This window comes from Hemitrygon akajei, chromosome 1 (genome assembly GCF_048418815.1).
Source record: "Hemitrygon akajei chromosome 1, sHemAka1.3, whole genome shotgun sequence".
Taxonomy (NCBI): Eukaryota; Metazoa; Chordata; class Chondrichthyes; order Myliobatiformes; family Dasyatidae; genus Hemitrygon; species Hemitrygon akajei.
This window is the reverse complement of record NC_133124.1, coordinates 195,989,030-196,061,118: the sequence shown is the minus strand read 5'-3', so window position 1 is coordinate 196,061,118 and position 72,089 is coordinate 195,989,030. Positions and strand designations below refer to the sequence as shown.

General features: G+C 39.9%; 1 protein-coding gene across 1 annotated transcript; it reads left to right on the top strand.

Moving 5' to 3' along the window:
- The first annotated feature begins 18,326 nt into the window (after nucleotides 1-18,326).
- LOC140728813 (scavenger receptor cysteine-rich domain-containing protein DMBT1-like) lies at nucleotides 18,327-48,455 on the top strand. The gene is made up of 12 exons (XM_073047822.1): nucleotides 18,327-18,387; nucleotides 19,301-19,615; nucleotides 24,476-24,787; nucleotides 28,993-29,307; nucleotides 30,954-31,268; nucleotides 35,402-35,692; nucleotides 37,395-37,712; nucleotides 37,800-37,862; nucleotides 37,962-38,273; nucleotides 41,428-41,492; nucleotides 45,777-45,909; nucleotides 48,193-48,455. The coding sequence occupies exons 1-12, from the start codon at nucleotides 18,327-18,329 to the stop codon at nucleotides 48,453-48,455; spliced, it is 2,763 nt and encodes a 920-aa protein (XP_072903923.1).
- Nucleotides 48,456-72,089: the final 23,634 nt, after the last annotated feature.

Genomic DNA, 72,089 nt, shown 5'->3' with positions numbered 1-72,089 from the left:
ACCTGTGTCCGCTGGAAGTCCCGGATCACTGACTTGGCCACGATATCCTTCGCCGGGGTCCAAGTACGTTCTTCTGGACCATACCCTTCCCAGTCCACAAGGTAATGGCGCTTATCACGTACGCGGCGAGATGCCAGGATACAAGGTAGCAGCAAGCCTTCCAAAAGCAGGCAGTGATCCGTGGTCCACGATCAGGCACTATGACTTGAGGAAAGCCAGGAAGCCTGAACACATGTTGACCTTAAGTGTTGAAGTGTCAAGAGCCGATGGGAGCTTCGGAAGGGCGATAAAGTGGGCAGACTTGGATAATTGATCCACAACGACCAAAATAGTGGCGCTTCCATTAGACGGGACAAACCAGTGATGAAATCTACTGAGAGGTGGGACGAGGGTGGTGTGGCACCGGCAGAGTTCATAACATACCCGCAGTGAGCTGGCGTGATGTCTTGTTCCGAGCGTAGTTGGGACAGTTAGATACAAAGTCGTGGACATCCTGGGACATAGATGACCACCAAAACTTGAATTCCCGGATGTCCAGCAAGAGGGGAGGATTGACCCCATTCCAACATCGCACCGCAGCAGGGACAAACAGCCGGTTGAGATGTTCCATGTCCGGGCCGAGATCTGATTGTTCGCCTGCCTTCCCCTCTCCCTCTTTTCCCAAGATTACCTGAGCAGCGATACACGAGCTAACAAGAATGAGTTCTGGATAAGCAATGTCCTCAGATCCGTCCAACTTTCGGGAAAGTGCGTCAGCCTTTGTATTCTTCATGCCTGGACGAAAAGTGAGGAAGATTTTGAACCGTGTCCAGAAGAGTCCACCGGGCTTGACGAGAGTTGAGTTTCTTAGCTTCTGAATATAGGAAACGTTCTTGTGATCTGTCTAGACCAATAATGGATGCTCTAGCCCCTCCAACCAGTACCGCCATTCGTCCAGGGCCTCCTTGACGACCACAAGCTCCTTCTTCCCAACTCCAGAATTCCTCTTGCCAGCGTCAAGCGACGGAAAAGAAAAGCTCAAGGGTGCTGCCGGCTATCCGCAGATGAGCTCTAAAAGAGGACAGTTCCAATGCCTACTTCGGATGAATCTACCTCCACCATGAATGGCTGAGTTGGGTCTGGGTGTTGCAGTAACGGGTCAGTGGTGAAACATCGGTTTAGCTCAGAAAATGCTTGGTCAGCATCGTCCATCCAATGTAATCCTACCACTGTTAACATTAAAGTCTGTGAATTATGGAGCTGTTTCAGTGTCTTTCAGTCCACACGGACCATACCCGAACTCAATGACAATTTGGGCCTAGTTAGCATAGTTATCTAAAGGGAAAATCTTGCTTGACAATTCTACTGGAATTCGTTAAAGAAGTAACAAGCACGGCAGACAAAGGATAATCAGTTGACGTTGTGTACTTAGTTTTTCAGAATATCTTTGACAAGGTGCTACACCTGAGGCTGCTTCACAAACCTCGAGCCTGTGGTATTACAGGAAAGATTCCAGCATGGAGAACACAGTGGCTGATTGAACGTGACAAAGAATTGGAATGAAGGGAGCCTTTGTTTGCGTGACTGCCGGTGATTAGTGATGTTGCACAGAGGTTTGCGTTGGCATCGATATTTTTTACATTATATGTTAATGATTTGGATGAGGGGATTTATGGCTTTGTTGCTAAGTTATCAAACGATATGAAGACTGGTGGAGAAATAGGTAGTTTTGAAGAAGTAGAGAGGATACCGAACGACAGACATTTAGGGGAATGGGCAAAGAAATACAGATAGAATACAATGTCGGACATTGTATGTTCATGCACTTTGGTAAAAGAAATGAAAGGGTTGACATTCTCCTGAATGGAGACAAAATGCCATTAATAAAAAAAAAACTGAGGTGGAAAGGCACTTCGGAGTTTTTGTGCAAGATTCCCAAAAGTTTAATTTGCAGGTGGAGTCTATGGTGAGGAAGGTAAATGCAACAGCAGCCGTCATGTCAAGAATAATGGAATAAAAAAAAACAACGAACTAATGTTGAAATTTAATAAATATTGGTTAGCATCACTTGTGGTATTGAGAGACGTTTTGCGTACCTTAGGATGGATGTGCGGAAGCTGGAGAGGTTTCCACGGAGGTTCACGAAAATGATTCTAGTATTGAGCGTCTAATTATTATGGGCCTATATTCAACGGAGCTCAGAAGAATAAGCTATAGCCTCATTCAAAACTATCGAAAGGTAAAAGGTTTTGATAGAGTGGTTGTGGAGAGTATGTTTCCGAAGGTTGGAGAGTCTAATACCAGAAGACACAATCTCAGAATACAAGATTGTCCTTTTAGAAGGGAGATGAAAAGGAATTTCTACAGCCAGATTGTGGTCCATCTGTGGAATTCTTTACCATAGGCATTTGTGGAGGCCAAATCTTTATGTATATTTAAAGCAGTGTTGATAAATCCTTGATTTGTAGGGCATAAACGGATACGAGGAGAAATCAGGGCTATGGGGCTGAGAGGAACCTGGAATCAGCTATGATGAAATAGCGATGAAGAGCCGACTGACCAAATGGCCAAATTATGCTCCAACATAGTATGTTGGCATGGTCTGATAAACATGAACTTCGGACTGGATAAATGCACTACGTTAATCATAAAGAACGCTGCATTAGTGCTAAGAGAATACAAGACAGAGAATCAAGGCACAATGCAGCTGATGCATGAACATGAAATATATACATATCCGGAGTATCAACGAGGAAAGAAAATAGGTTATAGCGCATTAAAAAAAAAGTTGACAGAATTTACTTCAAGGCTGAAGAAAATCTGCCAATAGGAGTTCGACGGTAAAGACATTAGAAATGCAATAAACAATTTCTCTACAGCTATATTAATATATTCATTTTTGTATATTGCTTCGAAAACTATCTGGAAAATTTACAAAAAGAAAAGAAATGAAATGATGCATTTCAGAAAACATATACATTCGAATGCACTTAGACTAACACTACATAGGACAGAATGGGGAAAATGAATAACAGACATTTAAATTCTAGTTTCCCGTCAGATAAAACTTCTAAGGATATACTTTCATTAACGGAAATAGGAATCAACGCTCCTGAGAAGCATATGCAATTCTGATCAAAAGAATACACTGCTAAACTTTGCTGACAGCACAACCCAGATGTATGAAGACATTATTAATTTTGAAAACATAATTCAGTGGAAGAAAACGACCCTCCATTTAGAATATCCGCACGAATTGAGTAGACAGATGGTGTACTGCCGAATAAGCAGGCAGGCACTAGCAAACCCGAAAAGATAAAACCAACATTGAAAGTAGTCCATCTCCATGACAGGCTATGACTTATAGAGGTGTTTCGCTGGGCAGCGGTCCACTTAAAATTGAGGTCACTCAAGCAATTAAGAGTACAAAGGCATACATACAATTGTCATTATTAATAAACGCATTCATAATGGAGTTATTTTACCGATCAACGGAACTTTAGATGGACATGACAGGATACAAGGAACACTTCATCAACAGGTTCATTGTAACATCTATGTAAATCTTGAGAAAGCCACAATACTAAACACCAGTAGAACACTGCCAAAGTTCCTTGCAATTGACAAACGATTGTATTTGTCTGCGCCCTATTTCAGTACAAGTAATTTAACAGATAGAGCCGTTCCAAACACACATGACATACAGAAATCAATAAGTGAAATAAACCAGAATTACGCAGAATTACAAGAGGAGTTTTAAAGATTATGGAAAATGAACAGTGTATACATTGTCGCAAGAGCAATAACTAGAACTGATGCGATCCCAAAATCATTACACAATGCAATTAATCAATTCAGCCAAAACACAATATATGTATAAATCTCCAGAAAGAGACAATATCAAACAATGCAAAAATAGTCGGATGGTTCATAACATTTGAGAAATGACTGTGCTTGGCTATGCTCGTAACTCAGGTTTTACCAGTGAGAGCTCAGGAAAAAAATCTAAGTACAGCAGCAATAATAATAGAATAATAATAACTTTATTAATATAGCAATCTTGATGCAGTCACATGTAGCCTCGAAGTGCTTTACATACACTGTAAACTAAAAACAGACCGACAGACAGACATACTTTATTGATCCCGAGGAAAATTGTATGACTCTATCTGGATTAAGAGAACATGCGTGTATTCTTAATCAATTTAATTGCTCAACGCTTACTGGTTATTGTTTATTGAAGTTTACCCTTCAGATTTAGGAAAGAATTCTAGGTCAATTTCCGACAAAAAAAAAACCCGAAAAGATGGTGATCTTTGTGCATCGGCGAATTATATTGTTATAGCTAACATTACTGTGGTACAAGATTTTCATCACTGAGACTACCTTTACATAATCATTGTTATAAAAATGGCCCAGCTGAAGGCAGAGAAATATAATTCAATTTTCAGGAACTGTGGACTCAATCCAAGTCATTTAACCACGAACATAATATAGGCGACAATGATGTAATTTCAAAATATAGTAACATTTCATGTTCTAGACTGAATCCATCAGGTAGGAAGTGCCACTTCCAGCTCAGTGATCCTACATAGAAAAGAATAGAGAAGCTCATTACTGTTTTAACATATTGATCAAAAGCCAATGTTAATCATGTAATGCGTATGCTTATTCGCTTGTCCTGTGAAATCATACGAAGGGATTTTATATTAGTGTTCAGGAGCGCAGATTTTGGATGATAAGGATTACTACTCAGCTTTCATTTGCCGCTTGTCAGTATTTACACCCCACTTGCGTTATGTATCTTGACCAGAAATGGAACCATAAACTCTTTGAGACAGAATACAGCATGCTACCGAATATAGATTCGGCGCTTTCAATATTTCAGAGAAGATAAATAGAATTCCCCATAGCAGGTGTTCAATGCTAGCTCAAGAGATAACTAGTTTTGCAGAAACGATGCTCTGCTGCTGTAGAATATTGTAGCAGTTTCCAAATACAAGGAATGAAATGAATGCAAATTTGGCACAATTCTCGATTATTACTGCCTCAAAAATTCCTTGCAAAAAGTGGTAAGAAAAACAATGCACAACTATCGTATGTTGAAAAAAAATAGTATTGTGAAACAAGAGTGTAGATCATTGCATTTCCCAAAAAAAAAATTGGGAAATCACCACGAGTACTCAAAGTCTGTACATTTTGTCTTGCTCTGAATTCGTTTTTGAGAGTCAAATTTCTGGCAAAATCAATTAGAGTGCGGAATTTTAGAATTGCAACAATCTCTGCTAACGGCAGAACAGAGTAAACTCGAGTATAAAATCTGACAAAGTAACAAACAGCTATTCCAAATGGATACATCCTATAAGACAGTCAAAGGAGTTATATTAGATTAACAAAAAACATATCCGATTCGCATTGCTGATGTGATGATTGATAATAAGTAAAAACAAACAATCATAATTTTGTTTTAACTTCTTTTGCTGAAATTTGGCACATGGGGGGATGCAGTCCTAGTTTTTAAAGGGGTGGAAGTATCCTGGGCCATTGCTAAATATTGTGTAGGCATAACACGCAGTTCATTTTAATCATACAGTCCTCTCAGGGGCACCGGAATGTCAGGAAGTTTCATTTTTGAATTATTATTGCTCTGTTGAAGGAAATAGAACAACAGAGTGTAGATCTGACATAACTATTATAAAGGGTTCTATCGCATAGATGGAAGAGCCTGAGACAGTGCACAAGAATGTATATAATGTGGCCTTCTATGCTGACATCAAATATTTCTGTTTTTTTAGATTTACCTGCATTTTATTTTCCAATGGCACGTTACTGCTTTTCGTATGACGTAATTTATATTCTGTTTGTCATAGCTCTTCTGCACCGCCTTTCGTTTTCAATCTGCACTTTAAAAAAAAATTAATTCGACAGTGAGTTCAGTAAGTTTAGGTTGTAAACACAATTCAACTTTTACAAAAGATAAAAGATTATTTTATTAATTATGTAGGTTTGAAATTGTTTTCCACATTCCAGAAAACCTCTTCGCGCTTCTCTTTATATTTCGCTTTTTCTTCTTCTTCTTCTTCTTCTTACTTGGAAACGTTCGGATGAATAACAATTGTGACAGTCGTATTGTCTATGTGTGGCCGGTTAAGTGCTTCTAAAATGTTGTACATGATTTCTTATTTTACCTTGCAGTGTATTTCATTTCAGCTCTATATAAACTCTCCTTTCAGATTGGGTTGAGATTGCTCCTAGAAATGTGACGATGGCTAGGGGAGAGAGGAAAAAAACGCAGAGCGCATGGGTTAAGGGTGAAGGGGATAGGTTTAAAGGGAGCATTGCGGGGGGTGCTTCTTCATACAGAGAGTGGTGGGAGTGAGGAATGAACTGCCAGATGAAGTGGTAAATGCAGGCTCACTTTTAACATTTAAGAAAAACTTGGACAAGTACATGGATGAGAAGTTTCTGAAGGGATAGGATCCAGGTGCAGGTCAGTGGGACAAGGAAACAATGTTTCGGCACAGCCAAGAAGGGCCGTTTCTGTGCTGTAATGTTCTATGTTTCTATTTATTTCCCAATTCTAATTTCCAGAGAAAAGTTGATGGTCAGCAACCTTCCAGAGAAGGAATTCCCATTATCTTCAGGAGAGCCATTTAATGCACGACGAGGTGAAGTCATTTTAACAGGGAAATGAACCAATCTTGGGAGACTTGTCTGTCATCGTGGCCGAAAACAATAACACAATGATGCCGACAAAGAAAATATCGTGCACATACAAAAACGATATAAGTGGGATATGTTAAAGCAATTAGGAGGGAGATTAATAATCTGCCTGAGTGATAACACAATAACAACCTCTTATTCAATGTCATCAGAACCACGGAGGCGTTTATTGATTTCAGGAAGAGGAAGAAGGTGGTCCATGAGCTTTTCCTCTTCTGGGGAGTCTGAGAGGACCAGCAACTTTAAATTCCTTTGTGTCATAATTTCAGCGGATCTGTCCTGGGTCCAGCGAATAAGAACAGTTACGATAAAAGCAAGCACAGCAGCGTTTCTACTTTCGGTAATTCGGCATAAAAATCAAAAACTCTGACATCCACAGATGTTCAGAGAATAGAATATTAATTGTTTGCTTCCCAGCCTTGTATAGAATGATCAATGCTTAGGAACGGAAAATCCTACAAAAAGTTGTTGATAGAGCGCAGTCTGCACTGGTACCGATACTGGTAAAGCTCTCACCATCACTGAATACCTTCTTTCATCATGAAGTACACCCACCGTCCAGGCCATCCTCTCCTTTCGCTGCGGCCATTTGAGGATACGCAGCAGGAACCTCAGCATGCACACCACCAGTTTCAGGAACAGTTTTTTTTCCCCTTAACCATCATGCTCTTGAATCAGTGGGTATAACGTCATGCAACTTCTTTTGCCCCATCGCTGAACTGTTCTCATAGCTCATGAACTCAGTTTAACAATTACTGCTCAAAGGCATTTCATTTCAGGCTAATGGTATCCATTGCTTGTTTATTTGTTGTTGTTGTTGTTGTTATTATTATTATTATTATTATTATTATTATTATTATTATTATTATTATTATTATATATTTTTTATTATTATTTTGCATTTACACAATTGGTTGTCTTTTGCACGCTGTTTTTTTTTCTCTCTCCGTCCTGTTGTTGTGCTCTTTCATAGGTGATATTATGTTTCTTGGATTACTGTGTATGTCCTAGGAAAACGAACTTCAGGGTTTTACATGTTGAAATAGCTGCACTTTGATAATAATTTAACTTTGAACATTGTAGAGCATAGCAGGTGCATTGGCCAGAGAAAATCGAATATAAAACGGTAAAGAAGAGGGACAGCCCCTTCCGCCCATAATGTCTGATCTGAACACCACACAAATGACTACTCATGCCTTCTGCTTACACATTTCCAATTTCTCCAACCTTTGCATGTTCAGGTGCAACTATGAAAGACTTTTAAACGCAACTAATATATTTGCTTCCATTGGCAGACTTGGCAAAGTTTTGTAAGTCCCCATCTTCGTCGTGTAATCAACATTCCCTTAAAATTCCCTTTAAGCATACACTCCCCTCAGTTTAAAGCTAGGCAGCGTAGGATTTGATTTTTTTAACATAGAAATGAGATTCGTGCTGTCGGTTCCACGTATGTCTTTCATAAGTTAGTGTCTCTCCTCGAAATAAACCTAGGTATAAACCTTGTCTATATAAGTTAGATCCTGTAATCTGGGCAGTATCCTGTTAATGCTCCTCTGCACCATGCACAAAACTTCCTTCTGTTTCTAAATCGTTGATGATAATGGAACGGCGTATCCAGGTGCGGCAGAACATATGTTTTATAGAACTACACCATGTAATACTGTAATTCTTATACTCCATGCCCTCAGCATTGGCGTTATGGATGGAATATGTAATACGTTACATCCGTTGAACTTCCATTGTCAGTTTCAGGAAAAGATGGACCTGAACACCAAGATCCCTCTTTAAAATAATGCACCAAACGATCCGAAATGAACTGGATACGTTCCGGCACTCTTGTCTGCTCAAGATTCAACACCCCACACTTGTCCACGTGGAAATAAATTTGCCATTTTCGGCCAGGCAGTGCGAATGATCAATATCCTGTTGCATCAGTGATGATCTTGTTCGCGCTTCACACCTTCACCATTGTTGTGTCATCCTCCAAGTGAACAACAAACCTTCTGTTACATCAGAGCAACAGACACTGTGCAGGCACTGGATAAATATACCAAGACAGAAAATCCATTCTACCACTAAAATTTGCCATGCACGTGCAAGTCCTTTCCCACTCCAAATTGTCAGATAACTGTGCTTTACATGCACCTGAATTTCCTTGAACAAACAAGCACAAATGGATATTTTCAGATACGTTGATCTACACCCTGTGGAGAATATCCCAGTATAATCATCAATCGAGTTTTTACATTCTACAATCCTCTGAGCAGTTTTTAAAAGATGACTTTCCCCACAGAAAGACATGCTACCTGATGCTAATAACCTGTGAAGTTTTTTTTCTCCACACTGCCATAAATCCTAACATTTACAGTCCACTCCAATGGGTTCAAAAGTGTAATGTGAGATTCAACAGCCTATAAATGCCCAGATTTCCCTCTATCCCTTCTTAATCAAGGAACCGACATAGACTACTTTGCATATCGTCTAGCTTCACGCACAAATTATCTTACTTATCCATGAGCAGTCGGGCACTCTCTTTTTGTATTTTATTCTGAATTTATTCTCGTATTTATTCTGATTTTTTTTTCTGAATTTCCCCTCTGGGGAAATGCTCCGAAGCTTTCGGGCTCTTTCGAACAGACTATGTAACTGTTTCTTCCCCCAAGCTATCAGACTCCTCAATACCCGAAGCCTGGACTGACACCTTTCCCTAATGTCCTGTTTATTATTTATTGTAATGCCTGCACTGCTTTGGGGCGCTTTATGCCGTCCTGTGTAGGTCTGTAGTCTAGTGTAGCTTTCAGTGTGTATTTTTTTGTTCGTGGTTCAGTCTAGTTTTTGTACTCAGGGGTGTCAAACTCATTTTAGGTCACCGGCCGGATTGAGCAAAATGCAGCTTCATGCGGGCCGGATCAGTCCGACGCGTGCGAACGCAGCTTTCATGTGTCTCAGTCTCTGCTATAACTACAAAGTGTTTCACTTTACAAATTCCGTTCCTTATGAAGAAGACTGCCGAGCAAGACTGCCGAATAAACACTAAAAACCCTGAAAACCTGGTACAAGAATAAACACAGCATTAGCCATATCATACGCCATAGGCGCTTCGATTACTGGGGCCAACTTTAATAGTAATTAGATATTATCTCGCGGGCCAAAGATAATTCCACCGCGGGCCGGATTTGGCCCGCGGGCCTTGAGTTTGACATATATGTACTGTGTAATGTAATACTCTGGTCTTGAAAGAAGTTGTCTCATTTTTACTATGTACTGTAACAGTACTTAAGGTCAATATGACAATAAAAGTGACTTGACTTGACCATGATAAAACAGATAGTGATCTTTATAATCTAACTTGAAAACTTCTTGCCTTTCTCTTTGTTTAAGTTTTTCCATCTGTTCCTAAAAAGGGTGCGTCCAATTTGATTTCCAGGAGTTAAATCTATGCTTGATTTTCTTATTTTTTCTTTCAAGGTGTTGGGGGCCAATATCATAATCCGTCCAGTGTGATATCATCATTTCAGCTTTACCCCATTTTGCATGTTTGTCTGCTCTGAGTAGATCTGTCGCATTTCTTTGATAAGTCACAGAAGTCACCCATCGTTTTATTTCCAGTTATATCATTTCCCGCGTTTTGAAATCCTTGGCTGCTCAGCAGTCGGTCCTGTCCCAATCGCAACCACTTATTTCCCGTTGAAACACCATCATAGTTTACTGCACTAAGAGAAGCCCGAAGTCTATCTGCCTTTTCTCTAATTTTCACTGAGTCGAAATAAACACCATATTGGTGTTATCATGTTCCATGAACACACTGTCCCTGTCTTCATTTTAGACAGACTTCACAGGATCTCTACACTTCCATCATTCTTTCCATCTGACGTGTAACTTAGCTCCCCATAGTCTGCCAGAAGGCCCGATCCTTCCGCTTACAAATGTTAAACCTACCTTCAAGGGAATTGGCAGCCTTTTTGTATTGTATTATCGCATTCTTTCCACATAGCTTGCAGCTCACCCAGAGTAACGACCATAATCAATATATCTAAAACCTCCAAACTGCGCCAATATCTGTCAATGCAATTAACTGCACTCTCTTTCAATACTTTACCTCAGCAGTGCATGCCACAGGCAGTAATCCTCCAATTGCAAGCCTGGAGTGCCTAATTTTCAACTTCTGTTTGAGTCCTTAAATTCTGTTTGAAGACCTAAAAATTCTGGGTCTTTTTTTTGCCAATTAGTTCTCGACCAAATGCGACACGCTCTCTCCATCAGAATGTCCTGTGCGCTCTCAGAAAGTAGAGCCAGGGAAAGGTGAAGAAACATATCTTTCTGGATACTGTTTGGGGCCACAGAAACAGCTTGCTGTACCTATGCCTTAAGAATTTTCTATCGCCTTAACACCCCACGATTCTACAGTGGCAGTTTGGATTGCGCTTACAGGTTGCTACTACTTTTTTTTCTTTTTTTTCTGATGGGAAACCCTTACTCGACTCCTATTTGGCACTCATCTTTCATATCTGGGAGCCCGAACATATTCGTTCAATAAGAATGGTCTTCCCTTTCAAACTCCCATTTATATGGCTGAATATCAACCTAAAGAAAACAACTCCTCGATGCTGCACAGTGGGTCCAATTTCTAATGCATGCAAACCATTTTTCCTCAGCGGAGCTGCAGCTGGGCACACCGCTTGCAGATATAGTCGTCGGGGACCATTGACTGTTCCCTGATTTTCTATAACTGGCAGAAGATCCGCACTCTATTTAATAGCATTGCAACTCTCACAATAAAAATATAAGTCTGGAAATAAAGAAGAAAACAAACAACTTCCCTGGGGCTTGCATTGTTCTTCTATGTCCTCTTCCAGAAGTCTGATATATTTTGTTATGTGTGCTGAATAAACCAGATGGAAATAGGGTCCAGAGCTGACACCACCACCGCCCCCCCCCCCCCCAACTTCCGGGGAACTCTGCTGCTAATGAGAGAGAGAGATGAAGAACAAAGGTAGAGGCACCTGCTACAGATAAGAGAGAGAGAGTGATGGAAGGTTTATGTATTATGGCTTCTTCACAGGTGGAAAGGTAAACAATCTTTTTGCTGCAAGGACACTTCTTTGCTCGTTAACATTCTTGCTGAGACAGCAGAAAATGGCCTAGTTTGATGGACATGGACATGTTGAGTTGATGGATGGCTGATACCCAGTCAAGGGGAGATAAAAGATGGGTCTGTTGAGACATAGACAGACACACCCGTGGACACCGAAAGAGTCTGGTGCACCCACAGGAAGGTGGGGCCCTGGAGGATCGGTTCCGTAGAATCGGCCCAGACCACAGTGGATGAAGGAAGGACGGTGGGGACTTGAGTGTGTGTCCGCCCTTGCCTGGGTGATGAGTCCGTCACTGAAGAACGGTCTAGCCTGGAACAGAAGGGTCATAATCGGTTACCCCAACGGTACAACGGAATGAGAAGACGACGGAAGATTTGCCTGCTGCAGCTGCTCATCTCTCTCTCTCTCTCTCTCTCCTCTCTCTCTCTCTCTCTCTCTCTCTCTCTCTCTCTCTCTCTCTCTCTCTCTCTCTCTCTCTCTCTCTCTCTCTCTCTCTCTCTCTCTCTCTCTCTCTCCTCTCTCTCTCTCTCTCTCTCTCTCTCTCTCTCTCTCTCTCTCCTCAACCATTGCAATACAACAACTACCTCAGTACGAACTGAACAGAAGTCTATATTCTTCAATTCATTGAATCCTGGACTTTGATAGGGCTTGTTTCTTATTGCTGATTCTTATTCCTACATTTCTGTGTTTATTATTGCTACGCTGTTTTATATGTATATTTGCATTTTTGATACTGCTTTGCTTATTTTACTAATAAACACCTTTAGGTACAGTACCACCAGACTCCAACGTATAATTTCCACCTGTTGGTTTGTTAACCCAGTTACGGGGTACGTAACAACTCATAGCTCGCAGTATAACCCACCAGTCGCATATCCAGCTCCAGGTAGTGTCGTGGTTACTTGAAATGACCTGGAGACACAAACAATTCTTCAAGAAAATTAAACCTTTATTTGCAAACAAATGCTGAGGTCACCGAAAGCCCACCGAGCTCCGCTGTACAGCATTCTTTATACTAATTTCTTATCTCAGTTACATTTCGGTTTCATTGCCACACCCAATCAAGTTTTAATTGCATATCATCTATATATGAATTAATTAATCGCTCTTGCCTAGCTCGCGGTACGTCACCATTATTTTTCACCCGTTCGCATTGGGGCCTTATTCGTGGCCAAGATTATGTTTTCCAGACAACCTCCTGCACATTACATTCCTGCTCACAGCATCCTGTCCACCACCGTTATCTCGTACTAAACAAAGGCTGAGTGTAATACATGGGACACATCGCAGCTAATCGTGCTGCAAAACAAACAGGTGTACTGTAAGTGCCATAATATGCAGCTAAGAGAGTACAAAGTATCTATTGAAAACAACACAAAACAAAATGTGCCTAGTAAAATAATACATATTAATATTCGGTACCTAGAAGTGATTACATAGTATAGTAAATAGCTAATACATATTGATTATATTTCAGGTATATATAATGATTATGTCAGGTATATTTCTCAATAGCAGTCACGGTGAAAATGGCTGACTCGATACTGCGGGCCTTCCATTTTCTCTACCTCAAACAAGTCCTTACTTACGAGCAAACATCCAAGCAGTTCAGAGTCCTCATCTCTTCTGTATTTTATCTCTCAGCCGCCAATCTACATCGCAATCAAAGTTTGTTTACCAAGGAGTGGAATGTTGCTGAAAGCACACGCTAATGGAACTGTCATGCTTTTCATTGTCAACGAAAATGGAAACGAATACTGGAGAAGCATCAGGAGATAAAAAAGAACGGTTTTTACTTCTTTAATTTTTTTTAGATGGAAATAAGATAACAATGTTGGTGCGACAACGAAAGACATTGGTGGGGAAAGTTGACGAAATAATAAAATATTTTTATTCTTTTTGGTGAAAGTCGGAGTCGGATAGGATCGCTGACCAAATTGCCAAATTGCCCGATTGCATAATGTTGGGAAAGAAAGTGGGTGAGAAATGCAGTCTCAGAGAAAGTCCACGGATCAGAAACAGTGTTTGCAAAGATCTGTATAACCAACAGCTAAATGGTAGGATTCTATGACTGACTATTTTCTCTAGCATGTGGACATCCTGTCTTTTCAGATGATTTTAGCTCATTGCTTTCTCAGGAGACAGCCAATGAAAGAAGCCAAACGCATTAATTCCATCAATGGGCAAGTCCATTTCTATTGGTACATTTCAGCGAAATCACGTGTCAATTGAGTGAAAATCTATTGGATGCTGAGGAAATACTCAGAACAATCTTGAAGAATTTGCTTTCAGATCAACTCTTCAGTTACAGCTGTGCTTAATTGTTTTGAAATACTGGACCAATCGCTCTGAATGACGACCGGGAGGATGCTGCGGTCTATCTTGGCACTGATGGTGTTGCGGATCTGGAATTGTGAGTTTATTAAGAATATTGAAAATATTCGATAGTTAATTGATATGCTCATTGTCATCAATTTCCACTCTTGCGTAACTTTACAACATTGTAACTGATGTTGATTGGAACTGAAGGTAAAGCAACAAAAAAAATCGTTCCTCTGTCACTTCTACCTTTCTGATAAATCAGTGTTGATACAGGAAAAGAAAAGAGGAACACTCTTTTCACCCTGCGAATGTCTCATCGAAATCAATGTAGCATGTGCTTCAAAAATCGGAGCATACCGGTTGATCAGGTCGATTAGTTTCAGATAAATAACGACAGAAATGCTCCGTTGAAATTTGGTATTTACTTTGCAGTTTTTGTATCTCTTGTGCAAGCATATTTTCATTCTATCACTTGCACGGTAACTGTTTCAATTAGTTACATGGACATCAATTGAGCTTTTGTCAAAAACTTCACTGTAAAATTACACCGAAAGGTCGATCTATTGTTTCTGCTCGAAATTTCCCGCTTTAGCAAACACGCAGCTGTTGTCTTCTATATTCCAAACAGATTTTTCATTGGTGTTTATTAGAATTGGAACTGTCGGGAAAAAGCGAAACAGATTTCACATTATATAACTCAGTGAATGCGAGTAGCAGCCACAGTTACAGCTGCTGTTCTTGTTTGAACACTCGTACACGTTTCTATCGCTGGTAGTTATCTGTTGCAGCACTTTAAAACATTATGTTGCACAGTCATGTGAACAAGTTTGACTAACGTATTTAGACTCAGGTTTTTGAAGAAATAGCTTCACATTTGACATTGTTGAAATCACTCTGTGATACAATGATTTTGATTTGTTATGATCTTTAATTAACTGATATTTTATATTAAATCGTACTCTAATATTTGCATTTGTATGTGGCCGGAGAAAACAGCAACCATTTTTGTTGCAGTTCGTATTTCCGTGTTCCATTAAAAATTTGAGAGACTTCGCCGTGTTTAACATGTTGACCTCTACATTCCTTTTCCTTGTCCAGTATAAACTTATAGAGCAAATTTTAATGCGAAACTGTTTTCTTTATCTCCTTTTGCGTACTTTAAGTAAAATGTTTAATGCATTAGTACTGTATAATGGAAGAACATCAGGATGCGATGAAAGACAAGTGAAATTAACGTTAAGGCAGAGTACACAGCATTTGTTGAAAGAATAATGAGCTATAACGTCTCTGTTTCTGTTGACGCATATATATCCTAATCTACCGCGTTTCTATGTATTTGCTTGATAGATTTCTTACAGTTTGCAGATGATATGAAGATAGGTGGTGGGGCAGACAGTTGGGAGAAAGTAAGGAAGCTACAGAAGTTCATTGACGCATGAGGAGAATGGGCAAAGATCTGGCAAATGGAATTCTGTATCGGGAAATCTATGGTAGTACACTTTGTTAGAATGAATGATAAGGATGACTATTTTCAAAATGCAGGAAAATACGGGGAATAAAAAAAAGGCTAAAATTGACAGCTGGCAGCTTGCAGGATTCGGTAAAGGTTAATGTGCAGGTTCAGTGTGTGCTGAGGAATGCAACAACGAAATTAGCCTTCATTTAAAGAGCAGTAGAATATAAAACTACGGATGCAATGGTGATATTTATAAAGCAAAACGGAGATCTTAATTGGAGTATGGTGAGCATTTTTGGGCCCATTATCAGAAAAACGATGTGCCGAAGCTGGATGGGTCCAAAGAAGTTTCAAAAAATAATTCCGGGATTGAACGGTTTGGCACTTAAAGAAAATTAAATGACAACAGGTGTGTATTCACTGGAATGCAGAAAAATGAACTGTGACCTAATTGAAAACTATAGAAGGGTGTAAGGCCGCGATATTCAGAGTATATTTCCAATGGTGAGGGAATCTAAGACCAGAGGAGACATCCTCAGAATGGAAGTGCGTCCTTTTAAAACAGATATGAAGAGGAATTTCTTTTGCCAGAGAACGGAGAATCCGTGCAATTCTTTGCCACAGGCAGCTGTGGAGAAAAAAAAATCTTTATGTATATTTAAGGCAGAGCTTGATATATTCTTGATTGGTCAGGGCATGAAGGATTACGAATGATTGTAGGCGATTTTGGCTAAGGAGAAATTGGATCGGTCATGGAAATGGCGGAAAAGACTCGATTGGCCAAATCTCCCAATTTTTTTCCTATATCTTATGGGTTTGTGGATATACACCAGGGTTTTTTTTTATAGCTCCCGATTATATTATGATGAAGCTTCTATCTTGGAAGTGGGCAATGCCCGAGTTTCATATGGAGAACTTGCTAATCCACAGAAGGAATACGTGAGTTTAGAAGTGAACCTTGAGGATCATACACAGGACAATTAATGGGATTTCCTGAGATGTAACAAGTGCAGGACGAAGGAAAATAATGAAAAGTGGAATTAAACTGATTTGTCTTCAGAAATGTACGTCTATTAGAGAGTTCGATTGGTTTCTTTCTTATCGTCAGCTAAGAAAATAATTAAAAGTTTAGTCTTCTTTAAAGTACAGCGAAGAGTTATAAACGGCAACATAAAGTGGGCTGATAATGTTCAGAAATCGATAAAAATAAAGGCATGATCATATGTATTTATTTGTCACATATAGTTCGAAACATATAGTGTGATATGTTCTTCGTGTCAAATTCAATCAGTAAGCCTTGCGCTGGGTCGGGCAAAAATATCGCTACGCTTATGGCGGCAACATTGAATGCCCAAAGCTCACTAACCGTAACCTGCTGTCTTTGAATGTGGTAGGAAACTGGTGGAAGCTCACACGGTCACTGGGAGAACTTGCAAACTCCGTTGAGTAGCGAAGTGTCGCTGGCTGGCACACTAAATTGATGTGCTACCGGCTAAGCTGCCAATATATATTTTTTTAAATCAACTCATTTATTCCGGATCCTAGACTGTCTTAACATATAAATATTACGACTAATGAGACATGAACCATATATAATGAGCGTCAACATTTCCTTACTGACAATGTAAGTTGAAGAATGTGGTTGAACTGGACCAGATGAAATACCGTGAACCACGTATACAAATTATAACAGTGACCTTGAATTGATGAATATAACCATTCATGTTGCACTATTTAAAGAACGATTACATGAAAATAGCAATGCGGCAGTCAGTTCCTGTCACTTGGGCACAGCTGATCGGAACACTCAAGACTGGGAGCAAATTGTAGTAAGTTTTTGCTGCGTAACCCAGTGTATCAAAGGACGCATTTCTAAACATTAGAGTATCGTTTTATCAACAGCCACAAACAAATATGAAGAGACGAATTAAATGTGTCGTGCGAAATTGTGAAAGTGAAGAATAGGTTTATTTTATCTAATTAATCTGCATTCAAGTTGTCTTGTACGGAGAAGGCAATGTTAAATATTATGCAAGTTTAGTGGAAGGAATTGCTTCCCGTCATTTACAATATACAGAAATGCGTGAGTGGCAGCGAGAAGTGAGATCAGATGGATGAGCCTCTCAAAGGGATAATTTCATCTTGTTTTGCTTTTGAATTTAAATGTATTGTGAGAATCACAGGAATGATGTTAATAATGTTGAAAGAGTGCAGAGAAGGTTTACAAGGATGTTGCCGGGAGTTGAGAAACTGTGTTACAGAGACAAGTTAAATACGTCAGGAGTTTATTCCCTGTAGCGTAGAATGAGGGGAGACTTGATAGAGGTATATAAAATAATGATGGGTATAGATAGAGTGAATGCAAGCAGGCTTTTCCACTGAGGCTCGGGGAGAAGTAAAACAACAGAAGACATGGGTTAAGGGTGAAGGCAGAAACGTTGAAAAGGAACATTGGGGTTGGTCTTCACACAGAGGGTGATGGAAGTGTGGAATGAGCTGACAGATGAAGTGGTAAATGCGGGTTCACTTTTAACATTTAAGAAAAAAAACTTGGACAGGTACATGGGTGAAAGGTTTATGGAGGGATATGGATCAGGTGCAGGCTAGTGGGACGAGGTAGAAAAATGGTTCGGCACAGCCAAGAAGGTCCAATAAGACTGTTTCTGTCCTGTAATGTTCCATGTTTCTGTGGTTCTATGGAATCGTAGTGGTGTCTTCCGAGCCACAAATACATACAATACAGCGGAGCAATGAGGTCTGAGGGCGGAAATGAGCGGGGATGGAGTGGAGGCGCGGAGGTGCGGGATGCGGGTGTGATGTGGATAATGTTTTTTTTTACATGTGATTGCATATTGATTTAATATCCCTTTTGCCAGGACTTCCTATCACACATGTGTACGTCCCGTCCTACTCCACAGACAAATCTAATTTCACGTTTCTCATTTCAGGCCGTCCGGAGGATTCTCCGACCCAACCGTCAGGTATAGCCTCGCTAAATTGTCACTGAGCAAAGGGCTGGGTTGTTGAGACTAATTTTTACCGTGAGTCTGGCTGAGAGGCGTCTGCCCTTATCATGAAACGACAACACTCAGTAAACTTCAGGCAGGGCAGTCAGCAGAGAAACAACTTCCGCTGAGCTTCACTCAATCCTATTAGTGCTGAACTGACGTCAAGTGAAGGCTCAGTTCTACTCCATCGCCGATGATGTCCAGTTCCAGCAATTTTTGCATAGCACTAACAAGGTCTGAGTTCGAGTACCCGATTGATGAGGACTGAGTACAGTGAAGGCACTGATAGAGCAGCCCATTAGCAGCATTCCGAAGAGTGAAAACGAACTAGCACTCAAAGTACCCTATAAGCTGTGAGTGCGCGCGGCCGTGCTGTATCTCCAAAACGCCGGCGTTATTAGCTTTTGTTGCCTCGCAGCTGAATTTCTTTTGCATGTAAATATTTAAAATGCTGCACGGTTTTAAGGGTGTGGAAAACATTTCTTATCAGAGATTTCCTGGGTGACACTCATTTCTTCCCCTGGACTGACCGGTTGATTCTCGGTTCTCCAGATTTTGTTCTCATTGTCTACATTCGTTGCGTCAATATTCTTAATCGGGCTTTGCCAGAGACTGATCTCCCTGTTGATATTCACATCGTTCATGTAGAATTTGAATGTTTCATGGGGATTAAATCATCGCTGACCTATGATATTTTATTTTCTGATATTTTTCAGAAATTCTAAAGTTAAGGTTGGTGAATGGTGGCACTCGATGCGCCGGGAGAGTAGAGCTTGGCTACAAGGGATTCTGGTGGTCTGTGTGGAGTTCTTTTTGGAATCAACGGGCCGCGGCTGTGGCGTGTAGGGAGCTGAACTGCGGCGCCGCGCTGAAAACCCTGGGCGATGCTCACTTTGGGAAAGGATCGGGACCCGTTTTGATGTCGCATGTCAAGTGCGGCGGGAGCGAGTCTACACTGCGGGAGTGTACAATTGATGACTGGTTTAACTATGACTATCCACATAAAAAGGACGTCGGCGTTATTTGCGAAGGTAAATGTTAGGTTTTTGTATCTGCGGTCCCGACATTTCGTTGTTGTTCGGGATGTCTCCGATATCAATGAACCGGGTCGGCCCACTCTCCATGTACGAAGTCGAACAAAATCCAATTTATATCCGGATTTTCCCATTATTTTGGAATTGCATTCCTGTTACTTCTATTGTGATGCTAATGTAATGCCAACAGCATGTCCAGTGTCAGCTCAACTACACGAACAGAGTTGAGTAGCATCTGTGGTGGGAGAGAAAACGAGGTCGTCAGGACTCCTAAGATACGGACAATAAACGTCGAGAATTCTCTTCCACCACAGACGATGATTGTCACGCTCAGTTGCTCCATAGTCTGTTTTTATTTGTTCCAGCATCCAGCATTTGCTACCGTTGGTTAATAACGTTATATGGCATAGACAGAGTCCTGCCATATTTCCCCTCAAACATTTTCGATCCTAGTACGTCGGCAAAATTTCCCTCTCAGTCCTTTCTGAATTATTTCGTCTTTCACGTTAAACTTGTTTTTTTTTTTTCAATTTATGATACCCTTTTACCAAATGTCGAGAGTTTCTCTTCCCTGACAGATGATGATCATGCCACTGAAATCCTTCATAGCTTATTTTCAATTGCTCCAGATTACAACATTTGCAACCGTTGATTAGTAGAGTGATAAGAGTGACACAGCACGGAAGTAGCTCTCCCACCACTCCTCTACACCCCCCCCAAAAAAAGAAGGGAAATAATTGCCAATGACAACCAATTTGACAATCTCCCTTAGTTTGACCACATGAGTACCAATATCCATCAAAACTCCTATTCTTTACCTGTCGAAAAAGCTTTCAAATACTCTCACTTTACCTCCCTCAACCACTTCATCTTGAAGTTCATCCATCTACATAGGTCATTTAGATGAAGATCTCGCCCGTCAAGTTCTTGAAAAACATCTTCCATCTCCGCTAAACATAAGTGTTTTCTTAGAATTTAATAAATTATTTCTTAAAGTAATGAACGCTTATTTATGCCACTCATGCTTTACAGGCGATACACTTCATATGACAACAAGCTAGTTTTGCAGCTCAACAGCTGCCACAGTTCAACTGTATGCTGAGAGCAATAGTGCAGTGCGTATTGCTGGGAATTTTTCGCGTTTGACAGGGTAATGCCTTTTCGTGATTTGCATCCGACAGCTCAAGCATGCGTTAAGATATCTGTGGGTCATCAGAATTGTTAATGATTGTATTTGTTTTCCATAAAATATAATGTATTCATTCATTTCAGCGTTACTTATGAATGAAAATACCTTTTAATTAAATTGTTGAAATTATAGAGATTGCTGGGCAAATTACCTTTGGCCTCATCCTTGCCTTCTCATAAAGAGCACAAAGCGTTTGAACTCAGAACCATGATATCTGTACATATCGGATGAATTAAAAAAAGTAAAAGAGTTGCGAATTACGTTATTTGTCATAGCTTTTTGTAGGGTAAACGTGTCTCACTAAGTCACTTGAGTGGTTGAGGAGTAGCTGAGAATATTAATGAAACACACAGGTAAACTTTAGTAATGCTTTTTCATGTCTTCGCATTGTAATCTCTCGAAGGTTCGTGCGCCTGGTTTCCAAGACGAGCGGGCTAATTAGCTGCATAATATACTTCACGACAGCAGACGGATAGAAGAATGATCTTCTTTTTAGAAAATTTTACCAGCAGTGTATCGCAGACATTGTTGTTCTGAATTTTGTTTTGCGTGACATATACTATAGCACTTGGCTCGGACATATGCGGATGTTCTGATAAGTATATGCCGATGACAGGAAAAATATGGACAGAAAGAAATATTAAATTCGGCTACAGCTGAATAGAAAATTGGTTGGGCATGGATTAGGACAATAGTGCATTGGAAGATGGGGCGTAATGCAGATTATTATGGGAACCATGCACAGGGCATATACAACAGGAAAGAGAGCTAGGTGACATGTTGAGGACACTTGATGGGCAGAAAGCTGTTGCAGTTCGGATGCTATTGATCCCTTTAATTTGCAACAGAGATGGACACTAAGCCGACGATGGCATATGTTTTTTTTTGCCTCTGAGGTGAGATTGGAACGAAAAAGAGTTGAGTCGTCATGACATAACTTCATGAAACGCTCTTTAGGCCACGCATGGAACATTGTCTGCAGTTCTGCTAACTCTTTGGTAAGAAGCATAAGACTTTGCTAGAGGAGAAAAATAAAGGATGACTGCAAATTTTGGCTGAAGCAGTGGATTATAGTTAGGTAGACTGGATACACTCGATGCTTGAGGCCCAAAGAGCAATAACCGGGAACGATGACGATAGATATAGATCAATTATCGAAGAGAAATCTAGTTTTTTTTTTATCTATCAAAAAAAAAAACACAACGACGAATACTTAAATATACTTCAATTAAATGATGACCGTGGGGTTCGGGGGCGGCGTTTTATCCAAGTTTTTCAATCCTACAGCAGAATCATTTTCTCGATTTCAATTATTGTCGAGATGACATGATTCGGAAATACACCATGCATCTAAGTAGTCGGTTGTCAAACAAGTTGTCCTCAGGTAAAAAAAAAAAGATCGTAGAAAATGCGGGAGGTTAAATCCGATCTGGATCAAATAGGGAGGTGTATAAAGGTATGGCAAATAGAATTTGAATCAGTTAGTTGTAAAGTGATATTCTTTGGGGAGTTAAGACCGGCTGAGCATAAATAGTGATGATGCAAATCCTGAAAGGTTTTGATGAACACTTGAGGCAGGGAACGAGGACGGTTTTTCACCGGAGCAGACAACACAAGTAGAGCGGATTGTGACGAAGGCACATGGAATGTTTGACTTCACTGTCCGAGGATTTCAATACCTTTGTGGATCCTCAGCGTGAACATCCACACCATCTTTATACAAATTCACTTTTGGAATCATGCACAGTTCTGATGCCTAAGCATGTGACAGATTTCCATAAGCGGGATAGGGTGCAGCAAAAATTCAGTAATAATCAGCAACCGTTTCTCACCTATACAACCTGGATTAAAATAAACTTAGGACAAGTTGAAACAATATTAATTGAAGATGACTGAGAGGTTACCTTATAGAGGTTTATAAAATCATCAGTGTCTCAGGTAGGACAGTATTTTACAGCTTTTTTTCCCAAGGGTAGATTACTCTACAAATAGATTTCACAGCTCTCAGTCGAAACTGGGACCAGTTAAATAAGAGGCATAAGAGACAATCTTTTCATACAAATATTTTTGGAGATATTGAATTATCTATCGCTGGAAAACCAGAGACAATTGTAATTATTAAATTTGAAAGACACTAGAACAGGACCGTGACTAGGAAATGTTTGGTTTGATATGGAGAAAAACAAAAATCAAATGGTTAGCTCAAGTAGAATTCTTAATGGGGAGGAAGAACGTTCGAGTAGCTTATTTCCTTGATTAGAGACGAGAGGAGGCGAACAGACGCGTTGCTAAAGGAAATTATTGCAGCAGGAGAGGGAGCATTTTGCGATATTTCGACAAAGCGAATGTAACCATGGGGCAGGGTTTCAGGGAAAGTTAATTCGGCCACATGCTTTTCACTGTTCAGCCGACATTCGACATACCAGAGAAACGGCCTGTGGTATGTTGAATGCCGAGTGGACAATGTAGTCTTTAGTGTAGTGCAAGTCTCTGCTTTTGCTGTTGCCGTGCTTACGCTTTAGACCTTGGTTGCGGATGATGATGCTTTTGTTTTTTTGCCCGTAATGGGGAGGGGTTGTTGCTACTTGCTGCCGATTTCGCGCGTGAGTGAGTGGAGCTGGGGGCGACTTTGGATGTCCAATGTCGTCCATTCTTTGGAGGCGCTCGTCTATTTATGTAGATGGTTGCGAAGAAAAACCTTGTCAGGGTATCCATGGTACACATTTCTCTGACATTATATGTAGCTTTGAGACCTTTCACTTCCTGCAGACAATACAAAAGCGGAGAGGCAGTGACGATTGTAGAAGAGAACGATCATTCATTTGCCCTTAATTAATGAGGAAAGAGTGTAAAGGGACTTTCTACGGAGCTCTGATTTCCCTATGTGAAATTGGATAATGTCGACCAAAAGATGAACATAGCGTCTGCCCTGCAATAAAGATATTGCTTTTTACTAATTTTGGAATATTGCTTTTGCATTATTTTGCCTGTTGTTTTGTTCTCATACACAATTAGCTTGCAATATGGCTGTGTAACATGCTCAGTTAAAATTAATTCACCGGGAATATATATGTACGGTTCAATCTGGTGGATGAAACCAGATAATCTTGGAACCCAAATATTTCGGAAAACGATAACTGCTGAACGCAATATGACTTGACTGTACATTGTTCAATTCAAGTGAAGTCAAGTCACTTTTATTGTCATTTGGACCATAACTGCTGGTACAGTACATAGTAAAAATGAGACAACGTTTTCTCAGGTCCATGGTGTTACATGACACAGTACAAAAACTAGACTGAGCTACGTATAAAACAACACGGAAATGAAAACTTGACTACAGACCTACCCAGGACTGCATAAAGTTCACAAAACAGTGCAAGCATTAAAATAAATAATAAACAAGACAATAGGTCAGTAAGGTGTCAGTCCAGGCTTTGGGTATAGAGGAGCCTGATAGCTTGAGGGAAGAAACTGTCACATAGTCTGGTCGTAAGAGCCCGAATGCTTCTGTTCCTTTTTTACAGACAGCAGGAGGGAGAAGAGTTTGTATGAGGGGTGCGTAGGGTCCTTCATAATGCTGTTTGCTTTGCGGATGCAGCGTGTAGTGTAAATGTCCGTAATGTTATAATTTTCATTGCCGTATTTGCTGTTCACATGTTTCTTAGGTCACAGAACTGCAAGATTGGTGTCCGGAAATGACGAATGTTCGGGAAGACTCGAAGTGCAGTTTGGTGACTCCTGGGGAACAGTGTGTGACCTGCACTGGGATATGAATAATGCCAACGTAGTGTGCAATCAACTTCAATGCGGAGTCGTTGTTTCTGTGCTAGGAGGAGCTTATTTTGGAGAGGGAGAAGAGCCTGTATGGGACAAAATACTAGAATGTCAGGGCAATGAGTCGAGCTTATCCGACTGTAAACATTCTTCAAGGCTTCCCCGTTGCAACCACAAGAATGATGTCAGTCTGACCTGTTCTGGTGAGTATCGGGATTCAGAACGAATCAATATGAAGCGTTGATTGCCATTTGAATGCAGAGGTCACTTATTAATAGTTCATCCTAATAAGGATTTATAAGTTGAATAAGTACACTATGATTCGATATTATTTTGATGTGAAATTGACCGAGATTTTAAAGGTGGGGTGGCGGTATTTTAAGAATTTGCCATTAGTCAACATTAGTGATTGAGTTCAATGTAGGGTTCTGAAGTAAATAATTACGAATACCTGTCATTGGAAACTTAGAGGAGATAAAAAAAAAAGAATCTCCTATCAAAACTTGATCAATAGGCTGATAAATTACCGTGGCGAAGAGCAACAACAGTTAGCATATTAACAAAGTACTTCGGCATTATTCATCGATTTCCTTAGTGATTATTGATGTAGCTGCACATGAAAAGGAACACGGAAGGGGGAGACAAATCAAATTGTTCAACGGACAAGATGGTTAAATATGTTAAAGGCAGTCTAATGTATAGAAAGGAATGCAAATAAAATATATGAAAATAAATACTCAGATGTATGTTTTGATATTATAGGTTTGTAGAAAGTATGTTCTTCATGCAGCACTCAGAAATTCAAGGGAAGCACATGGCGATATTTTCCGATATCATCATTCAAGTGAAATCAGAACCCATATCGTATTAGAACACAAACGCAGAAATCTACAGCACTTTGCATGCCCTTCTGCCCGCAATGGAATGCCGACTATGTAGTCGACTCAGGAAACTTGCTCAGTATTTTTCTACCGCATAGCCATCTATTTCCGAAGCTCTATGTACCAATCTGACAACCACTTAAAGGACCCTATTGTATCCGGCTGTCCCACCATCGCTGACAGTGCACTGCTCTCTGTATGAAAATTAAATATCTCTGAGTTCCCTCTGTACCAATTCCAAGCACCTTAAAACTATGACCCTCAGTTTTATCGATTTCCGTCGTGGGAAAAAAAAATAATGCCTAGCTCTGCATACGATCAATGCCTTTCATCATCTATGCACATCTGTAAGGTCACCTCTTATCCTCCGTTGCACTAAGGAGAAACAGGCAGCTTTACTCAACCTATTCTCATAAGGCATGCTCTCCAATCCAGGCAACAACCTTGTAAATCTCCTCCTCGTCCTCTCTATTGTATCCACATTCGTCCTGTAATAATGTGATCTGAACTGAACATAGTACTCTCAGTGAGGTCTAACGAAGGTCTTATATTACTGTAACATCTCCTAACGGCTATTGAACTCAAATTAGAATGAAATAAAATATGATATTTTAAATAAAACTAATTATATTAAATTCTAATAAATCGCTAACAACGGACATGAAACATATTATACGCGAAAGTCCAAACAAGATAACATTTGCAGGTGCTGGAAATCAAACAAATGAGCACAAAATACACGAAGGGTTATAGCCGGAAACGTCCACTGTTTACTCTTTTTCCATAGAAGCTGCCTGGCCTGCAGAGTTCCTCAAGCAATTTGTGTTATAGATATGCAGACGTATTAAGCAAGCATTGTTACTCTTTCGAGGTTAAGCCATCTAACTGATGTCCTTCAACACTACTGCGACAATGGAATAAAAACAATTTATTTCATTTATGAGCTAATTTCCAGATGCTTAGAGAATGTTGAAGAGATTATCTCTTTCTTTGAAAACGAACCGCAGAAGATCATTTATCCAGAAATGTAACGATAAATTCAATACATTGTCCATGTCACATTATTTCCAAGCAGCTATCTACTGCATTATAGAGGAATGTAATTAGGTCGAGACACACTGTGGCATCACCATCGGAGTTCCCATCTGAAGAATCAAGCATAATAAATGTCCGCCCTTACCATGCATATAGGCGAAGAATTAGAAGCCAAGAACATATAGAGTTAACGTGGATATGTTTTTTTTTCATTGAGAGTAGGGGAGATTCAAACACGGGGACATGAGTTGAGTGTGGAGGGGCAAAGTTTTAGGAGTAATACAAGGGTGAACTTCTTTACTCAGCGAGTGGTAGCTGTGTGGGACGAGCTTGCAGAAGAAGTGGTAGAGGCAGGTACGATATTGTCATTTTTAAAAAATGGACAGGTATATGGACAGGAAAGAAATGGAGGGTTATGGTCTGAGTGCAGGTCGGTGGGACTAGGTGGGAATAAGCGTTCGGCACGGACTAGAAGGGCCGAGCTGGCCTGTTTCCGTGCTGTAATTGTTATATGTTTATATGGTTATATGGTTAACATAGTGGTTAATCGCTCGCAAAATAACTTATAAGTTCCCTTGTTCCCTTTTAATTAGAATCAGGTCCAGCCGGAAAATATTCATGCGTCCATGAGAAACCATAAGACGATAAGACCATTAGATATGGGAGCATAATTAGGCCATTCGTTCCATCGAATCTGTTTTACATTTCAAAATGTCCGATCCATTTTCCCTTTTAACCTTAACCCACTGCTTTGTCCCCATATCCCTTCATGCTCTGACTAATCAGTAATTTATCAACGTTTGTCTTAAATATACCCTAAGCCTTGGATTTCACAGCTACCTGAAACAACTAAGTCCACATAATCACCACTCAATAGCAAAAAAAAATATTTATTATCTTCGTTCTAAAATGTCGCCCCTTTATCCTAAGTCATTGTCTTCTATTCTTAGACTAGGCTTAGACTTAGTATGGGGAATATTGTCCCCACATCCACTCTATGGGTGAGCTTTCAATATTCGATCGTTTTCAATTACGTCAAGCCATATTCTTCTGAATTTCAGTGTGCACAGGCCCAGAACCATTACAAAACTCTTCACATAATATTCTCGGAATAATTTTCCTAGGACAGGCCATTTAGACCAACAGCCAGAGGTGGGAAAGTTACTGGAAGATAACCATGATATACAAACTATTTATCAACAGATTCTGATTAGAAGTCCGCATGGTGTTGTGAATGGAAAATTATGATTAACAAAACTTTTTAAAGGTTTCAGAAGATTTACCTGAAAGAGAAAATGAAGATAGGGCAACGGATGTCTTACATTTGACTTCAGCAACGCCTTTGATAAGGTTCCACCTGGTAGCATGCTTTGAAAGATTCCCTTGTCCATTTGTCCCTCCCCAATGATCTCCCTCTTGCAAGCGAAACAAGTGCTGCACCTGCTCGTTCATCTCCGCCCTCATTACCATTCAGGGCCCCAAAAAGTCCGGCTAGGTAAGGCGGCACTACACCTGTGTGTCTGTGGGTGTCATCTACTTTATTTAGTTGTTCTAGTTCGTGGTCCTGTTTATCAGTGAATCCCGACATAGATTGTGAGACCGCTTCGCCGTACATGAACACTCCATTCTCCAGAAAAAAGTGGAGACTCCCAAAGGCCGGTCATTTCAATTCCAATTCCCATTCCCTATCTGAGACAAACCACCTTCTGCTGCCGAAATGAAGCCACACTTAGGTTGTAGCCACAACACCTTATATTCCGTCTGAATAGCACACTCTCCCCCCAACCTGATTGCATGAACATTGATTTTTCTCGACCTTCCGGTAATGACCCCTCCTCTCCTGCACCATTCCCCATTTCCATTAAACTCTCTATTTTTATCCTCTTAATTGGCTATCACCTCCCTCTGGTCATGCTTTCCTTTTTATTTCTTCCATGGCCTTGTGTCCTCTGCAGTCAGATTCCCCCCTTGTCCAGCTCTGTATCGCTCTCACCAGTCAATTTCCCAGGCTCTTTATTTAACCTCTTAAGCCCTCTTAGTTGCTCCTGTCACACTGAGGTTCATCCTCCCCGCAATTTCTTACTCTGAATCCTCATTTTTTTCCCCAATCCTGATGAAGGGGTCACGCCCGAAACGTTGACTGTACTCTTTACAATGATGCTGCCTGTCTTGCTGTGTTCCTCCGGCCGGTTGTGTGTGTTGCTTAGATTGCAGGCGTCTGTAGATTTTCTCATCTTAATGATAGGATTTCAGCATAATGTTACAGATCTGAAAACTAATGCATTGGAAACAAAATTTCCCGCCTCAACGATATGAATTTAATATATGCATTGTACTATTCAATGTGTTCATTTTCGATTAATCTTCCTGCACAGAAACAACTGTCAGGCGCTCCTGTTTAAAAGGTAAAGTAACAGCTAGTCTGTTCATTTCATTATTTTACTCTGTTTTTATTGATATTAATTAAATGCCTTCAATTATTACTATTACAGGAAAGCATGGACCACGCTTGGTTGATGGGAACAGCAGATGCTCTGGTCGTGTGGAAGTCCTACACGGAGACCAGTGGGGGACACTTTGTGATGAATACTTTCGCCTTGAAGATGCTGCCGTGGTCTGTGAACACCTAAAATGCGGAGCAGTAAATGCAACTGCCAGAGGTGTTGACTTTGGTGAAGGAAAAGGCCCATTGTGGAAGTATAATTACCTTTGTCTGGGGAACGAGTCCCGATTAACTGATTGTCCAGTCTCAGCCTTGGGTCAGATTAACTGTTCACAAGGGAATCCCGTTAGTGTCATCTGTTCTGGTAAGTCGCAAAGAATGTCGAACAGAATCAAACTGCTCTTTACACAGTTTACACAACAGTGACGTGTTAAGTAATTTAACGAATCTGTAATTTACTGGTTTACCATGTCTGATTGAGATTAAGAAGATAGTTCCCTCATCTTAATTTCACAAATACACGCCATGAGACCATTTTCGTTGTAATATAAATAGACTGCATTTGAATTTAGAGTGAATAATTCTCAAGTAGGAAAATAATTGAGCATAACTGTGTAGAAGGTTGAGGGGGGACTTGATGGAAGTATTTGAAATTATGAGGGGGATAGATAGAGTTGAAATGGATAGGCTTTTTCCATTGAGAGTAGGGAGATTCAAACAAGAGGACGAGTTGAGAATTAAGGGGCAAAAGTTTAGGAGTAACACAAGGCGGAACTTCTTTACTCAGATAGCTGTGTGGAACGAGCTTCGAGTAGAAGTGGCAGAGGCAGGTTCGACATTGTCATTTAAAAAAAAGGATAGGTATATTGACAGGAAAGGAAAGGAGGGTTATGGGCTGAGTACAGGTCGGTGGGACAAGTTGAGAGTAAGCATTCGCCACGACCCAGAAGGGCCGAGATTACCTGTCTCCGTGCTGTAATTGTTATATGGTTATAAAGCTGCAGGAAGATGACAATTCATCGATCATTATAGAACATTTTAGCACAATGAAAAATTCCACAAATATAGAAACATAATATATATGCAGAGATCCCCTGTGTTATAGACTTTATTGATGAGTTGACGAGGGGCAATAAAACTGAAGGGCCCCATTTAAATTGGTCGAGAAAGAGAAGAGTCCTTGATAGCTATTAAGAACTTAAAATACTTGTTACTTAGAAAACATCTTCCTTCTGCGCATTATATTGCCCTGCTCTAATATTGACCCAAACATTCCCGACTGCACAACGTCCATTGTTTTTGCATGTGCCTATTTAAGAGTTCCTTAAATGTCCCTACTGTATATGCCTGTATCGGCAACAGGAGGCCGCACTATGCGCACTACTGGACTCTATGTAAATAACAGAGCTCTGATAATTTCCCTGCAATCTCCTTGATTCACCATAAATATATGTCTGCAGCTATTCGCCATTTTGTCTGTTGGGTAAAGTTCCTGTCTATCCAAACTATATAAGGCTCTTATCATCTTGACGACCACGATAAATTCCTATCTTGTTCTGCTTTGCTCTAAAGAAAAAAAAACAAATGAATCAGTCGTATTGTTTTTTTGTGTGTGTGCTTTTCTTTCCCGTGCAGGCCACTCGTAAAGGGAAGCTGCATATCGCTACTGGGATGCATGTATTTAATATTATGGAACAAAATAAAGAGATAAAAGAAAACCCGCCCATGCCCGCAGTGTAGCTTTGGTCTTGGATCAGTATAAGTAAAACATTCACTGCTTATCGATACTTTCAAAGTTAAATTGTATACCTCAGATTTTCAGTTTCTGAGATGACGTATGGTGACAGTTTTTATTGATCATATGGTCCGACGCACATTGCTGATGTTGCTCAGAACGTACGTAATATGTGGGAAAAATAGTTTATAAGACAAACTCTACAGTAATACCTGAAAAAAAGAGAATATTCCCTCTTGATATTAACTGTTTATCTATCTTATTTGATACCATAGCTGACATTTGGTCTTTGAGACTGAGCGATGGGGGAAGCCGATGCGATGGCCGAGTGGCGGTTTATGATAATGGCACCTGGCATAGAGTGTATGATAAAGATTGGAACCTAAATGACGCAAATGTTGTCTGTGGGCAACTGCGTTGCGGCTTCGCCACATTCGCCTACAACTCCTCAAGGTCCAGAGAAACTGAACGGCCCGTGTGGATAACCGAAGTTCAATGCGTGGGAAATGAGACCGAAATGCAAAACTGCAACACGTCGGTGTTGAAAAGGTCTTTTTCTCACATCACTGGCGTCGGTGTCCAATGTTCAGGTGAATATTCTCAGATAAGGTGGCAATGGGAATTTGTAAAATGTTGTGGTCATTAATAATGCATCGAGAATTTCAGAATCCATAATACATGCATGTAGGTAGTTCTCCACATCGGCACAAATTTCCATGTTAAGCAATCTCTCGTTTATACTGCAATGACCGCCGAACACTCTCTCCTCCATACACACACTACTCCGCCCGAAGCTCTGTTACACAAACTCCGCACCATATTTGAATATCAGAGCGAATTTGCAGTATTTCCTTAGCTTATCATCATACCAGTCTGCACAACCTGGGGAGGTGAATGAAAATCTAAAGGCAAAGAAAAGCGTCCTGTTTCCAGCAGAATGCGCAAAATTCACGCAAAGAGTCAGTATTTAATCTGCTTCATTGGATCTGTGACTTACCAGTTTTTGATACTATGAACACGATTTCGCAAACTCATTCGCCATTAAGCTGTGTCTTGCAGAGCGACAACACGGGGAGAATTTCATTTATGCGTTCGCTAGGATCTAATCAAGCACCCCAATGAAATTTCCGTTAATTACAAACGGTTAAAATTACTATACATGCGCTTTTGAATAACTGAGGATGAGTACAGGTGGATCCACTTCTGTGCACACAGACCTGGGAGGGTACCCATTTTGCATGCTGTAGGATTACGAGGATGAATTTTCAGATCCATATATCTAAGCTCTCAAGTTGAATACTCAGTTTGAGGCCTTTCAATAAGATTGATGGTCGAAGTTTTCTGTATTTACCAAACATTCACGTATAGTGAAAATAATTTTGTTCAAGGGATTATTGTTACAGCATTTAAACCATAATCGATGGAAACTTATAAATAGGTCGCAGCACATTAGTGGTACTAGAGTGTCCAGTAACTGGATTAATTTCGCTGTGAAACTATATGTCTTCAACTGTGTACACATTAATACAGTCAATAGATGTGCGTTTATTACTCTAGTACAGAGATGTGTGCTTGACTGCAGCTGCTACACCAGTGAATTAAATGAGAAGAAGATAAATCTATTTGCCAATTTCATCAAAGGCAAACTTAATATCCCAGAGCACTTCTTCTATAGGGTGCACAACACTTGGTTTGTGTCGCTAGCTTATACTTCTAACACACGCTCCCTAATTGACACTCCCTATTGAAATCCCTATTGTGTTCGTGAGATTACTCCTTTGACAGTACCATGTTTGGTTGAACTAATGTCACCTTCCGTGTTACGAGCTGGAGGAACGCAGAATATCAGTGAATCGACGTCGAAGTTTTCGACCGAGAAACTTCTACAGTACTGTAAAAGAAATATGTTTGCTTGTGTGTGTGTGTGTGTGTGTGTGTGTGTGTGTGGGAGGGGGCGGTAGTGGTGGGGTTGTTAGTGTTAGTTAAATGATTAAGAGGTTCAAGTGTTCGGTGCAAGATATAAGGTATTGAGATGAATGAATCTAATACGAATCTGATTTTTGACAGTAGTCTATGGAATAAAATGAAAGATGGCGGTGTATCAGATGGTGATGATGACCCGCAAATGAGAAGTTATGGGAGGGGCACGTGAACGGGGAATGGTGAAAGAGTAAACGAAGAGCTGAGGTTAGAGAAATTACTGGCAGTGAGAGGTATTTCTTCCAGACTGAGATGGACATAATTTTGATCGCGTTGACGTTCATGGAGAATGTATTTTACTGCGTATCCAGATGAACATTCGGATATATTTCATTCTGATGCGGCTGGTGCAAGATTGACCAAGGAACGAGCAAAGAAAGAGCAAAATTAAGCGGCTGATGTCTGGCCTTATTTCACTTTAAATCGTTTATGGTGGGAGGATGAAAACATTGGAAATTTATGTACCTACATAAATACACACACACACACACACACACACACACGTGTGTGTGTGTGTGTGTGTGTGTGTGTGTGTGTGTGTGTGTCTTACCTCAGTTTTCATACTTTTCAGAAAAGCATACCTTCATTATGACGATATAATAAACTGGAACTCATGTGGAGAAATACCAATCTAACCAAAAATATTCATCATTTCAAATTCAGCATCTTAATTAAAATCTAGCTTATTTTCTCGGCGAAGCTAGCGAGCTGAATGCAACTACTTTAATTGCATATGTTCTCCTTACTGTTCTTACGCTCGCTCATCCACATTCAATCGTAGGTCGCTGACAGCAGCTCGTCAGTGTCCTGTATGAATGATTTTTTTTTTCCTTTTGCTGTTGTTTATCGGGCTTTCGGTTTTCACCACACGACTTCATACATCTTCTTAGGAAAGATCCTTCCTCTCCCAGGGATGAAGACTTTGTAGTTTTTGTTGAAATCTTTGTAGCACCGTTTATTTTCCAAGCTTGGGTTGTTTTTTTCCATGGCGGAGTTGCGTGCGCTCGACCATAGCGAACGCATGTTCTCCATTGAAAACGAAGAAAGCATGTTACTAATCAAACTCTGGAAGTACAAACACCATTGTTGTTCACAACAAGCAACCACAAGTTATGTTTGGATACGGGCAAACAGGCAAACTCTGCATATGACCACAGTATCAGTAAGAGCACATATGCATTTGTTAATTAGGTACAAAGCAACAAAAAGAATAACATCATTAAATCTTTAGAGAAAAGTTGACTTTTTCAAGTCTGGGCAACAGAATAGACAACTGAATAGACAACAGAAGGAATGGAAGTTAACGTTTACAATTAAAACCGATCAAAGCAACATTTTTCATAAAGGTTCATTCTGCACAATATTTGAAACTCCATCATAGTGAAATATCGGAGTAACTGGCTGGAAAGACAAAGACTTCCTTGGAACGTGACCGTAATTGTTGTACTCGGCCTTGGGAAGGAAACTTGTGCCTAACCGCAGTTACCGCTGCAAAAAAGAAAAACTGAACAAGAGGATGAAGCAAGCAAAATAGCCAGAGAATCCTTTATTCATAAAACAGCTACAATCATTTCCAGTATTATTCTCCAGAAATATGAGCATCTACTTTGGCTGATGAATATCCCACATTTATTTTCTGACACTCCATATTCATAATGGCCTTTGCTCTGTTGATTCGATGTGAATTATTTTAGTTAGCAAAGTCCATTATTCATTATTCAGTAGATTGTACACTATAGCTTTATCTTGTGCGATTAACGAAACACTCACTAACCTTCGCTGAAAATACAGATGGCAATGATGTATCTCTCTATCAAAAAAATGATATGCTCTATTTTAGACATAGATTAAACTCCTGTATTTGTGAAGACTTCATGTGTAGTGAGATATGAGCGCATGAGCGCAATCAGTTCGTTATCAATTCCTGCCAAAATAGGACTAACTGGATCATCCCAAACTCGCAATTGTCATTGGACACGGGTGGTATTGGTCACGAGGTACAATGGTGAGAGGTACAATGGTAAGATGCACAATTCCCCATGATATGGTTCAATGTTCTTTCCGCTGTGTTGGAAGACGATTGAAGAAGAAGAAAGCCTTTAAATCCCAGAGGTGTCATCGGAGTCATGACGGATTTTTAAAAAAAAAATTTTAGTAGGCTTTCTTATTTTAGGTGTAGTTGCTAGGTCGACGCTGAACCCAGCATGGAAGGAAAGCGTGGAAGGGAATCGGTTGGATTTAACTCGGGTACCTAGGTTCCGAAGTCCGGCGCTGATGCCACTGCGCCACCAGCCCGACTACATCCTTCAAATTACAGGCTCCAGACAGTGAAAATATCCGATTAAAAGAAAAGCCAACCCCCGCAGACTAACGTAGCCACAATGATTGATGTATGGTTCTGAATGCAGTGCCTCGGCCAAAGAGGAATTCCACCAGGGATATGTAATGCTCAACTTTCTATATAGGGTACAGATAGTGAGGGTATAACCTGGTTCAGATATAAACCAGTGACAGAACACCCAGCTCACAGGAAAGCTCAAATCCGTGCTGCATATCTAACTTAATTCTTACAGCATTTTCGCTTATGAGTTTATACTTCAGAACCTTCAGTTTCCAATATTCTGCAATGTCAGTGCACAATTATTTTCAAAGTTTAATTTCAGAAGTTTCAGAAATGCGAACGAGGTGCTGAGTTCAATGTTTAATGGAATGAATAACCTCGTTATTTTTTTTTATTCAACAGACCACGTTCAGGTAAGACTTTCCGGTAGTGCAGATCCATGTGCTGGAAGACTGGAGATATATTACCATGGATCCTGGGATCTAGTTGATGCTAACGTGGTATGTAGACAACTAGGTTGCGGTTATGCTTTGGAGGAAAAAAATCTTGTTATCTGTGGACGAAGCACAGGAGAAATTTGGCTGGATGAAATGAGATGTTTGGGTAATGAAACGAAACTCTGGAATTGTCCTTCAGCGCCGTGGGGCCAACATGACTGCAGCCATAAGGAAGATGTGACAGTGGAATGTTCCGGTAAGCGTATTTTCATTATGCTGATTTTCTGCAAAGTTTTATTGATGTCTTCACTCTGGAGATTTTTGAAACGTCTTTCGGAACACATTAGGGTTATTGAAACATAAACATAGAAATCTACAGCAGATTATAGGACCTTCGGTCCACAATGTTGTGCCGACCGTATAAACTACTCTACAATTTCCCTACTGTGTAGCCCTCTATTTTTCGAAGCTCCATGCGCTTATCTCTACCATCGACACTGTCAGTGAATGCCATGCAACCACCACCATTACACGTATAATACTGGCTAACTTGTGTAATATTTCCGCTCTGCATTTTGAAGCTAAAACAGATGACATGGTGCATCCAATTACCTTCAACAGGTGTGTGACACCCAAAAAGCCTTATAGTCTTAGTAGCAAGTAAAATGAAGAGGTGAATGTGTTGCACAACGTCAACATAACTAATTGCAGAAAACGTATAAATTAATGTAGCATTGAGGGTAACTGGTTCGAATTACGCCCTATTCTTTTGCTAGGTGTGTTGCTTATTGCAAATCTGTCTGCTGTATACTGTTGGCCAGGAGACTCTGCTTATCTTTACCTGGAGGTAGAGAACTGTATTGAACTTTCCTGACCCAATGAGATAAACAAACAATTGACTTGTTAACCCTTACCTCTTGGAATCCGGAGCACACAGAGCAAAGCAGTACATTACAGGGAACGCATAAGCTCCTTACACACAGCGGCGGTATTAATCCAGGGGGGGGGGGGGGGGGGGGAAACAACAACAAGTAGGAAAAAAAAACAGTTCTGTGGCAGATTGGAATGCGCAAAAATTGAAATACCTAACTCTAGATAATACAATATTGATTTTGGAAGATTACTTGAAACCTAATTCTTTCTCAAACTTCTTTTGCATTTGATTGCTACAGTAAGGGGAGCTAAGGTATAAAACCAGTAAGTAGGTGTGGAATGGCGTTGTTAATTATTAGGAGACAAGAAGCTCATCGGAACGACGCATTTGAAAGCAGATGTTGATCACACGATTAAACTGTGAAAGGGATAACAAATTGTTAACAACGTCAATAATACCCGCAAGATGTAAGAATCGAAGGAGTGCAACAGGGTCTTTGCGAAAACCGCAAAGACTTGGTTCTGGATGGAAGGAATTCAATAGAGTCGCTTCTGAAGCACTTGCATCAGAGAGCGCCCTATAATCCAATAGGCGGATTCTGCAGATTGGACACTGAGTGAGCAATTCTCTCGAAAGAATGTGGCGTGCCTCATTTTTTATGAACGTTTGCAGCGACCTATACCGTTTATTTCCCATTAATTATTTTTGCAGCACTGCTCATTCTCACCATAACGTCCAGAGCCGGAAAACTACTAACGCCTGTTCCTCATTTTCACTCAAACCATCCTCAGATTCAATGCCTGATCCTTTGCAAAACCGGTGAAGTGCAACACAATTTCATTAATAGTATCACGTTTCTGTACCTACATATTCCGTAATTAAATAGAATATAGTTCTTCTGTTGTTCTCTGATTTCCTTATCCGTCCGCACCTTACTTATCCTTTTGAGAGTTCCCTGCGTTCGCAGGTTTTTTAAGGTATTACAAATATCTATCACGTGCTTTTTTGTTTTACAAAAACAAGATAAGTTTGCTGTGCTATGAAAGCGTTGGTCGGACCTTTGAATTAACTGCTTTGTTGTCAGAACACAAAGAAATGCGCCTGGTGAATGGAAATCATAGCTGTGAAGGGAGAGTGGAAGTGCGGTATAATGGGAGGTGGGGAACAATCTGTTCCGACAAACTGGATAAAACGGCTGCGAGCGTAATTTGCAAGCAAATGAAATGTGGAACCATGGAATCTATTCAATATGACTACCAGAAGTATGGAAAAGGATCTGATCCAATATGGCTGGATGAAATAGAATGTCTCTCTCACGAGTCGACTCTTTGGCAGTGTCATGCAGAACCTTGGGGGAAACACGACTGTCAACATAACGAAGATGCAGGTGTTGAATGTAAAGGTAACAGATGAAGTTCAATTTTCTGGCAATTTGCATTATAAGCGTAGATTTAAAAATAAATAGACAACATTTTTCTCTTGTCATCAGAAACAAAAATACTGGAGAGGTCCAGTCTAAAGGCCTGTGAAGCACGCTATGTATCTCAAACAGGTAATCTGTGCTACAAGTTACAATGGGAGTTTATCGGTTTAAATTCAGTTTCGGTGTTATGATTAATACAAAATAAATGTGTTTTTGTTTTCGTGTTAGAACTACCGTTGCGTCTTTCTGGCGGCAACACCAATTGCTCCGGAAGATTGGAGATACAGTCCAATAACATCTGGGGCACGATATGTGATGATACCTGGGGTATAGCCGATGCCAATGTAGCGTGCAGGCAGTTGGCCTGTGGCTCTGCCCTTTGGACTGTCGTGTCGGATAAAGAACACCAGGGTGTCGATGATATTTGGCTGGATGAAGTGAATTGCAAAGGAAGTGAAGCATTTCTGTCCAGTTGCCCTTCCTCTCCACTCGGTCAACATGACTGTGATCATAAGGAAGATGTCTTTGTTGTTTGTTCAGGTAGGTGTCCTTAGACAAATTCCATGTTTTCTTCAATTTATTGGTAAACGTCTGAATCATAAACAAGTGGAAAATAAATCCAAAAAGATGAAGTTATTAATATTTCTCCAATAATTCTCTTCACAACAGAGTCCGCACTTCACACTGGTTCGACAAGTTCAGGTATTTGATATTATGCATTTTCCGTTTATTCGATCTCGAAAGTAATTTAACAGTACTAATTTTCCTCTGTTACTATTTGTCAGTTCCAAAAGAATTGAGCTGTTAACTGAGCGGTGAACATATCTGCCAAAATACGTATTGTACAACCAAGTATTTGGATCAGAAAGATGTAAAATTCTTAAAACTAATATATACAGCTCCTGCCAAATAGCTCGGTGAGATTAAGTTACGAGGACATAGGGGTGATTGGCTATTTATTGAGCATTCATAAAGTGGTTTGAAAAAAGTGTTCTTATAGAAACGTTGAAGAATTTCTACTGCACATTCGGTAAATGATTATTGAACTTTGTGTGAATAGTGACAATTAAATCATATTATTTGTGGGAACCAATCTGCGACGTGGAGAATAGGTGTCTCTTAGTTCTTTGATACGTTAAAGCAGAGCTATTTGCTATTTTATAAGTTCATTCTGAAGTCATCTGGATGAGTCCCATGCAGTGAATTTTGATCAGTATTATAATTGCAAGAAAACCCAACACCATAGTCCGGACAGTGGAATTTAATACCTCCCTCGAACACTATATCCTTGATTTCTGGCCAGCAAAACTCGTAATCGAACCACTAATGCTCCACAACTCAGTGTCCTCTTCCCCTATCGTGCTTGTACTTTCGGTGCTGCATGGCCAGATACAGCTCTAACTCCATTTACAAGTTCTCTGAACATACCACTGTAAAAAAAAAGACATATCACGACAACGGGAAGTCAGTGTACAGGAAGGGGATTGGAGGCGATGTAATAAAGTGTGATTAAAATAAAAATTTTCACCAAGGTCTTCAAAATAAACGAGGTTATCGGTGACTTCAGAGCTGAGTTATCTTTACATTAACAATACTTAGAGTGAGGGGGTGTGAAAGTTTCAAGATACGAGTTGTGAACATCTCCAATAGTGTATTGTGCGCAAACCATGCAGAGAGGACGGCTCAGAATGCTCAACACACCCTCTATTTCATCAGGATATTAAAGGGATTTGCACATCCCTATCGGCACTTAACAATTATTAAGGAAGCATCGGAGGAATTATCCTAACTGGATCCATAGGGGCTTGCTATCGCCCCGCTACCATGGGCATAGAGCAGCTATGGATGCTCAGCAGATCAGGGAAAACATTATCCCTTCTATAGATCTGACTTACCTTCTCGCTGTATACCGTAAAACCATGCGGTATAATCACAGCTCCCACCAACCACATGAATTAATTTATCAATGAACCATGACACAAATGTTGGATAAGCCTGAAAGCAGGATCAAAAATAGCTTCTAAAACGCTTGTATAAATATTTAAATAGATGCCTAGTTACAAAAGTATCGAATCCAATTTACTTCGTTATGATCTTGCTCTTTATTGTATACCTGCACTGCATTTTCTCTGCAGCTGTTGCAAATCTTATGTCTTCAGTTATTGTTTTATCTTCCCTCTCACCACATCATGATGTTAGCTACATGGCCAGTATGTAGGACAGACTTTTCCCTGTATTTCGATACACATAACAACAATACATAAGTTCCAATTTGAATTCCGGAATCTTCACTTTTCGCCAGCTTGATCCCGAGACGGAAGAATTGAATAGACGGCGCATGTCTTTCCACTGCCTGTGAAATTGCCTGTATGGATCTTCATGGAAAGTGTGCTGTGAGTCTGGCTGGTTTGGGAGCATATTTTTGTATGAAGTTCTGCTCCGCGCTGTTGGTTATACGGTGGTATTGGGGGTAAAACTGCAGCTTCCCCGTGTCTTCTGCGTTTATCGCAATGCAGCACGGAGAAGAATGTAACAGTTTCACAAAAGCACAATGGATCGCATAACTGCAGTGCAGTGATTGGGGGGGGGGGGCGGAAAGAAAATGAACGAGCAATCAAGTACTTAGAAAGTTAAGTTTTAATGTCATACCCTGTATTCTTATTGTCCTGAAATCTAAAGACCACCCCCCGCACACACACACACACAGACACATATGTGTATGCTTGACGGAATGGTATGTTTTCGAGGAGGTCGATTGTGATCATGCAAGTCATTCAACCTGTTTGCAGTACTTGCTACTCTCAGTGATATTTCCAAGTGGTTGTGCAGAAGGAGGAATTCAAAATTCAGGGATGCACAGGGATGCTAAAAAAGCCATGGCGAACATTCTTGTTAAAACAACCTTTTTTCCTGACAGGCCGAGATTTAATTTCGTCTGGAAAGAATGTTGATCATATTGTGAGATAATTTTGTATTGGGGGATTGATCGAGTGGCATTGTATTGTTTAATATTACGAGGAAAGAAATGCCATGCAGCGTCGGGAGGCTAGAACGAATTTAGACGGACATTCGGCACAGAGTGTTCGCTAAAATGAGTTAACATAACATCATGTTTAATTAGCAGATTATCATCCGTTGCCTGGACAAGTACAATTCTTGCTAAAATAACTGACCATTTATTTATTTATTCAAGATGTCCTCCGCACTCCGTGTGTACATGGTATCAATAACCCTTACCTAATATGTAACTGTTCATTGGTCCTCATATTTTGAACAGCTCATTCTGGTCATTTAAACAGATTATCCTGTTCGCGACACACAATATATTTTCAGAGCTATTGGACTTCCACCTGAGAGACATCCACCATTGGATTTTAAAAAAAAAAATCTCCATAATTCTCCCATCGTGACATTTGCTTCATTTGCCTTTGTCATTCTGACTTTCGATGACGTATTTTCTAATGTTTATCGGTTTTCTTCCATCGTGTCCATTTGCAAGCTTGCTTTTTCTGCAGCATTATCACCCGTTATTTTACACGACGTATTTGACATCTTTCCATAAATCTTATCCTCCGAGTAATTCCGCATTTTGCAGATCTTCTTCGGTAATTGATAATAAGCATTTCTCTTTGAAATGTCTTACCCTTAACGTTACAACATCTGTTTTAACGTATCTAATGAATTTGTGTTTCAGTATTGGAAAACAAGTTCTCCTCCGTCTTGTTTGCTGTCTGCGTCACGTTTGGAATCGTTGTTGTGGCGAGTTATTCACAATGATGATAATAATGCGGAGAAGAGGTAAGATTCAAAGCTTTATACTTTATTATTTTTCAGAATAATATTGCAAATTTCGTTAAGAGTAATGGATGCAGATTTTTTTTTTTTTTACAGACAGTCATGTTATTATCCCGTAGAATACAGGTGGTATCCACTTCTGTGTAGTAATAATACCGTCTCATAGTTAGCAATGTAGTTTACCAATACGGTGGAACAACAATGGCAAATATGTTTTATATACCCAGACGGCAGCCTGCATGCAGTCTTTCTACTGTTACTGTAATTAGCCCATATTTACAAATTATATGCATAACGATGACGAAATTTTCAAAGTTCCCGTTCATCAACAGTCATATATGATTGTTGTCCATTTTTAGTTTTAATACCAAGAGGTTAATACTTCAATTTGTATCTTGTAAATGAACATGGTTTTCCGAACTCTCACCTTCAACAGGCGAAGTGTTTAGAGGCAGAGCTTCACCTCAAATCTTTTACCAAGCAATTTAATGAAGAAATTGAGAATATTCCCCGCATCAATAAACATGAATCATGCACACAATTCAGGTATGTCTTGCTTCTTTCATTTACATTTCAGGAAGTAAACACAGTCCTCTAGCCATACCGGCACAAGAAAATCAGAAATACCACTGAAAGATAACTAAACGTCCTTCAAAGTTGAAATGAAAAGAATTAGAGAAATAGAGAAATGAAATGTCTGACGACAAGATGTGTGTTGGCCAGAGCCAAATTCAAAACATTAGCTTATGGCGTTTATGGCGGAGGGTAGCAAATGCTCTACGTATTTTATTACAAAATAAATCTTCTTCCTTTCTTTCTTCTTTCATAAAACTAAAGCACTGTGGAGACCAGGTAAATTCGTACAATGTTCCTCTTGCGGGATGGAGCAAGGCAAGGTGGCATTTAGCGTCCGTGGGCGACTGCATTTGAAAGAAGCTCATCAAACTGCAGTTTGCTGCAGACCGTGCAAAGGAAATGGAGCGGAAATGGGAGAATTCCAAATTATGAGCGAGGCTGAGGGGCTGATCGGCGGAAATTACATGTAGGTAGTTACACCTAAGGGGCAGGACGCAGGTAACTGGCTGACCTTCAGAAAGGAAAATGGAGATGATTAGCCAATGCAGGGTACCTACGACACTGCTCTCCTCAACAACAGTGATACTAATTTGGACATTATTTGGCAGGAATGACTTTTCAGGGGAAAGGCATACTGGCCAGTTCTCTGGCAGTGAGTGTGACTCTGTAGCTTAGAAGTAATGGAAGAGGAGGAGACGCCCTGCACTGCTGGACGATTCATTTGGTTAAGTAATCAGACAGATGTTTCTGGCTACGTGAAAGATATTGTTATTTCCCAGGTGGCAGGGTCACGGACATCTGTGATAAACTCTACATAATTATAAAGTGGGGATTAGGAGAGTGAGCAGCCAAAGGTCATGATCAACATCTGTTTGTTAAGAAGTGTGATCAGGGTCCTACAAAGAGTGCTTACGGAATTAGGAGATGAGTTAAAGGACAGAAATTCGAGAGTTGTGATCTTAGGATTTGTTACCCGTGGCACGTGCTAGTAAGACAATTAATGTGAAGATAATACCGAAGGAACGGCTTGAGAGTGCTGAAAGGTGGTGAGGTGTTTGTGTGTTGTGGTTTAAATTACACTTATAGGCGGATGCGAGCTAGGGCAAAAGAGCAGATGGTGGAGTGGGTGACGGGAACGAAGTTGTTGAAAGTCAAGAATCGAAAGACTAACCATGTTCTAAGTTGCTAATATTTAAATCAAAGAAGTATGTAAGGAAACACTAATGAGCTTAGGGTACGGACCAGCACATGGGTCGATGACGTTATTGTCTTAGTGAAACTAGATGCGGCACGGACAGGGTCTTCACTCACTGTCCCAGGATTTTATTGACTTAGTCTTGATAGTACAGCAGTAATTAATGGGGGAGTTGTGATATTACATATCAGAAAATGTCTGCTCGACTGCTGAGGAAATATGACTGAAGCTATTGTACAAAAAGGACGTCAACTTTAATAATTTTTAACACAGACCATCCGACATTCAGCCGTATTAGAGCAGGAGAGAGAGAGAGAGAGAGAGAGTGAGAGAGAGAGAGAGAGAGATGAGAGAGAGAGGAGGAGAGAGAAGAGAAGAGAGAGAGAGAGAGAGAGAGAGAGAGAGAGAGAGAGAGAGAGAGAGAGAGAGAGAGATGAGAGAGAGAGGGGCTCAGAATGCTGCAAGAGCATATGGCGATGATAGCAGGAACTTTAAAATTCCCACTTATTCATTGGGATCCTCATAGTGGAACATAGCCTAATGGAATAGTTGTCAAATATAGGCAGGTGTCTTCCCAATTAGAGAGAGCGAAACACTTGATCTCCTATTAGGGATGAGGCAGGACAGGTGTCAGGTGTTTGTGTCCTGGAAAACTTTGCATCTGGTGATCATAATTCCATTATTTTCAATATAATCGCGCAGAATGGTAGATGTGATCATCGTGTTGAATTTCTAATTTGGGCAAAGAATAATTTCGATGGTGTAGGAAAGAATGTGGGAAGTGTCAATTGGAATAGGTTGTTTTCTTGCAAAGGCATACCTTTTAAATGGGAGGATCTCAAAAGTGATATTCTGAGAGTTCCAGACTGGTTATTTGTCCGATAGAATAAAAGGCAAACGCCTAACATATTTGCGGGGAAATTAATAATCTGCCTCCAGATAGGAAAAATGTACTACTGGAGATAGGAGCAGCTCTTTATTTTCTGTCTGGGTATCAATATCGATTTTTCATTTTGATTCACAAATGCTCCCCTACCCCAACAACTTCCTCTGTACACAACTCTGCCATTTTACCTTTTTCCTCATCTGCCGCTGGCTTCTGATACCACTTACCCCTTCCTTCTCCTGTGGGTCCACTCTCCTTTCCTATCAGATTCCCATTTTCTCCAGCAGTTGCCCTTTTGCACCTACCTGGCTTCATATACCACCCCCCAGCTAACCTCCTCCCCCTCCCTTCACATTACAACTCCGTCATCTTCCCGTTCTTCGGAGCCCTGAAGAAAAATCTTCATTTGAAACGTAAATGATGTCAGACATGTTGAATTCCTCCTGTATTTTGTGTGTGTTGTTTTGGATTTCTAGCATCTGCAGACTTGCTCGTGTGCATAATTGTTAAAGTTTGGAGAAAGGATCAGATGGATGTCAAAGGAATTTTGATACAGGGATGGCTGTCGGTTCGTGAAACGTTCTGCTGGGGGTAGTTGTAGCAGCAGATAAACCAGGCACATTTAAGAGACTCATAAAAACATAGAAAAAAGTAAATGGAAGACCATGCTGGAAGGAATGGGGTGGACAAAGCGTCTGTACTGTACTGTAATATTCTATGTTCTCTACTGGAGATTCTGATAATACAGTCCATCTGGAGTGCTGGAGGGAAACCATTCGCTGATTGAGCTGCAGTGGAGAACTGATATTGCTCGCAGTAGTGCCCTTATCCATCTTTAAAAAATCAATCATACTCTATCAGTTTATGTCATTGCTGTCTCTAGTTCTTCATCGTATTACAGACATTCCTTTCCTGCTCTCGTTAACCCAGCGCATCTACTCTGCACTATTTGCACCAGCCGTGATTCTCAGTTTTCTGACTGCGATCAAACTAGTCCTCACACGAAGGGTCCACACACTACTGTCCACTGAGATGATGAAGGATTTATGAATTCTGTCCTGTAGATGAAATAAATCTCTCTATCAGCTATCTCCTTCGTTGACTTTTGATTCTATTGATGCCATTAATCAAATCGAATATTACAGCAGTGATGCATTTACCAGGATGTAATGAAGGGAACTCTAGCGTTCAAGGTTGGTGCAAGTTTCTTTGTGGTGTTATTTTTTTTTTCTTTATTTATCCGTCCTAATGGCAGAGATCATAACTTGAACAAGACAGTTTTACTGGCATTATGACTTTTAGTGATAAGACATGTCGAACTTTGCAGGGATTTTCGTTATTTCATGTTTGTGTCTGCAGACAGGCGAGCAATTGAATTGAATGCTATGTCTTTATTCATTTCCTTTTGGGATAATAAGAGAACAGTTTTAGTACACGATAACTTGTTCAAAGCCAGCACACTGATAAAGATCCGTCCTCTCATCAGAATGCCATTCTCCACGTGGAACGAAAAGAATATCTGTCATCTAGCAGGGCGCTGAGTACAACATCTATTTTCAGGAATATCGATTTAATTCTTGATTCTCCCTAGATCTGGTTCACAGCATATATGATGGCGTTGAGCGCAGAACCATTGATTCTCCCGATGCTACAATCCTTATTACCCGACGTTGCGGACGATCCTGTGATGCACAGAGTTGCCGATAATGACCTAGAAAATGAAGGTAAGTTCAGCTCCTTTATATGCGGACGAAGCAAAATTCTCGGTAACAAAACATTGATCGTCTTATGCTTTTGACGCATTCAACGTTATGTCTATATACTGATTATTATAAATACGTGTCCTGGGGACACAAGTTCCCAGCAATTATAAATTTCACCTTGGAACATCAAAACTTCCAGACCTTTCAGTCCCAAGAGGCGTCGATAGCTCGTTCAGATACTTCAAATATTCACCATGAAAGTATTGTCCTTGTATCTGTTCACTGTTTCTGTACCGTCAGTTCCGAATTTATAATATTAATTGAAATCTGTTGAAATTAGGGTTCACGTAGTTGCTCATTTCCTAGACGACTTTCCTACACGGCAAGAAGTATTCTGTAAATAATATTTTAATTTTGAATCCTAATAATTAAATACAGGATAACATTTTATAGATTTGTCCTAATATGATCGTGACGCATTATTGTATTTTCAGTATGAGGAGACTAATACATTCAGTCAAAGTTGCCCTAAGCCTTCGAATTTCGTCACTGAAATAAAAAAAAATGACAGATAGTACTATTTTGTAATTCATTTCCACTCTTAACTTAACCGCTTAATCCATCAAACTTTGTTTTATTATCTCAGGTAAATTATTCTGAACTCCACGATCCATTATTCTAATGCGAGTCTTGAAGAGAATGGAAATACTCCGAATAGACTATCCGTTCATCTCTAAAGAAATATGAGCATGTTGATCGTCACGTTTTTGGTTTCCTCATGCAATAATACCCATAGCAGAAAGGTTGGGGTGATTTTGTGACGTTTGTTTTCTCTCTTAACATATAACTTGCAAGAAATCCATGTTTATTCAGCTGAACTGAAAGAAATCTTGTGTAATTAAATGAAAATCAGTGTTTTACGTCATAAGCCTCATAGTATACTATATGGTTCTTAAATATATTCAGGGTGTTCAGAAGAATGGTTTTATGGTTTTATCGCTCTTTATTTTGTTTGTGGCTGCTGCCAGTCGTAGTTTCCTTTTACCTTGCTCCTTGAAAGTTTCAAACAAATAAAATAAATGTATAATTTTACGAATAATTTGATTCTTATTCATGTTATTAATGAGTTCATATTTTGTCCTAAGCTTGTCATAACCACGGATTTGTCAGTGCAGTGGATAGGCCAATGCGCGGTGAATATGCACGTTTCAGCTAATTAGTAATCACTGTGGAAGTATTTAACTCCAGTCATTCCGTCTGTGTATTTGTCCAGACATGGACACAGCACCGCAAGCTTCGTTGCCTGTTACTGTGACTGTGAACTTAGACTGTTGTGTGAACTGTGGACTGTGAACTTAGACTGTTGTGTGAACTGACTTTGAAGACCAATTGTTTCGTTCAATATTTAATTCTTTTTTTTTCATCTGCAGAGTAGGCTTAGTTTCCATTAAGAGTTTAAGTTAACTGCGACGTTTAGCCTAGCGTTTATTTTCTTTTCCCTTTAACACTCTTCGCATTAAAGTCTGTGAACTATCGACCTGCTTCAGTGTCTCTCAGTCCGCTCTGGGGCCATATCCGTACCTGGTAAACAAACCTCATGTCAGGGCCAGCAGCATGCCGATTGCGGATTACTTCTAATCCGAGCAAAAGATACATGGTATTATAATATTCCTTTTGATGATGATTCTGATGTCCCGGCAGAGCTGTGTGAATGAAGTAACAAAGTTGCAATCAGCAGTTTCAGGGTAATATGAGTGAAAGTAAGAAATCTGGAAAACGATGTCGATTATCATAAGGGCGCGATCGAGAGAGAGAGAGAGAGAGAGAGAGAGAGAGATGAGAGAGAGAGAGGAGAGAGAGAGAGAGAGAGAGAGAGAGAGAGAGAGAGAGAGAGAGAGAGAGAGAGAGAGAGAGAGAGAGAGGAGGGGGGGGAGAGAAAAATTACAATTTTCGCTAAACATAATAGCCGAAAGAGATTTTTCTATAAAGGTAATCGTTTCTACTTCGAATCAGGGCAAGAAAATGATGGAGATGTTGGTTAATTCTAATATAATTTAAATCTGCAATTGCATTAAGTCAAGTCTCGATATTCTCCCTTACCTTGATTGTGGATATTATCAGAATCAGAAGTAAGAGTAAATGGAGGCGCGACGCAGCCCGCAGCGGCCACTCTGGGATGAATATTTGGTATCTGTGAAGTTGGATGACGTGTACAATCCTGGCTTGATGGAGACGGGACGTGAGAAGCACGGAGGAACATCTGGTGAAACTTCTGAAATGTCCGTTTCGCTGCCGCTGCTACAGTACGATCGAAAAGTCTCCGGAGAGGAAGGCCCCGAATCCATGGCTATGTCTGTTGCCTGGCGACCGGGGTCGGGGTCGAAGCACTCGGCAGTGATGGTGCTCGGTACTCGGTGTCGGAGGGCTGGTCGGAAGCTCGAAGGTTTCGGACAGACTCAGAGTTGGCTGTGGTCAGATGCTTCCAGTGTGCTGCATTGGCAAGTTTGCGGCACTGGAGCTTCATTGCAGGAAGGGAATTTCTTCCTCCTACCGTCTGCGTGAGATGATGGACTATCGGGGACTTTGAGACTTTTTTTTTCTTTTTATACCGTGCCCATGGTCTGCTCTTTAACAAATTAGGGTTTTGCTTTGCACTGTTGGAACTATATGTTAATACTTATTTTGTTTTTGTCAGTTAGTCTTGGTCGGTCTTTTGGTTCTGTGATATCATACTATAGGAACATTATATCATTTCTTAATGCATGCATTACTAAATGACAATAAAAGAGGACTGAGTTTCCGCATAGTCTAATATAAATCTACAATTAGGTTTATTATCACCGGCAAGTGTTGTGTAATTTATTAACTTAGGGGCTGAATGTCAATGCAATACCTAATATAGAAGAAAAGTAATGAAAAAATATTATTATTTTAATAATAATAAAAAATAGAGTAAATCAACTCCAGTATATTTATATTGAATAGACTAAACATTTGTGGCAGAGGCAGAAATTATATTTATTTAATAAGTGAGTAGTGCCCACGGGTTCAATTTCCATTTAGGAATTGGATGGCAGAGGGGAGAAGCTGGTCCTGAATCGCTGAGTGTGTGCCTTAACGCTACTGTATCCCCTACCTGATGGTAACAGTGGGAAAACCCATGCCTTCGGCGCTGGTGGAACTTAATAATGGGTGCTGCCTTTCTGAGACACCGCTCCTTGAAGATGCCCTGTGTAATTTCTAGGCTAGAACGCAAGATGGAGCCAATTATATTTACAACCCTCTGCAGCTTCTTTCAGTCCATGCCAGAAACAGACCAGAAATGCAGCCTGTTTGAATGCTCTCCATGACATATCTATAGAAGTTTTTGAGGGTACGTTGACATATCAAAGCTCTTCAAACTCCTAATGAATTTAGTCTCTGTCTTGCCTTCTTTGCAACTGCATCAATATGTTGGGACCAGGATAAGTGCTTAGAGTTCTTGACACACAGTAACTTAAAATTCTCACTCTCTCCACTTTATATCCCTCTATGCAGATTGGATTGTTTTCCCTCGTCTTACTCTTTCTGAAGGCCTCAATTAGCTCTTGCGGCTTGCTGACGTTGAGTGCAAGATTGTCGCTGCAAAACCACTCAACTAAGTGGCGTATCTGGCTCCTTTACACCCCTCATCTCCACCTGAGATTCCACCAACTATGGTTGTATCATCAGCAAATTAATAGATGATATTAGAGCTATGCCTAGTCACACAGTCCATTGTTATCGACAGAGTGGAATAGTGGGCTAAGCACACACCCCTGAGGTGCACAAGTATTGATCGTCATCAAGGTGGAGATGTTATCACCAATCCAGACAGATTTTGGTCTTATGGTTAGGATGTCGAAGAACCAATTGCAGAAGGGCGTATAAAAGCCGAGGTTTATGACTTCTCAATCAGGATTGCGGAAAATGTGGTATTAAATGTTAAACAGTAGTAGATTACCAGCATCAAGATGTATATATGTGTATTGCCCAGGTGGCCTAAGGCCGTGTGAAGAGCCTTTGAGATTGTATCTGCGATTAACGTACTGTGCCGATAGGCAAATTGCAATGGGTCCAGGTTTTTGCTGAGACAAGAGTAAAGTCCAGTCATGACCAACTTTTGAAAGCATTTCATCATTGTAGATGTGATGCCTACTGGGCGATATACATCAGGGTAGCTTACATTATTATTCCTAGGCACTGGTATAGATGTTGCCCATTTGAAGCAAGTGGGAACTTTCGCCTGTAGCAGTGAGAGTTTGAAAATATTCTTGAATACTCCCGCCAGTTGGTTGGTACAGGTTTTCAGAGCCTTAAGCTGTACTGCACCGGGGCCTGCCGCCTTGCGAGGGTTTACCTTCTGAAAGACAGCTTAACATCAGCCTCTGAGGTAGAGATCACAGGGTCTTCGTATGCATCAGGTATCTTCACAGCTCTAGTTATATTTTCCCTTTCAAAGCAGGCAGAGACAACATTGAGTTCATCTGTTAGTGAAACATCACTCTCATTCATGCTATTGGGTTTCGCTTTGACCCAGGACACAAGAATAGTGGAACTTATGCTTCAATTTTGACTGTTACTGCTCATAGAAACATAGAGGAATAGAAAGTCTCCAGCAGGAAGACTGGCCCTTCAGCCGACAGAACTGTGCCGAACATATCCTTACTTCAGAAATTACCGAGGTTTACCCATAACCCTCTATTTTTCTCAGCTCCATATAACTATCCAGGTGTCTCTTAAAAAGCACCATCATATCCGCGTCCACAACCGTCGCCGACAGCTCATCCCATGGACTCACCACACTCTGCATAAAAAAAACTTACCTCTGACTTCTCCTCTGTTCGTACTTCAAATCACTTGAAAACTGTGCCCTCTCGTATTATTCACTTCAGACCCGGGGGGGGGGGGGGACTTTTATTATCCACACGATCAATGCCTCTCATCAACTTATACACTTTTATCAGAACACCTGTCATTCTCCGTCGCTTCAAGGAGAAGAGGCTGAGCTCACTCAACCTATTCCCATAAGGCATGATCCCTAATCTAGGAAAATCACCTCTGCACCCTTTCTATGGTATCCACGTCCTTCCAGTAGTGAGGCGATCAGAACTGAGTACAGTATTGCAAGCGTGCTCTGACCAGGGATCTATATATCTCTCGGATCTGGAACTCAATCCCACAATTGATGAAGGCCAATGCACCGTATGCCTTATTAACCATAGAGTCATCCTGCGTTGCAGTTTACAGTGTACAATGGACTCGGACTGCAAGATCTCTCTGATCCTCCACACAGCCAAGAGGCTTACCATTAATACTATTCTTCCATAATATTATAGTTATTATAACTATTATAATACCAAAATGAACCACTTAACAGTTATCTGGGTTGAAGACCTTCTGGCATCCTATCGATTTCCCTCACTGTCCGGTCCATAGACTCCAGACTCTGGGTTTTCTGGCTGTCCCTTGACTCATTTGGTCTTAATTGTAGACACCTGATTCTCGTCTTGGGGTCTGGAATATAAGTGCCCTGGGGTCGACGGTGGTGGCTGGGTTGTCTGGTCCGTATCCTGTCCTTGTCTCTGGGGGGTTTGTCTCGTCATTATCGTGTCCTTGCCTCTGTGTGGGTTCGTCCCGTCGGTATCCTGTCCTCGCCTCGTGGGGTAAGACAGGTCGTCCTTGTCGTTACCCTACGGTGGGATCTGTCCCTCCCGGTCCTTGCCTCCGTTTGGTAAGTCCGGCGATCATTGCCGTTATCCTGAGGCTGGACTGTTCTCTTCCGTCCCTCGGTAGCACTGCCGGCTACCCAGGCCTGAAGCCCTGCTGGCTACCAATGCCCGAAGCCATGCCTTCAACCTACGTCTGAAGCTTTGCCCTACGACCTGTGTTTGGAGCCTTGCTTCGCCTTCCCTCGCCTTGCCTCTACCTGGAGCCTTGCCTCGCCTTGCCTCTGCCTGGAGCGTTGCCTCGCCTTGGCTCTGTCCGGAGCCTCGCCCTGTTTGGAACTGTCTATCGGTTTCAACGCTTTCTCTAGGTAGTTGCGGTCGTTTTGCCGCTACCTAGCTTTGAAAACTCTCTCGTCGTGTTCAGCGTTCTGTGAAATGATTGCCGGGGCTACGTCCTGTATCCAAGGAGGGTTCCCAGATCTGTGTTCTTTGTAATGAGTCCCTGCCCTACGTCCTGTACCCAAGGAGGGGTCCAGGCTCAGTGTTCCATGTTTCTGTCTCTTCCTCGACTCTGTGTTCTGCGTTCCTGTTCTCCCTCGGCCAAGGCTCTAAGTTCTGCGTTCCTGCTTTCCCTCGATCAAGTCAATGTGTTCTGCGTTCCTGTTCCCCCTCGACCAAGGCTCTGTGTTCTACGTTCCTTCCCCCACGACCAAGACCTTGTATTCTCGTCGTGTCATGTGCCTCACCCAGTCCAGGATTACCTTGCCCAGCTCGGTGCTGGGGTTCCCTTGTGCTGTCCATGAGTATCACGTCCAGTCCTGTTGCCTCTCCTCGTCCTGTAGCCTCGTATTGTCCACGCCTGTTTCTGGAGCCTGATACTGAGTCAAGACCCAGGCTCTATTCCTTGTCCAGTCTCTGGCTCGGAGTCCAAGCCCAGTCCCATGGTTCCCAGTTCCATGTCCTGGTTCCGCTATCATCGTCCTCGCTATCCGGAGTCCTTGTCTCGTCCGGGGCCTGTCTCGTGTCCAGCGTCCTTTCTTCCTCTCTTCCCGTGCGTCTTTCTCACGCTTAGTCCTGTTCCTGTTAGTTCAGTGTCTGTGTCTTGCGTTTGGGTCTATCCCAACGCCCTCCCTATGACATATACAGCACAGCTATGCCCTGCATTTATCAGTGTGTTTTGTCACATCCACAAAAATATTAATCAAGCTCGTAAGGTACGATCTGCTTTGACAAAGCCATGCTGACTACTCCTGATCATATTATGCTTCTCCAAATGTTCATGACTCCTGCTTCTCAGGATCTTTTCCATCAACTTAACAACCACTGACGTAAGAGTCACTGGTTTATAATTTCCTGGGCTGTCTCTACTCCTTTTCTGGAAGAAATGAACAACATCCACAAGCCTCCAATTCTCCGGAACTTCTCCGGTCCCTGGCAATCTCCCCCACCTCCCTCCCCCGTCCTCCCACAGTAGCCTAAGGTGCATCTCGTTTTGTCGCGATGACCTATCCAAATTGACGATTTCCAAAAGCTCCAGCACATCCTCCTCCTTAATATCTATATGCTCAAGCAATTCAGTCCGCTATAATTCATCCCTATAATCAGAACGATGCTTTTCCGTATTGAATACTGAACCAATGTACCTCTGCTCTCTCTCCTCCGGTTCCATACACTATTTTCCACTGTCACACATGATTGGTTCAATTTTCTCACGTTTTATCGTCTTGCTCTTCACATACTTGCAGAATGCCTTCGGGTTTTCCTTAATCCTGTAGGTCAAGGCATTCTTATGGGCCCTTCTGTATCTCCTAATTTCATTCTTAAGTTTCTTGCTGCTACCTTATAATCTTCTAGATCTCTATCATTACCAAGTTTTTGAAACTTTCGTAATCTTTTCTTTGTTTTTTTTTATTAGATTTACAACAGCCTTTGTGCACCAAGTTTATCGTACGCTTCCATCCATTCCCTGTTTCATTGGAACGTACCTATGTGGAACCCCACGCAAATATCCCCTGAACATTTCCAACATTTCTTCCTTACGTTTCCCTGAGAACATCTGTTTCCAATTTATGCTTCCATGTTCCTGCCTGATAGTCGCATATTTCCCGTTACATCAATTAAACGTTTTCCTAAATTGACCCTTCCTAACCCTTTCCAATTCTACGGTAAAGGAGATAGAGTTGTGATGCATTTCTCCAAAATGTTCTTCCACTGAGAGATCTGGCACCTGACCAGGTTCATTTCCCAATACCAGCTCAAGGACAGCCTCTTTTCATGTAGGCTTATCTACATATTCTGTCAAGAAACCTTTCTGAATAGACCTGAAAATCTCCACGCATCTAAAACCCTTGTTTTCGGGAGATGCCAATCAATATTTTGGAAATTAAAAACTCCCTCCACGATATCCCTTTTATTATTACACCTTTCCAGAATTTGTCTCCCTATCTGCTCCTCGATGTCCCTGTTACTATTGGGTTATCTGCAAAGAAAACACCCAGTGGAATTATTGACCCCTTCCTGTTCCGAACTCCCACCCACTGAGACTGCATAGAGTATCCCTACATGTTTTCCTCCTTTCCTACAGCTGTGAATCTACCTTTGATCAAAAGTGCCACGCCCCCATCTCTTTTGCCTCCCTCCCTGTCCGTTTTGAAACATCTAAAACCAGGGACTCGAAGTAACCTTTTCTGCCCTGAGCCATCCGAGTCTCTGTCATGGCCAAGACATCATAGCGGTCTCGTCCCGAAACGTTGACTGCTCATTTCAACGGATGCTGCCCGACCTGCTGTGTTCATCCAGCTTTTGTACGTGTTGATCATAGCTCTAAGTACTGATTCATGCTCTGAGCTGATCCGCGTTGTTCATAACTCTACTTGTATTAAAAGAGACACATCTCAAAACATCGACTGGTGTGTGTCTCTTTTCTATCATCAGCCTATCCTTCCTCTCGAACTGTCTACAAGCTTTCTCTAATTGTGAGCCTACCGGCCCTAAATGCGGTTGGTTAATGCATCACTTCAGTTCGGTTCCCACCCACCGTCCTGTCCCCCCCCCCCAGCAGTTCTGGTTTAAACTCTCCCCAACAGCCTATCCAAACTTTCCCACCAAGATATCGGTCCCCCTCGGATTCAGGTGCAACCCATCGTTTTTGTACATATCACACCTGTCGCAAAAGAGGTCCGAAAGACCCAGCAATCTGAATATCTGCCCCCTGCTCCAATCCCTCAGCCACGCATTTATCCTCCACATTCTAATCCTATTCTCACTGGCACGTGGCACAGACAGTAATCCCAGGATTGCGACCTTTGAGTTCCTGGTTCTCAACTTCCTTCCTATCTCCCTGTCGTCTGTTGTCAGGACCTCCTCCCTTTTCTTAACTATGTCGTTGGTACCAATATGTACCACGACCTCTGGCTGTTCTCCTTCCCGCTTCCGGATATCGTGTACGCGATCAGAGACATCCCGGACCCTAGCATCTGAGGGGCAAACTACCATTCGTGTTTCTTTTCCGCGTCCACAGAATTGTCTCTCTGACCCCCTAACTATAGAGACCCCAATCTCTGTTGCCCTTATTTGCCTTTCCCTTTCACTATTATTCTGAGCCACAGGGGCAGACTCTGTGCCAGGATGCGGCCATTGTTGCTTCCCTGTGGTAGACCGCCCCGACCCCCCAGCAGTATTCAAGTTGAAATATTTACTGTGAAGGGGGACTTCCACGGGTGTAATCTCATGTATATGACTTTTGCCCTTTACTCTCCTGACTGTTACCCACATCTCATCAGTTCTTGAGCCCCTGGTGTGACGACTTGCATGTAGCTCCTATCAGTAACCTCCTCATTCTCCCTGACCAGTCGAAGATCATCGAACTGCATGTCCACTTCCCAAACTCGGTCTCTAAGGTGATGCATCTCGACGCAACCGGCGCAGATGTGTCCATCCAGCAGGTTGGGAGTCTGTAGGACTGCACACACCTGACACACAGCACAGAATACCGGCCTCACACACGGTTCCTGTCTGTATTCTTCAAAAAACAACTGACCTCCGTTCGACCTGTTAAGGTCTGAGCCCTGTTAAGCCAAAGCCCCCAACTCTGTCAACCACTATTCCATTGCCCTCTCTTCTGTCACCCGCTATGTAAAGATGTCTTCTTTTTAAACTCTTATCGCGGTTCAAACTGACTGACGTGCACGTGCCTGCGCAATCGTGCCTCGATCAAACCGCTGAATAACTGTCTCCTTTTAAACTCTTCTCACAGTTCAAACTAGCTGACGTCCACGCGCTTGCGCAGTCGTGCCTTGATCAAGAAAAACAAAGCAAGTAATAACTTGCAAACTCTGCTAGATTTGTCATACGTCCGATGTCGGCTCCAAACTCGTTCGAAGTTGTCTCTGCGCCCTTGAAATAGCACTCCGCAAATCATACCTGGTTTTGTAATACAGACTGAGTTGCCAAACCTGAATGCCACAGATCATCCACGGCTTTTGGTTTGGAAATATATAGTAAGACTTTGCAGGCACACACTCATCCACACAGACTGTAATGAAGTCGGTAACAACCGCAACATATGGATCCAAATTCGAAGATAAGTCCCTAAACACAGGCCAGTAAACCGATTCAAGGCAGTCCTGTAGGGGCTCCTGTGCTTCCATTTTCCATACCTTCTTGGTCCTCACCACTGTCGCTGCATTCTTCAGTCTCTGCCTTTACTCAGGGAGTAGAAGTACAGCTAGGTAATCAGACTTCACGCAGTGAGAGAGTGGAATAGCACGGGAGACGTTCTTCGTGGTGGTGTAGCAATGGTCAGTGTGTTGTTTCCTCTGGTATTGCAAGTGATCTGTTGATGGGAATAGCTTCGTGATTCATTCAGTCTGGCTTGATTAAAACCCCCAAAACGATGGTGAAGGCGTTAGGGCGCGCCATTTTATGCATGTTAAAATCATTGCTCAGATCATCCAAAACTTAATTGAAATTAGCCAGACGTGGAACGTATACCGGTATCAAAATGATCTCAGAAATCTCCCGTGTGAGGTAAAATGGACGGCACTTAACTGCCAGATACTCCAGGTCTGGTGAACAGTATTGGGAGAGCTCCGATATATCTGTGCACCGAGGAGGGTTGATCATGAGTATAATGCTTTAGAGAGACTCTCTAAATCTATTCGCACGCTGTATAGAAAACCCATCGATCGGAATCTCTGCATCTGCCACAGAAGGTCTAACTGCTATTCCCTGAAACAAAGGACAAACTGAAACTAGCTCTGAGATCACCGAATTTATTCACGAGGCTACATGTTTTCCAGCCAGTTTTGTTGGTATTGGCAGTTTAAATCCCTGTTTCCATAAACGCCGTTGCATCCCTGACCTGCATCCACGTTTCCTATGTGGAATCCGGTAAGGAAGCTGTCCAGTAGCAGCATTATGTCCATCAGTTTTAAGCAGCGATAAAGCTTTGTAAAATATTAACTCGTCTTTGTCGACTGTACTGACGTTTCATCGTATCTATTGAGAGTTCCGATGCTACATGAGTTGCCTGGAGGTTCCGCGGAACATTTCTGTAATCACATGACCTTCCCTTTGATCAATGAACTTAATGATTGAGATATCATTTCAAAATATAAAACAATGGAGTTAGGGCGTTCACATCCGAAGCTTCAATGAATAATCCGATTAATTTAAATATGAGACATAAAAAAATATTCGATTCATGTCTGTCATTGGCATTCCCAATTGCCTTAACTTTTAAGCTGATAATCATCACTGTGCATCAATGACAATGCAACATTTCTCAGAAATCACGTTTTCTTTTTTTAAAACTTTTTTTATTGTTTTCAAATAGTTACAGAATAAATGTGTATGAAAAAAATGTGTCACCCAGCCCCCCTCCCCTTAATCCGTCCCCCCTAACATCCCTATTAAAAAAATAAGAAAGAAAAAAAAAGGAATGCCTGGATATTGGAGGATCCCCACATGTTCCATGGAGTTCGTAATAACTTTAGTATATATATATTTATTTTTTTCCCCAAGTAACCAATTATTTCATCTTCGGAGCACCTATATATTTAATCCTGTCTTTTGTAAATAAGGGCGCCAAATTTTCAAAAATGTTTCATATTTATTTCTTAAATTATAAGTAATTTTTTCAAGTGGAATACAACCATAAATTTCGTTCTTCCAACGATCTATACTTAGATATGTATCCGATTTCCAAGTCACTGCAATAGCTTTTTTGGCTACTGCCAATGCAATTTTTATAAATTCTTTCTGATATTTATTCAATTTGGATATCGGATTTATCCCTTCAATATTACCTAGTAAAAGTAATATTGGGTTGCGTGGAAGTTGTATTCCAATAATTTGTTCCAGTAAAACTCTTAAATTTGTCCAAAAAGGTTGAATTTTAGAGCAAGACCAAGTAGAATGTAAAAACGTACCAATTTCTGGTTAGATCGGAAACACTGATCAGATAAATTTGGGTTCAATTTATTTATTTTTTGTGGTGTAATATATAGTTGATGTAAAAAATTGTATTGCACTAATCTTAATCGAACGTTTATTGTATTTGTCATATTCTCAGAACATAGTCTTGACCAGTTTTATTTTCAATTTTGATATTCAGATAGATAGATAGATAGATAGATAGATAGATAGATAGATAGATAGATAGATAGATAGATAGATAGATAGATAGATAGATAGATAGATACTTTATTCATCCCCATGGGGAAATTCAACTTTTTTTCCAATGTCCCATACACTTGTTGTAGCAAAACTAATAACATACAATACTTAACTCAGTAAAAAATATGATATGCATCTAAATCACTATCTCAAAGCATTAATAATAGCTTTTAAAAAGTTCTTAAGTCCTGGCGGTTGAATTGTAAAGCCTAATGGCATTGGGGAGTATTGACCTCTTCATCCTGTCTGAGGAGCATTGCATCGATAGTAACCTGTCGCTGAAACTGCTTCTCTGTCTCTGGATGGTGCTATGTAGAGGATGTTCAGAGTTTTCCATAATTGACCGTAGCCTACTCAGCGCCCTTCGCTCAGCTACCGATGTTAACCTCTCCAGTACTTTGCCCACGACAGAGCCCGCCTTCCTTACCAGCTTATTAAGACGTGAGGCGTCCCTCTTCTTAATGCTTCCTCCCCAACACGCCACCACAAAGAAGAGGGCGCTCTCCACAACTGACCTATAGAACATCTTCAGCATCTCACTACAGACATTGAATGACGCCAACCTTCTAAGGAAGTACAGTCGACTCTGTGCTTTCAAATCACTTTCCCATTTTTGTCTTGACTTATGGACTCCTTGTTTAATTGCCTGTTTTTGAATCAAATTATACATACAAGAGATAATTTTTTTAATCTTTCCTTTTTGAATTAAAGTTTCTATTTCGTTGGTTTTCGGTAGTAACATTGACCTAACTTTTCTCTTAAATAAGCCCTTAGTTGAAAGTAACAAAAAAGAGTGTTGTTTGATACTATATATTTATTCTTTAATTGATCAAATGACATTAATATACCTCCTTCAAAACAATATCTTATATATCTAATCCCTTTTTGAAACCAATTATATAAAAGTTTATTATCCATTGTAAAAGGAAGAAGTCTATTTTGAATTAATGATCTCTTTGCTAATAAGGATTTCTTTGTCTCATCGTCAACATTTATCTTATTCCATAAATCAATCATTTTTTTTAATATAGGAGAGTCTTTCTTTTCCCGTATCCATTTAGATTCCCATTTATATATAAAGTCTTCCGGTATGTTTTCTCCTATTTTATCTAGTTCTATTCTGATCCTTGCCGGTTTATCTTTCTCAAAAAAAGACGCAATAAATCTAAGTTTATTTGCTTTATAATAATTCTTAAAATTTGGAAGTTGTAACCATCCTAGCTGAAATTTCCATGTCAATTTTTCCAACGATATTCTTGACATCTTACCTTTCCAAAGAAACTTCCTCACATATTTATTCAGCTCTTGAAAAAACTTCTGGGGTAATTGTATTGGTAGTGTTTGAAATAAGTATTGTAATCTAGGGAATATATTCATTTTTATGGTATTTACTCTACCTACTAATGTTATTGGTAATACCATCCATTTATCAATATATTCTTGATTTTTATCAATAGTGGTAAATAATTTAATTTGTATATGTTCTTTATATCATTATCAACTCTTATACCTAAATATTTTATACCATTTGCCGGCCATCTAAATTGGGTTATTGATCGACATTGATTATAGTCTCCTTTAGTAAGAGGTAAAATTTCACTTTTATCCCAATTTATTTTGTAACCTGATACTTTCCCATATTCTTCTAATCTATAGGATAATTTACGCAACGATTGCAATGGGTTTGTTAGATAAAGCAGAACATCATCAGCAAATAAGTTAATCTTGTATTCTTCCTGGTTAACTCTAAAACCCTTAATATCTGGGTCTATTCTAATCAATTCAGCTAATGGCTCTATCGCCAACACAAATAAAGCAGGTGATAATGGACAACCTTGCCTAGTTGACCTTGTTAACTGAAATGGTGTTGAAATTTGACCATTTGTCACTACTTTAGCTTTGGGATTAGTATTTAAGTTTTTAATCCATTTTATAAAAGATACTCCTAATCCGTATTTTTCCAATACCTTAAATAAAAAATCCCACTCCAATCTATGAAATGCTTTTTCTGCATGTAAAGCAACTGCCACGCTCATTTCCTCCCTCTTCTGTGCTAAATGAATTATACTAAATAAGCGAGTTACATTATCTGCTGATTGTCTATTTTTAATAAATCCTGTTTGATCCATATGTACTAATGTTGGTAAGCATTTAGATAATCTATTAGATAAGATTTTTGTTATTATTTTATAATCAGTATTTAATAAAGAAATCGGTCTATATGATGATGGCTTAAAAGGATCTCTATCTTCCTTTGGCAATACTATTAAAATGGCTGTCGAAAGAGATTCTGGAAGTTTATGCGTTCTTTGCGCTTGGTGTATTAACTCCATAAGAGGAGGAATTAATAAATCTTTAAACTTTTTATAGAATTTAGGCGGAAAAACCCTCTTCTCCTGGAGATTTATTACTTTGAAGTGATCCTAGGGCTTCTTCGACCTCTTTCAATGTAAAAGGCATATCTAATCCCTTCTGTTCTTCCGTATTTAATTTTGGAAGAGTTATTTGTGATAGAAACCTTTCTGTCTTGACATTGTCATTTTGTGATTCTGATTTGTACAACTCAGAGTAAAAATTCTTAAAAGCTTCATTAATTTCTAAAGGTTTATAAGTAATTTTATTTACTCTTGTTCGAATTGCATTTATTTTTTTAGAAGTCTGATCTGTTTTTAGCTGCCATGCAAGAACTTTATGTGATCTTTCACCTAGTTCATAATATCTTTGTTTAGTTCTCATAATTGCTTTTTCTGTTCGATATGTTTGGAGCATATTATATTGTAACTTCTTGTTAATAAGTTGTCTTCGTTTTTCTTCTGTCATATTTCTTTGGGATTCTTTTTCTAATTTTGTAATCTCTTTTTCCAATTGATCTATTTCTATCATATATTCCTTCTTAATTTTAGAAGTATAACTTATTATCTGACCTCTCAAGTATGCCTTCTCTGCTTCCCACACTATAAATTTATCATCAACTGAATGTGAATTTATATTTAAAAAGAACTGAATCTGTTTTTTCATAAAATCACAAAAGTATTGACGTTTTAATAAAATTGAATTAAATCTCCACCTATAAACTGATTCCTCTTTATCTATCATTATCATTGTCATTATTAAAGGAGAATGATTAGACAATATTCTTGCTTTATATTCCACATTTTTCACTCTATCTTGAATATTCGTTGATAATAGGAAAAAATCTATCCTTGAATATGTTTTATGTCTATTTGAATAAAATGAATAATCTCTTTCTTTTGGATTAATTCTTCTCCATATATCAATCAGATTTAAGTTTTTCATCAATGATAGAGTTAATTTTACTGCTTTTGGTTTTGTAACAACCTTTGTTGATCTATCTAAAACTGGATCTAGACAAAAATTAAAATCTCCACCTATTAATATTTTATCATGTGCGTTAGCCAAATTCAAAATGACCTCCTGTATGAAGTTTACATCATTTTCATTTGGTGCATAAATGTTCATAAGGGTCGATAGTTCTGAAAAAATTTGACAGTGTATAATTAGATATCTCCCCGCCGAATCAATTAATAAGTTTTGTATTTCAATTGGTAGATTTTTGTTAACCAAAATTGCAACTCCTCTCGCCTTTGAATTAATTGAAGCTGCAATAACATTTCCAACCCAGTCTCTTTTTTTAATTTCTAATGTTCTATGTCTGTTAAATGAGTTTCTTGTAAAAAAAAACTATATCTGTTTTCATTTTTTTAATATATGTTAAAATTCTTTTTCTTTTTACTGGCCCATTAAGCCCATTAACATTAAACCTTAAAAAAATTTAGTAGATTAGTTATTATTTTTTATTATATTACTCCAATCTATAATAATACCTAATCTTTCAACTTTCGTGGTATCCTGGGAAATCTTTATAAAAATCTCCATGTTGCTATGTGTGTCCCCACCAATCATCCAGGCAAAAAGATAGAAGAAAAATAAAATATAAGGGAAAAAACAAAATACCCCCCCTACTAATGTAGAAAAAAAAACACAACATTACCCACCTCTGCTGTACGGGTCATGGCAACCGCCATGATTACACACGTGAATCCCGCAGTAACCGATCCAAAGCTCCCCAGCACCCCCGCAACACAAAAAAGGATATGTATAAGAAGAGAGAAAAAAATACTATTCTCATTTAGTATTTCTAAAATTTTGCTTTTCTCTTCTATAATATCCATAAATGTCCATCACTTCTGTTCGTTGGGTCTATCTTCATCTTTAATCCATTACGTTTGGAAGCCTCTATGTATAATTAGCGAATAAATGGAAGTTCTTGTACAAACTCCTCCGCTTTTCGATAATCGGGAAAAAAACATTTTCCCTCCTCCAAAAAAATTAACAGTGTTGCTGGATGATGCATTGTAAATTTATAACCCTTTTCCCATAAGGCTTTTTTCACTGGGTTAAATTCCTTCTTTCTCTTCAACAGGTTGTAACTTATATCAGGATAAAAAAGAATTGGTTTCCCTGCTATTATCAATGGCATGGTTCTATTTTTGGCACTTTGGGCAGCGGCCTTCAGGATCTTTTCTTTGTCTTGGTATCGTAAGTATTTTGTCAAAATTGATCGTGGGTTTTGATCAGCTCGAGGTCTTGACCTTAAAGATCTATGAGCCCTTCCGATCTCAATTGGAGTTTCTCCTTCCATTTCCAATTTTTCAGGGATCCATTTTTGAAAAAAAAATATTGGATCTTCTCCTTCTATATCTTCTTTAAGTCCAACAATTTTAATATTATTTCGTCTACTGAAATTTTCAAGGTTATCAATTTTTTCCATAAATTGTTTTCTTTCTGATGCCCAAGCAGTATTTTCATTTTCTATTTTGTCCATTCTTTCAACCATGTCCTCCGTTGTAGTTTCCAAGTCCGTAATTCTTTTTTCCATTTTTCCTGTCTCTTTGTCATTTTATCAAGCTTAATCTCCATTTTGGTCATTTTTTTAGAAATCACGTTTTCTTCATCTGTAAAAGTATCTGCTGTAACTCCAGTATTATATGAAACATAGAATTAGCAGCACTGAAAAAGCTAAATGCTGCGCCGAATCAGCTAAAAGGCAAATCAAAACGCCATAACAATAATCAATCCTCCCTACAAAACGTCCATACCCTCAATCCACTCACTTATCCAAAGGTCTCCTAAATGCCGCTTATACATTTGACGATACCAGACAGTGTATTTTAGACCTCCACATTCTATGAGTAAAAATGCTTACAAAGCACACCTCCCTTGATCTTACCGCCTCTCAATTTCAAAGTATTACCACTGGTATAGACATTTCAAACCTGTGAAGATTTCATTAAAATTTCCAGAGACGTTGACAAACTCCAAGATCACTGAGACAAGAATATCGTGTAACTTCACCGATTTTTTTCTGTCATCATGTTCTGCGATGTGCATTGCAGAGTCGTCAGAGGTCTTTGGATTTCCATTCTCATTTGAATAAGATGCAATACTTCAGCTTCCTTTTTGAATTGGAGCCCCCAAACTGTATTCTCATTTGCAAATTCTACCACAGTTGTTTTTCAAATTTCAAACCCTGGAGTAAGTTTATTATCAATGATCATACAGTATACGAAACGGAGGTTCATTTTCCTGTGGGCATTCTCAGTAAATCTATAGATTAATAGGCTAACAGCATCAATCCAAGACCGTCCACTTTAGCGTTCAATCCGAGTTCAGACGATAATACACTGTGCTAATTATATAAAACGGAACGTAACAACAACAACAACAACAACAATAATAATAATAATAATAATAATAATAATAATAATAATAATAATAATAATAATAATAAAACAATAAATATCGTTAACAAGAACTTGAAAGTAACTCCATTGATTGTGAAAAAATTCAATGATGGGGTAAATGATGTTGAGTAATCCTCTGTTTTTTTTGGTAGAACCTGATGGTTAAGCAGTAGTCATATCCTGGTTGTGTGATTTCGACGGCTGAAGTACACTTTTCCTAATGGCAAAACAGAAGAGAGCATATCCAGGGTGGCGGGGTTCCCTATTGATGGATGCGGCTTTCCTGCGACAGCAATTAATGTAGTTGTGCGCAGTGGTTAGTCCAGTATTACACCTGTTGGACTACAGAGGCTTCTTCATTTCTGATCCGTGGAGGGTAGATTTCCGGCTAATTAACTCTGTTACTTGTTTAAAACTGTAGCAATGACATAAGGGTCGTTAGAATTCGCAGAGGTATTGAGAGGGCCATTAGTCTTATGTTTCCATGAATGGAGGTGTGAACTGTTGTGGATTGGAGACGGCGAAGTAGACATTTTAAAGCTGCATTGTAAATAGATGATAGGTGGGGTTTCTCCTCCGTTCACGGGTGGTTTTTCCATTTTGACAAAGATAGCTTCCTTGATCCCTCTTTCAAGCCAGCTGTCCAAATGCCCTTCCCATTACCTCAACGAATCCTAACAACTGTCAGATTACTGATATGCCTTTAAACAACTTACAGTGTTTATAAGTTAGAAATCTACTGTCCCTGGATGAGAAATGAAGAAGCCTCTCTAATCCAACAGGTGTAATATCAGAGTAACCATTGCGCACATTTGAAAAGTCTTCTAGATGTTACACCCTGGGAGAGGTATCAACGCTAAGGTAATAGTCTTTCTGCAGAAGAAGTGTTGGTGTTATGGTTAGAGAAAACGGACGCTTCGGAATGAGAGCAGTCAAATGAAAGGAGTGTGTTTTCGTGTTGTGTGTCTGACACCGGTGTGAACTGGGTCTTTATTTAGGCGGGAGATGAACAGAAAAGGCGCTGGAGAGAAGAGGTCGGAGGACCCGAACTGGTGCAGGGCCATGATCGAAGGAAGATCGGCAAAGGAGAAACCATAGCTCCAATCTTTGCAGATTAGACTGTTCAATTATTGATCCCATTTTTCTTTTTACTTTTTCTTTACTAACCCGTTAGTCAAATTAAGAATATTAAAGCTACATCGTTCGATTGCATGTCGTGTGTTGTCTGTTAATTTAGTGGTATTTATTAGTAACAGGGTAACGAATCATCCAGCATCAACACAAATATGGGGTTTCGGAGTGGGATGGCACCTCGATCTCACAAGATTAGGGGTGCCGGCGATCGTCTTCCCTAGTCTTACGTTGCCGACCGAACCAGAGTACTTCAATTGTGGTAATATCGTCCAGGATAGATTTTGTTGGTTGCTGTGTTATCGCCCTGAGCATTGATCCTGTGGGTTGTCTGTTTAACTCGGTGCTAAACTACTGTTGGTAAAGTGATTACGGTACTTGGTTATGGATGCTGCCGGTGGTGCGAATCCACGGGGTTACTAATAACGAATGCGAGCGTGTTAAGTGGGGTAGACATCCGTATCCCTGATTAATAGTTTATTCGAATTTGAAGTACTGTTAAAGCTGTAGGAAAATTTACGATTGTGGGGCTGAGGTTTGATAAGATGGCTGGCAAAGACGTTATTTCAGCCCAGACTAGTGCTGACGTAACGGCAGTGGAACTGCCTATTTCTTTGGGGGCACAGGAAAAGGGTAGGGACGACTATGTTGATCATACATTCCGGGAGGAACAGATTGTACGAGAGCGGGCCAAATCGCAAGTCTATTCTCCGATGGGGGGAGAGGGCGGAGACTTCAAAGACAGGATGGCAGGTGGCAAACAATTGAAATTCCAATTTCCATTCCTGTTCCGGCATGTCGGTCCATCATCTCCTCTTTGGCCATGATGAGTCCACTTTCAGGTGCAGGATTTTATTTCGTCTATGTTGCCCCGAAACCGATGGCATGAAATTTGTTTTCGCCTTGCAACTTTTTATTATTATTCCCTTATCTCTTCTTATTGCTCACTTTGGCTTCCTGACCTTTCTCCTCGCCTGACCATTACTTCTCTTTCCCGTTCCTCTTTCTTCCCTTTTTCAGATTGATTCTGCTCCAACCCCTTTAACTTTTCCATCTCCTGGATTCACACACCACCTCTTAGTTGTCTATTCTCCCCATACACATACCTTATACTCAGGCGTATTTTCCTTGATATCTAAGGAAGGTTTTATGTACTACCATAAATGATGCCGGAGCTGCTGATTTCTTCCAGAATTGTGTGTACGTTGCTCGGGATTTCCAATTTCTATAGAATCCATTGCGCTTATTCATTTATAAAACGGTAGATCTGGCATTTTACTGCTATGTTCTAATGTGGAACTTGGAAAAAGTGCAGAGGAGATTCAAGAAAACGGTCCAGGCATGATCCAGTGACAAGGCAGTGTATACGGGTGAGTGTACGGAAAGAAAATGGAAAAATAACTCTTATCTTTGGAAAAAAAAATACTGGCAGTCATCCCACCCCACCCCCTCCGCAAGATGCTCGAAAACCAAAAGAGAGAATAAATATAAGTAGATGAAAACCAACAAACAAGTGTGAACTATATTGAACATATGAACTTTTACCCTATCAATCAATCCAAAAAGTTTCTGCTCTAAAATTCAGTACTTCTTTAGTTTGTGAAATATGTTCTGATTCACCCTCAACATAACCCTCATGTACAAGAGGAGGAATTATTTTACAAATCTCTGTAACTCGTAAGAAATTCCAGCATGATATACTGAAGCATGACAGATTGATGTAAATACGCTTACTCTCTGTAACATCTAAGCTTAATGCATTTGTAGTTCTTTCATTTTAAATTCACTGTGAAAATTTGCACATTTCGGAAATTGACAGAATTATTTCTTCAACACCTCTATCTGCTCTATGCCAGTGATAATCTAGCTGCTGTTCCATAGCTAACCATCATAGGGCAGATGTGGGCAGTGAATACAGACGTTAGAGTGCAGCTGACGTGCTGGTCTGGACAACGACTTCCGCTTCTTGAATATAAGTTATATTAAAACATGATCGTATTCTACTGAATATCGAAAGATCCCTGTTCTCAAACTAAAACAGAAAAATTATATACGTGAAAAGGGATCTATTTGAGAGAATTCTTCTGATACCGGATTCCTCATTCTGAAGGTGCAGATGGTCTTTAACATTCATAGGGTATTTCTGTTTTTTTCACTGTGATGTCATCCGAAGAGCAGGTGACGGAGTTTGAAGTGGAAGACTGCAAGCATACGCTTGAAGCCTCGGTTTATCTATTCCGGCATTGCTGTTGTAAATAAATACTGCACTCTTTCAAATATTTCTGAGTCACAGTGTTCTAAGGAAGCCACAAAGCGATGAAGCTACAAAACAGCATCGAACAGAGTGTATGTCAGCACCAATGGGACAAATGCCATCTTCCAGTATGTCAAATAATTATTTTCTTTTTACCACAAACAAGAGAACATATGCGGATGCTGGAAATTCAAGAAACACACACCAAGGTCTGGAGGAACTTAGCAGGCCAGTTCACAACTATTGGAAGAAAATGCTGTCGAGGTTACCTGCCGACAGCATTCGGCAGGACCAGCCGAAGGGTCTATGCTTGAATTGTTGACTGCACATTTTTCCATAGATCCTCCCTGGTCTGCTGAGCTCTTCTAAAATGTTGTGGGTGTTGTTTTACTTCTTGCCTTTCAGTTCGCCGAATGCCTGCGCTGTTCTATTTTTCTTTCACCGCTAACAAAATAGTAATTGCGATACTGAAGAAGTATGAAGTCCAGAGAAAGTTTTCCAATCTTTCCGATGGCTGAAAGAATGGAAGATTTACTGGCAATTATGTGATATTGAGACAGATCCAAGACTTTACGTTTAGCTAGACAGTTATTTATTCAAAAGTTGATCTTGTTAAGGGCTGCTGTCACGTGCCAGTGTGCTCGGATGACCCTCCTAAAATGGCTGAGATAACCCTTTTTGCCTCTAAGCATTTCAGAACTGACACCCCGTCGGTTGATGAATTCTATTAAATAAAGACTACTTATTTTTTTAAATTTACCTCGGTGACATACTTGTTACTGCATCCAAGTACGAAAATGTTTCTAATTTTCGCACACTTTTGTACACCTTTTGAGCGCTTAATACTGGTAAATATTAACTCTGAAAATGCCAGTTTGGTTGTCAACAATTGTCTTTCTCGGTCATCGCATCTCCTCAGAAGGTACGAAAGGCATCCCATCAAAATACCCGCAATTTTAGATTTCCCACTGTTGCGCACTGATAAAAAAAGCAGGATTTCTGAAGAATGGTGAATGTCTCCCCTTGAATTCGCGACTGCTGGGATTCGCCACGTTGCAGCATATGGAGCAGTCGCATTCTTAGTGGCTCTTTTTTTTATATAAGTTATATCCCACTGACAGATCAGTTTTAGCTTTGATGATTTATCACTTCTAGTGAACGACTTATTACTTTTACTGAATGATTTACGATCTAATTACAATGGCTGATAATAGTCGTTTTGGTATCGAACTGAGAAGCGGCAGGACTTTCCCGAAAAGGAACAAACGGAACAATCTAAGAAGGCGGAGGAACGTGTTACTTTAGCAGAAATACTTTCTTCAATAAAAAGACATGAAGTTAGAAATCGGGTAGCTTAATATGGAAATTTATAAGCTGACCGGCTCAAACAGGAAGCTTGAAAAAGCTATCACTACCGTTCAAGATTATCTGAAAAATCTGGACTGTCAACTTCAGACAATTCAGCAGACGACAACCCGAATTGAGAAGGAACATGTTCAATTCAAGAAAAGGATTAAAGATCAAGGAATGAAGATATCGTCGATGGAAAAGAAAATCATTGACATTACCTCGGAAATAAAACGAAGAAAAAATGGTTGATTTAGATAGTAGAGGGCGTCGGAGGAATTTGCGTATTTTAGGACAGCCTGAAAATACAGAAACTGGCGATCTGTTAATTTTTTTCACAGATATGTTGTACTCACTTTTTACTGAGACCGTTGAAGCTAAACCTTTAATTGACAGAGTCCATAGAATCCCATTTTTTCGGCGTTCAGTTGAATTACATCCTGGGACCAATTGTGCTTTAGCTGCATTACTATACAGCCAAGGAAGCCAGACTTCGAGAAGCCAGGAGAAAGGAAAGTTGAGGGTCTCAAGATGGCGCTTATGGAGTGAAGCGGATTTAAGCTTTGCTCCAAACCTTGTACTTTTTTAAACCTACAAACACCCCCTAATTGATCTTTTTATACCTATTCTAAAGGGGTTTAAACATATAAAAAAAATTTCAACTGTTTGAAACACCTTCAACTCGCTGAAATGTCTAAATCAAAGGAATCGAAACAGACGAAAGAACCGTTAACTTTAGAAGCAATTGCGAATCTTCTGGATGACAAACTTGGAAAAATGGAGAGTAAATTAACCGCAAAGCTTTCTACGTTCGATGAAACTTTAAAGTCATTTGATGCAAAACTTCAAGCACTTACACTGGAGTCACAAAAACAACAAGCAAATATTTTAGTTCTTGAAGAAGCCGCTCGCCAGAGAGATCGTATAATTGAAACTTTGCAGCAACAGCAAACTTCGACTTCTCTACAGATGGATCGTTATAAATTTAAAATTATCTATCTTGAAAACCGCTCTCGAAGACAAAATCTTCGGTTAATCGGGATTCCGGAAAAATTTGATAATGGCGATCTCACTGTTTTTTTCTCCAAATTTTTTATAGATGTCTTTGGCTCAGAAGTACTGGATTCTCCTCCAACAATCGACCGTGAACATCGCATCTCTCATTCTCATTCAGATTCAAGTTTGAAAACACGACAAGTAATTCTCCGGATCCATTACCCTCACACCAAAGAGCGTTTGATTCGGGCTGCACTGAAAAAGGGTATGATCAGCTTTCAAGATTTTAAATTCCGTATTCTGGAAGATTACAGTCCCGAAGTTCTGAAGGCAAGAATGGCTTTTAAATCGGTTATGTCGGAAATTCATCAGAAAGGCTACAAGCAAGCGCTGTTATTTCCAGCACATTTGAGAGTTTCTCTCGAAGACGGAACTTATCGGTTGTTCAAATCTCCAGCGGATGCTCAAAAATTTCCGGAAGAATAACATTTTATTGGGTTGACTAATGTAATAATTAGTCTATAGATTTGGATCTTCTATAAAATGATGTTCTTTTAATGCATGGCTTACATGTATTTTTACACATGGCAAAAGTTCGTTTTTGGTTTATTTTGAATTTGTTATTTTTTCATATTATTAATCTGTTCGTTTTGAAAGTAATTTATTAGGGTTTTCTTTTAAGTTCGTATACACTTTTTTATATATTGTAACGTTTAAATATTAAGACTTTAAAAAAAATAAAATGTCGTTTCTTCTTCGCGAAAGGCTGTAGTGCTTGGAACGTCATATCCGTTTCGATGTGTTTGAATAAGTTTTAAACTCTCTTTTAAAACACTAATTCAGTATTATTCATTTATGGGTTTTATCATTTTAATTCTTTTTAAAAAAATCCTTTTGCTTTATATATATAATACTAACTTTATATTTTAATTTTTGTTATACCCACCCTCTCTTATAATATGGGTGGTTTGTATCTTTTATTCAACTTTTTTTTTGTTTGAGTTGCCGTCTTGAGACATAGGGGTAATTTTAGTGTGAGATTGCTTGCTTGCCTCTTTTTGGCTTTTTTCCTGGGGTTTTGAGGGTGGAGGGAGGGGGATTTTTCTTTTTCCTTTTCTTTTTGCTTGCTTTGTGCTTAGTTTTACTGCATGGGCTTATATGAAGCTACAAAAATGGTTGCAGTGTCGTGACTTCCGGTTCCTCCTTGAACTTACTTTCCTCTTCCGGATTCATGAGTTCATCTTTTTTTCAACCTTATGTGTTAATTGTAATAAATATTGTCAATATGGATAAGGTTATTAATTTTGTTTCTTGGAATACTAATGGTTTAAATCATCCGATCAAATGGACAAAAAATATTCAAAGTATTCCATAGAATGAATGCTAATATTATCTTTGTACAAGAGACTCATGTAAGGAAGGTGGATAGTCAAGGCTTTTTTAGGTTTTGGGAAGGCCAATAATATCACTCAAATTCTCAAGCCAAAGTAAGAGGTGTTTCTACTTTTATAGATTCTTCAACCTCCTTTATACATCATGAAACAATTTCAGACCCACAAGGTAGATTTTTGCTTATTACTGGTCTACTTTTTAATCAAAACGTTGTTTTAGTTAATGTTTGTGCTCCAAATACTGATTTTCCTGAATTGTTTAGGTGTCTATTTACATCCTTTTCCAATTTGAATCAGTATAGACTGATAATGGGTGGGGATTTTAACTGTTGTTCAAAACTTTCGATGGACAGATCCAAGTCCACACAAGTTCTTCCGAATATATCGGCCTCTCTTATCAACTCCTTTATGACTGATTCGGCAATTTGCGAAATTTGACGTTTTTTACACCCCAATGACAAAGGGTTTTCTTACTTTTGTCATGTTTATCATAATTGTTCAAGAATTGATTACTTTTTCATTGATCACCGTTTACTTACAGATGTTATAGATTGTAAATATGACTCTATTACCATTTCTGATCATGCACCTTTGAAGTTATCTATTGAGACAATGGATCCATCTATTAATACTAAATCTTGGAGGTTCAACTCTATTTTGTTGCACGACTTAGACTTTGTTAATTTTATTAAACAACAAATTGATTTGTTTTTCTCAACAAATTCTACAGCAGAGATCTCTAGTGGAATTTTATGGGACACTTTTAAAGCATTTATTGGTGGACAGATTATTTCATATTCTGCTGGAGTTAGGAAACGAACTAATTCTAAAATATTAACATTGGTTGACAAAATCAAAGCAATTGATAAGATTTATTCAGTGACTCCAAGCAAAAAAATTTATAAAGAAAGAGTGGAACTTCAAATGGAGCATAGCTTGTTATTATCCTCTT

Coding starts and splice junctions, on each gene's coding strand:
- LOC140728813 (XM_073047822.1), top strand. CDS start 18,327: ATGAGGTCTGAGGGCGGAAATGAGCGGGGATGGAGTGGAGGCGCGGAG. Junction 29,308..30,953: donor CGTTAGTGTCATCTGTTCTG/GTAAGTCGCAAA, acceptor TTGATACCATAG/CTGACATTTGGTCTTTGAGA. Junction 37,863..37,961: donor ACGCTATGTATCTCAAACAG/GTAATCTGTGCT, acceptor TTTTCGTGTTAG/AACTACCGTTGCGTCTTTCT.